General features: G+C 38.9%; 1 protein-coding gene across 5 annotated transcripts; it reads right to left on the bottom strand.

The window, feature by feature from the left end:
- Positions 1-14,464: 14,464 nt before the first annotated feature.
- On the bottom strand, positions 14,465-56,394 carry PCMTD1 (protein-L-isoaspartate (D-aspartate) O-methyltransferase domain containing 1). Of its 5 annotated transcripts, none has more exons than XM_063394286.1 (6): positions 56,184-56,325; positions 38,457-38,883; positions 33,254-33,356; positions 21,694-21,865; positions 20,034-20,157; positions 14,465-17,147 (listed from the first exon to the last, which is right to left on the bottom strand). In XM_063394286.1, exons 2-6 carry the CDS (start codon positions 38,761-38,763, stop codon positions 16,777-16,779), a joined length of 1,077 nt encoding a protein of 358 aa, XP_063250356.1. In that variant the 5' UTR covers positions 38,764-38,883; positions 56,184-56,325; the 3' UTR covers positions 14,465-16,776. The 5 variants fall into 5 exon arrangements, with proteins under 5 accessions (XP_063250356.1, XP_063250366.1, XP_063250347.1 ...); XM_063394296.1 differs by lacking the exon at positions 56,184-56,325 and adding an exon at positions 55,896-55,919; XM_063394277.1 differs by lacking the exon at positions 56,184-56,325 and adding an exon at positions 54,127-54,243.
- Between the last annotated feature and the right edge of the window lie 15,695 nt (positions 56,395-72,089).

Below are 72,089 nucleotides of genomic sequence, written 5' to 3'. Positions count from 1 at the left end.
TTCAAGAAAACAGTTCATGCTGAAACCTTACAAATCTACTTTCTAATTCCCTGTCCATATTCATCAACTCAACCCAGTAACTCACCCTCTCCCTGCTGGACTGCTACTAACAAAGAAAGCAGATATTGTGGTAGTGCTACTTTCATGAACCCGTTGTCTTTTTAAGTCTTCAGATCCAGAGGACTGATCCATTTTCTTCTCTTTTGTTTTTTTATATATCCAAATATTTATTTCTGAAACTTAGAAACAAATTCTTTTAGTATTTCTTAAGACCCAATTTTCCTAAGAACATGAAAGAAAATGGAACTATTTTTATACACAGTTATCATTAGGTATTTCCCATTGTTAGTCCGAACAGAAATTACAGTTTACACTCATGACTACTGAAAATACAGTCCAAGAGATCTTCAAGTAAAATTCTCCACAATAAACTTCAGTGTCTATCTTATTTTGCTCCCATTTGTAAATTTGTAAATATAAACAAATATAAAATAGTAAGCATGGCAGTCATTACAAATTCCAGCCTATCAGGATAAGCTGCCTTAAAAATAGCCACATTTTCTAAAAATAAAAAATTTTAAAAAATTTTTAAAAAAATTAAAAAAATAATTTGGAGGCATGTGCCAAACCATAAACCCTACTCAAACCTTTCTGTGGTCTCTGAATTTGCTAGTTATTACCTCAGGCTGTAAGCTGCGCTGGTACTCAAAGCTAGAATTAATTATCAGGCATTGACACCATCAAAGCAGCATACATTTATGAGATCTATACTTACTAAATCTGTTTTGATCATCTCCCATTAAGCGAAAGATGAGAATCTAGAAAAATTTCTACTTTTTTTTTTTCATTATTATTTAATAAGAGAAAAAGTGCTGGAAATATTTTACAAGCCAGTGAACCAATTAGAAATTTGAAAGCACACTCCTCTCATAGTTTTATAGTGCTTTCTTTTTATCTTTTCCTAAATGGTAGTGAACTTTTTAACACTATTCCATGCAAGTGATAAAAAAACCTTTACTTTGTTGCACATGCTCAGAAATCTTGCCTTTAAATGCAAAAAAATTGAAAAGTTTGTATTATACTAGAAAACCTTCAACATCCTTCTTCATCCTTCACAACTGCTACCCAGCTCCACGGTTTTGTGAGGAGACAATTCTCAAAATAACTCATTTATTCTTCTGTTGAGCCTCAGTGGAAGACATGGCCCATGAAGCTGCTGGCAACCCCCTGGTGAATGTTCTCATCAACCACCCTGGATTGCAGCACCATCCACCCAAACTCCCCAACACTTCTGTAGCCACCAAGACAGCACCGGAGCCCTCTATTGTGCCTCCCATTCAGTGAATTTCTATAAAAACTTCAAACTCAACCAATTTATCTCAGTTTTGCAGACAAAGAGGTTTGCAAATAGTCATTCACTGTTGGCTGTACTGGATGATGGCTACCCACTCATCAGCCAAGGCTTGCAGGTGGCTGAGAAACATGAAATGGGAAGATCTGTAGGATCAGGCTGACCATGCAATCAGTATAGGATTTATCTACAATTGGGCCAGAAGTATATAAAAAAAGAAAAAGAAATCTAATAAAAGACCAGTGTGATAACCCATCTGTCATTTTTTAGAAACTGGATAACAGTCTGATATTACGTTTTTTCACTCTTGTCATGCCAAAGAGCAGACAGTGCAAAATCATTCCAAGAGCATTTATTTCATTTATATATTCCATGGACCTGTTTTACTGCTACCCAGGAACAAACTAAGCATAAACAAAAGTCCTGATGAAGAGGAATTTATTGAACAGTCAGCTCTTAAAAATGTAACATTGGTACCGAGAAACTAAGAAGTTTATAATTTTATAGATCATTACCAGCTATCATTGCAACTGACAGTTTTTGAATGGTGCTCTGAAATAACTTTCTTTAAATAATTTCAGTGGATTGTGTAAAAACTAAAATAAGCTACACTTCTCCCTATTCTATACAATAAAATCTGTTCTCAGTTTAGTAAACATAAAAGAAACAGAGTGGAAAAATGCAATATATTGCCCTACAAGCATAGTTAAAGGAGAAAGTTTTGCAAAAATATTTTTCTTTTTCCACTGTAAGGATTTTCTTGGGAAGTCCTGAGAGTCCTCTGCTGTCCATCTCTCTCTGCATATTTACATGAAACTTTTCTGGCTATATATTGCAAAAGGAAATGTGTCATTAAATGCTTTTCAAAGTGCCACTGCTGAGTGTGTTGGAAGTGTTTTCTGTGCTCTTCATGAATGGCAGGCTGCACATCGCAGGCATCAGCTGCAGTTCATTAGTGCTGCAACGGCAGCAAACCAGATGACTGTTCCACAGGGCTCTTCAAAGCAGTCAGCTCTCACTGATGAAGGAAAAGATTATTCCTTCAGCTTTTTTTCAGGAAAAAAAGTTGTCAGCCCAGGAAAAGTAGAGTGAAAAATAGATTTCTAAGAAACATGGAGACACTTACAAGAAACTTCTCTAAAGTGAAGAGTGGGGAACAGTTAGCTGAAAATTGTGTCTGGAAAAAAATCTCTATTTTTTCTTGATGCATTGATTTATAATTGGTGGGAAATCTAACATGGTCTCATGAGCACACCTGGAAAAAGTACACAGAGACTCTTTGCTTGAAAGAGGTATACTTCAAGTTTCCTCACAGGTATTCATAGTATGCACTTTAAATTTGACTGGTATGAGTGGGTTCATTATTACTAGAAGCTCAATTTCCTCTAATGGTTTCCTGCATGACTAGATTTTCATCAACAGAAATTGAAACAGTAGATTAAAATTTTTCATGCACCACAGTATTTTTCAGGTATAGACTGGGAAAGGTAGCAGCAGAAACATCTTAGACCTTGTTTATTTAGCACCATTCTTAAGATTAGTTATCCTTACACAAAAGAATAGGATATTCCTTACAAAAGACAAACCAATCAACCAACCAACCAAACTCCAAACCAACCAACCAACCAAAAACCCCAGAAAAAGACATTTTTAAAACGTACATGGGAATGTTTAGCAAAATGCTCAATTAGTTCTCTAAAACAAATTGCCAATTTAAACCTGACTTCACAAATACTTTCAGAAAGCCTTAGAATTGGCATAGAATGTTGGAGGGGAGAGAAAACTGCTCCTCTGCCAAATCTTACTGCTAGGAGCTACAGAATGAGATGTGAGCAGGTACCTACAGAGGATTTAAGCATAAACATGACTGGTTTCTGCATGCACTGCCATAGCATCCCACATTTCCTGAGAGATGTCTGACAAGCTGTCCCACACTCCAGGACACTGGCAGTACCAAAGCAAATTTGTGCAGCCACCATAAAACTAAATAGACATTGAAAGAACAAGAGCATGCCACTTTTGTCAACATGCTACAGTGAAAAAACAATTGGAATCCAAACGTCACTTAATCTTTCTGATGGACCTCAAACCTGAGCATCTGGCACTCCTACCATAAAATTCTCATGTCTTCTTTGCTTCTTCCTTTCAACTTAGGGTTGTCAGGAATGCTCATAACAAAATGTAAATTGCAAAACAAAAACCTTCAGGCTGGATAGACACTATCCACATTTCCTTTGTTTCTAAAAAGGTTCAGATAAGCTTGTGACAAGAGATTACTGAGCTGCAGGAAGACTTCTAATTAGACATAATTAATACACTAAAAAATGCCCAAGACATTCTTGAATGGCTATCAGAGAGTGGCACATTTGAGAAGACATCAAGAGGGATGGATGAAGAACACAGACTCTATGCAAGAAACCAGGGATCAAATTGGGTCCAAGCCCACAACATTTCTACTACTGGGTACTTTCATCTCATACAGACAAAAAAATATTTGTCCATACTGAAAGGTTTCCAGCTCAAAGAATAACACCACACAATAAAAGAAAGAGCCCCCCCCTCCACAGATTGTCACAACTTTAGGTGCATCATCTGAAACATGAAAAATAAAGTTGTATTTGATACTTATTCCTGCTAAGGAAAAAATAATTTCTAGCTGGACTGAGAACTGTCAAATCTCGAGAAAAATCTATTTTGTCCTTGACAAAAGACATTATTTCTTCGAGATGGAAAGTATCTTTTTGACTATCCTTACCCTTTTAACAATCTGTGTCATTACTTCACAGTAATAGGTAAACTCTTCATTTCTACAGCAAGCAAAATGTGCCATGAATAGATCAAATATGAATTTGACACAATCCAAGTGAGAGGAATACTTCCTACAATATATGAACAGAATCTTAAAATAGAAAAAACCCCAAACTTTTAAAAAAGGTATTTAAAATTTATATCTGACAAAGCACTGCCTACATTCAAATGACAACCAAGTATTGATTTTTTTTTACTTTTTCTTTAGTTGTTGTTTATCTTCTGTACAGATTCCCATACAGTTCACTAGAGAATTGAACAGCATATTGCAACAATACAGAGCACTCAGCTGGAACAGTTGAGACAATGTAAGACTCTCTGTTAGCAAGCAGCTATTTTGCATCTAAAACCCCTGTTTATTACCAAGAATTTTTAGATCTTCCAGTGTTCTGATCCATTGCAAAAAGCAGGAGATTTCTTTATCTTTTAGGTTACTACAAGATTTCATGGTCTTTGAGGGACTTTACTGCATGCAATGTGTATGTGTAACCAAGTTAATTCTGAAGAAAAAGGCTAAAATTTCAAGTAAATGTAGTTTTGTATTTAATTTTATTTTATTTGGCTTATATTTAAATGGCCCTAGTTTTGTACACTGGAGCAGAGTAAGGTTACTGCTCACATTAATGAATAAAATGAACAGGGTCAATTACATGCATACAAACCCTAACCTAGTGTGGTGGTGGGTAAGTTTGCAGGGCTCAGTGACTTTTTTTTTTTTTTTTTAAATCTATGGTAAGTAGATCAGTTCCAGAGCAGAGGTTTTACCACTTGTTTCCTCTTTTCCTCAAGTCATGCAGAGGTTTTACCACCTGTTTCCTCTTTTCCTCAAGTCATGGGCCTGAAAAATGACATACTGTGGGAGTTCAACACATTTCTTATCATACATTGCAAACCTTTGTTACCATTAAGATAATTAAAATATTTTAAAATAAATCTCCCTTCTCCCAGAGGTTTCCATTTTCTACATGTATTCCACCTTCTATGGAGAACAAAGCCTTAATTATCTTTCAAGACCCCACATTAATACCATGCAAAGCACTGATTAATTGTGCAGCACCAACAATAAAGAGAAATGCCAAGACAAAACCATGTTCCTTCTTGTGGAAGCTATGAACCAATGATGATTGCTATGGTAGGTGGTAGATCCCTCATGTGCAGCAGCCTGTAGGGGGCTGGTGCCCTCCCAAGCTACAACTCTTGACCAAAAATGTGCTTATAGGCACCACCAAGAAAACAACCTTTCAGTGATTTTCTCGACAGACTTTCCCCCATTCTCTTCCATACTGCACCAAATGGGCTGTGTTTCCAGTGCTATTCCACTCCCTGTACTACACATTTCCACATTTCTTTCAGCTGTGGACAACACGCTGCCAGGTCCCTGGCTCTGACAGAGCAAATTGCACTGCTCAGGGGACAGGCAGAATTTCCATAGGAATTTTCCAGAGAAGAGGCTCCCTCATGCAGGAGTGATGGCAGAGTCTGACTTTAGGCTGTCAATTGGTGCAGAGACTGTGCAATGAGCTGGGCATGTGGGCCCTTCATGAATGATCAGTGACTCGAATTGATAATCATATTGTAATTCATCACTTAATGCCAATACAATCCACAGATGACTTAACTTTTTAAACTAAGGCCTCCAGCACTCTGCTGTGGGTGAGTGATGCTGCAACGGTGAATTGCTCTTTTTCAGGAGAAGTAAGTGGGTGTGAGAGGGTGAAATTTTCATTGATCTGAGCTTCAGGAAAAAGAATTTGAAGGAACTTCATACAGTGTTGTGGTTATAAAACTTACTGCGTAACAGCTTCAGGTAATATACTCTATTTGAGGAGATTAATTCAGTTGTGATCAAATCCAACCCAAAGTTCTTTCATTCCCCTATCATTTCCTGCCCTCCATTTTTCACCCTGATGATAAACTACTGCTTGCTTCCCAGGCTCAAAAAAAAAGCATCAGACAGCTTCCTATCAAGGCTATAAAGACAAAAACAATGATTACAGAGTTCTCAGAGGTGCTGTAGCTCTTTCCTGAAGACAAACCCCTGATTCAGATCATCCCATCCACGCACAGAGAATCGGTCAGGAAAATAAGGCATATCTGACCACAATAGTTTTAATCAGTTACAATAAAACTGATTTTGAGTATAAGCAGTTCACAAGGAGATGGCAGGATCAACAGTCTAATTAATTACAAACACACAGTCCAAAATAATAGTAATTCGATAATCCCATGCTGCTGTAATCATTATCCAGTGTTCCTCATTTGTACTACACTCCCCCAAAACAAGCATTTCCAAGCATCCCCTTCTAATGTACAAACATAAGGAGAACAAAAATTACATGTGGGAACCTTAACTAAATGACAGTAGAAGTAGTCAAGCTGAAAACCATCTGCCATTACTGGCTGTGCAGTGAAGTTTGCTCTGAAAACTACAGTGTGGGAGGCTTATCTTGTGAGCAGAGAAAAAGGTATCCTGGCAAGGAGCGCCAGTGAATCCCAAACCTTCAAATGCACATCAGCCTCCTCCACTAGCACCTGCCCTGTGTGGCCTAAAGCCTGCCATCCACTATGCTTCAGCTTCCTTGGGCATAAGGACATCACCTACTATTGATATTAGCACAGTATCCAGCAGATTTTTTATTCAGCCACATGGTGCAGGAAACAAGCACTTCTCAGTGAAGCAGACAATTTTTTTGTCTTCTTGCTGCTGCTTTTTCTTCTGCTCAGAAGTCCTGCCAGTACTAGGATCTTTGGAGCTGCTGCACTTTCACCTCTGATATTTCCAGAAATTCAAGCATTTCAAGGTTCTGCTGTGACTTTTTAAAGAGAAAGAGAAAACAAAGGTATAACTTCTCCTCCCTGAGAACTAATGAAAGCCAGGCTGGACAACTCAGCTATGCACATGCCTACAGGAAAAGGGGGCAAGTATTACTGATGCCAAACTCTCTTGTAAGAGGAAATCTGCCAGCTATGGTCTGCTTCCAAAATTCCTCAGAGATAGTGCCAGTCTCAGGCTGTGACAAGCAAGAAGCTATCTAGATTCAGAGTCTAAAAGCTACATCACATTCTCTGTAGAATGGGCAGGTAACCCCCCCTCTCTTTTGCTCTTGCTCATTCTTCTGTCTTTCACTTCTGCCTTTCCCTGTTCCTTCCCAATAAGAAATCATGAGGAAAGCAGATCACTGACCTTGGTTTGTCCTGCACCAGGAACCAGGGCCAGCTTGGTAAGGTCTCATTTAAATAACAAAATTCTTCTTATGGAGACAAAATTCTCTTTATCAAGGCATTTCCCTTGATAAGAGGGGCTAAGTGACACAAAACATGTTTTCCCAATGGGTAAACTGAGGCATGGGCTAATGACATGTAATGACATGACATATATGGTTACCTACAGACCAGGAAACCCTCAGATTTCTTGCATCCCTCTTACTAAGCTAGGCTGTTTTCTCAGATCTGCTGGCAGAATTCGAAATTTGTGGTTATATCCAATAAACTACTTAGATCTCACAGTTTTAGCATAAAGGTTGCATAGCACTCCCTAACTTTTGGACATCTTGCCTACAGATGATAAATGCTCCCATTGCCAGGCACCATTTAAAGCTTGAAGAAAATTTTGGAGACGAGTTCTTTGTTTTCAGCTTTGCATTTTCATGGAAATAGACTGGCATCTTCAGAGGAAATTAATATTGTTCCCTTGGATTACAGCGTAGAGAATCTATATTTATTCACAGATTCCTGTTGTGCCCCCTACCAAAGAGCTAATCCGGTGCAGCACTTTCGCCACCTCCAGTCAGCTCTTTTAACAGCACATTCTAGGGTATGCATGGCACACGCATTAAGCAGCCCCCCTCCCTCTAAGGCCCCCGAATTGAGGGGGCAGGAGAACTGCAAAGGCTAGGGAGAATATTCAGCTAAAAGGAAATGCTGAAGAAAAGGTGGGGCTGGAAGGCAAGTCTGAAATATTACAGTTCTAGGAACAGGGTATTTCATTGTGTCTGACCATTTATCTTCACTGAAAGGGCTGAGCGTTCACCTGATGGAGGCTTGTACTGCTCCTTCTCACGAAAAAGAAGTGCAAATGTCAGCACTTTCTTCCCTCAGTAGTTGAATTACTGCAGGAACAATTTTCTAATATTTTCTCTGCTCCCCTGAGGGAAATATGCTGTACTGGCGTAAGATGGTGTGGTCATTGTGAGTCCTGGCCAGACCCCATAATAAAGCAGGAACTGGTGGCCAAATCAGCACTTGGTGACTGTGAGCTCATCCCAATCCTCTTTTGGAGCCATCCACAGCCCTTTCTTCCCCCTCATCTCTGCATCTTTTACCCCCCCCCCCCCCCATCTGTTTTTAACTGTTTGCAATCAGGAGGCAACAGCAGAGTCCTTATTGACTTATTGAAGGGAATCAGGACTTCAAAATTTTCAGATACTCTTAAGTAGACTGTTGCTTTTTGTTCTAGTATCATTGATATTATAGGTAAAATCCAAGTCAGAAATTTCTATTCTGTTCTATACTCTGAGGGAAAGTTTCTAAAATATTTTCTTCTAGGATGTCAGAGAACAATATAGTGAGAAGCTTACTGTTCAGCTATTTTCATTAAAGATTTTATCATCTGTCCTTAGCCATATCCCCAAGTTCTAATAAGGAAATGGCTTTGACACAGAGCTTTAAAAATAGTCAAAGCAGTAGAGTTGGTGTTTTTGCTATTCTTGTTTGTGACTAAATACTTTCAACAGCTTTTTCAATCACTCCTTTTTAATATTGATCCTGAAATCTCCAAACAGCTTAGCAGCAAAGCAAGGCTGCATCATTAAAGGAAATTGACTTACAAACACTGTAATCTCTGGAGAGAGGAAAAAAAAAGATAAAATTTGAACCTAATACAGCACATGCAAGCAAATGTAAGTTTTGCTCTGTGGTGCCAAGACCATAGTGGGGTTTCTTTTCCCCAGAAGGATTAACTAGATGAACTGAGACCTGGTGTTTTCTACTCGTCCACCACACATCCGAGATAAATTGTGGGGATAGCATGGGATTCACAACAGTCAGCACAATGGCATTGGAACTAATAAAAACAGCCCTACACTGAAGATTAAGAGAGGACAAGAGCGTTGTCACTCATTTCTATAAATTCTCCCAGCATGGAATTTAGATTCCTTACCTGTCACAAGGGAACTTCCATTGAAAACCTTTGTCTTGCTGGTTTTGTGAGAGCACTTGCACCGGTATCTTGAGCTGTTTTCAACAGCTTCATTCACCTTCTCCAAGGCCTAACCCAGCAGGAGTGTTTTGAGCTTTCAGGACAGAGCAAACCAGGGAGAGCTGTTCCATGATCCCTTGTTGGGACTTGGGGGACAATTAAGTTATGTTAAATCCCAAAGCAAGAAGGTGGGAATTGGAGAAGACATGGACATACAGTACTTTACCTGAGATACCTCAAGAGGCAACTGGACACTTGAACACTATTGTGGACCTTTGCCTATATGATTTATTAATCTTTAAATCTCAAGTTAGTATAACATCATTATCACTACTTTAGCCACAGAAACAAATAATTAAAAGTGGGATATCCTTTTGTGATCAATGGGAAAATAGTCTGCTTTATTTTTAAACCAAATTTCTTGAAGTGAGATAAGGTCCTGGAATTGCAAGTCATAATCAAAAAGATTTAGTAAGAATTAAGCCAAACATAAAATCCTGGGTCTTCGATGTGGAGAAGCCACTTAGTGCAGGTACTTAAAATGATGATCCTGTAACACCTTTCTACAATACATTCACACAATCTGTATTTTGCAGAGTAGAAAAGAAGAGCTGTGGAATGAAGCACTGGGGCTTTTTATAAGGAGATAGCTCATTACCCATTTTTCCACATCCCACGTGTTGTTTACATTTTGTGTTATTTGGGCTAACAAGCCTGACATTTGTGCCCATGCAAATCCCCACTCTGGCCCTTGAATATTCAGTATTCAGTATGTCCTTCCACTGCTATTACAACTGTTTAGAAATGTTCTGGCTTCACTGTTTTTTTCAAGAAAAGCTGAAACTGCATCTGAGCAAGATTGTTGCCAATGCTCATCTCGGCACTGGCATCATTGGCTGAGACCAAGCTGTGGAAACATTATGATAGATCTGGTTTATGCCTTAAATATGACATTGCTTTTTTGGCCACCATTTCATATTTTGCCCAATTTTCAGAAAGTAAATCAACAACTGTCAGAGACTATAGATTCTGAGGACTGAAGAGCTGCCGGTTTGCTGGATAGTGAGGTTGGCTGTTGCTGCAAATCCTACACGTAGGGCTGGGATCTGTTTGTGGCATAGCTCGAGTATCTGGAATGGACACAAAAGTCTTGCTGGGGCCCTGGGCAGCAGAGTGGCAAGCACGGCTCTGAAGCACATTCCTTCAGGTTACACCTCTTTCTCTGAGAATGTCGTGCAGGGGCCAGGCTGTGGTGCCACAGGCTTCAGAACATATAATGTGTATTTGTTTCACAACTCAGGCTGCCTACGCTGCTGCTCCGGGCAGGAAATGAGCAGCAGCACTGTGCAGCAGGAACAGCAGCTACTGCGTTACAGGTCTGTAACATGCACAGGCATGGGGTGTGTCAGCCACAGCTTTCTGCACAGCTGTGCTTTCCTCATGTGCCCGATGCCCAGTTCTCAACACAAGATCTCAAGTAAGCCTTAGGATGAAGTCCAAAGTAACTGTGGCAGCTGAAGACATCGAATGCCCAATTACACAGCTAGTCAAACCCTTACTGACCCTTTTACAGTGTGGTACCTTAAACACTTATGAACGAAAAGTTTTATCCACACCATAAATAAAATAAAATCTGGAAAGGTCTCGGATTGCATTAAAGCACAACTCAAAAGAAAACCTCCTATACTATACACCTAACATCGCAATTTCAGAAAATTATTTTGAAAAATCATAAAGACTCTTCTGAGACTGACTCTACATTTTACAAATATGTGTTTGTATCTAAGCAAGTTGCTCAAAGAAGTATTTCACTATAAAAGCATCAATGTAGATTTTTTTGTCTTTCCTAACAGCTGCCAGCACCCAGCCTTAGTTCCCGAAAGCCAATGCTGCCCTCTTCTGGTATCCTCGATTATACACAACGTTTTAGATAAAATTCTTCAGCAAGGTAAAAAAAGCATTTTTTAAGGATGTGCTACTTTTGACTGTGTAGAAAACAGACACGTCAAGGTTTGAAAAAAACAAGATAAAACAAGCGACCTGTTACAAACAACGAATTAAACTGTGTAGGCTCTTGATCTCAAAAGGGCTCTACCGTTAAGAGATTACTGAAAGTCAATTGTGGAGAATTTCTCAGATGTGAAGAATACAAAAGGAGTGCGTTACAGTGTTGCTTTTACTAACTACAGCACAAACTCACACTCTACCATTTAGTAAAGGGAAGGCCAAGACAAAGAGCAAGATTAGAAAGATTTAAACCAGGTATTTGAAGGGTTAAAACACAGAGCAGAATTCCTTACAAGCTGACATATACAAAGGCTATGGATTGTACCAACTCAGTAAATGGCAGAAATGCAAGATTTTTAAAGCAGAATCAAAAACTGCACCTAATTTTATGATATAAACTGCTCTGTTTATTACTGTTACTCTTTATTCACCAGGAACTTCCCCACGCAATTTATCCATTTCTCCTTCTTTATTCCTGCTCCTGTTCCAACCCTGAATAAACGGTTTTTAATCACTGAGTCGAGATGTGAAACCTTGTTTTCATGCTTGTGTAGCTCTGTCTCATATGGGTAGTACTGACATCACCCATGGCACAACAAACACGTCAGGCTGTCTGGTTGACCTGCTGTCTATAGGTAACCATTCATTCATTCACGCTTCTGTGGCACAAGCCTAGTTTTATATAGGTAAGAGTAATATGCCACTATTGTTAAAAAAAGGCTATTTATCATTCTCACACAATGCTGTAGTGCAGAAAATGGAGCCCTGGTCTGAGAGCAGAAAAGTGGAGACACGGGAAGCAGCAAGGGGATCAAGGTGTAGGCCACACTTGGTACTGGAGATACTAGAGCTATGCACACCACTAGAACAGTCAGTTTTAAAAATATGCACACCCAAAACTTGAGACAAAATACATATCAAACATATGCAGATTATCACGTACAGATAATTTGAATACAAGCTGGAGATGCAGAACAACAAATGAAGATGCAAAAAGCACTTTATCTGACATACAAATGACTCCCAAGATGATCCCAGGAGGCTAAGAAGGAACCATCAACATGAACAAAACATTCTGCCCATGAAAGATGACAGAGGTGCAGAATGCTGTGTTACCCTCTCTAGCTGTGGATTTAAAACTCAAGGGAAACAAAGGCAGACTGAGCATGACTCCAAGAGGTGGATTAGAAATGAAGAGCATGTGCTACAGTTTTAATTGTATTACTGTAATATAAAGAACCACAGTTTAACTCCTCATATCTATTTGCCTGCAAGGAACATTTTTCAGTTTGTGGAGACCATCCATAGAATGCATCCATGGAAGCAGTAGAGCAGTAGGAAACCCTATTGAATTATTTTTCAGCCAGGATAAGGCTACCAAAATGGAAAGGAAATGCTTATAAAACAAAAACTGCCAGCATTTAACATGTACCGATAATTATAGTTTTGCTGTTTTCTCTTTATGCTAAAATCATGTCTGGTCATGAATGCATGAAGAAAAAGTGACAGACAACAATGCAGGGCCTTTGCTTCTCTCTAGCATGGAAGTACTTGGCAAAATATCCCAGTAAGTTATTACATAGATTTCTTGCTTGCAGAAGAAAAGGATAGAGCTTTAAAAAGGATGTGCAAGTTCCCTTTGCTCCCCTGACAATTCTCTTCAAAGCATCACAGAATATGAAGGATGACAGAAAACTCTAGAAAGAAAATGTTTCCATCATGCTGATAAGCACTGATAAATCAGCATTAGATTCTTGCTTCCATACTGACCATAAACGTGTTGCAAGCCTTGTGGCTAAACAAGCCAGCTTTACTTGAACAGAGTCATTCAACAAGTTGCCAAGTATATTGGGAAGCTAGAGGAGTAAGAGAGATAGGCAGTGATCAAGCCAGTCATCTAGATTTTACTGAAGTTGTTTTACTAAAACATCTCAAAAAACACATGCCTTTAAAGCCTCACTGTTCCAGTTACATTCCAATGACCTTCTCAGAACAAAATTTGTGGAAAATGCCTTATACATGATTCAAGTGTTGTCAAAGTAAGTAGCAGCCCATTAAAGTGAAGTTCAGTATATACAACTCTAAGAAGAAGACAGAACACCACTCCTTTATCTTTTATAATTGATTAGTATATCACAAAGCCTTCAGTTTTACTCAATTACATGAATGATGGAAGGAGACACTCTTGAGGACATATGGATAAATATTTAATGAGCTAAAACCAGCTTTAATCAGAACATAGCACATTTGATTACATTCCCTATTTGTTTTTAAACTGACAGGCAAAGATGTATTTTAAAAAGTAGTTCAGAGGAATAAAAAAAGATTAAAAAAAAAAAAAGAGAAGCGTAAGTTGGCAGCACCTGGTCAAGCAACAGAGCGCTTAGCCAAGCACAGCTGTTCAGGCTCACTGCAATGAAAATTGCTCTTTTCAAGTTTTTGGAGGCAGCTGCTCAGTTTTTTCTGAATGACATGGGATTAAAAATTCTAATCTTTTGAAAAGATTGCACTGGTCTTGGATGCTCATCCAGACCAAAGAAGACAAACGCCCCTGAAGTTCCAATTGATCACACGCTTCCTTCCAGCAACCACAATTATAACACTCATCAGCCTACCTGACCCAGCTTGAATCTTTCCTCTAACTGGTAAAAATAAAGCTGCATCAAGAAGGAGTTGCAGTTGGAAGTGAGACTCACTGGTTGCTCACCACTCTCGCAGCTCTTACCTCCAAGTTTTCCGTATTTGTTTTGACCCAGACAGCTGCTCAGTTGAGAATTAAAAAAAATATATATGAATACTTAGGAAAAAAACCCCAAAACATGGAAATGGTCTTTAATATATAGCTCAAGTTTAGCTTTGGGGCTCTTCAGAGGTAACTCTCCACACAAGTACTTCAAAAGTGGTGCTGGGACCAAAATAGCTTGCCCTGTGTCATGAATTACATCTCATCATTCAACCTGTGCAAAAATTCAAAATTTACTGAGAATATATACTTCTGAAATTCAGGAATAGTCTTTATTAAGATATTACTGATCTAATCATGAAACAACTGGTACCTAAACTTCCAAATAACCAAAAATACTTCCACAGAAACACAAAAATTCAAGCAAGCAGAAACCACAAAAAACCATTTTATTGCAACAATGTCCCCATCATCAAGTGAGATGGCAAAAATTAAATTTTAATTAATTTTGCGTTTCTAGCTTTTTATTTATGTAAATATAAATTCAAGAGTGTAAAATAAATCCACATATAAAACACAGAGGAAACATTCTCTTTCAGTGACTCCAAAAAAAACTTACATACTGAAGATTCATGACAAGTCATCCACAGTCCATTTTTCCAAGTATACAGGCAGGAAAGAATGCAGAAATTTATTCTCAAAAAGCATCCTGTATAAAGTCCTTGAAGTACTTAAGTAGTATTTAGTAACCTCATTCTTGAGCTCATGGATGTAGATTCCAAGAAAAGAAGAGACAAACATCTCAAACTTCAGATTATTTAACCTCCATCTAAAATAACCCATTTAAAACAAGATTATGTTCAATTCTTATAGCTGAAGCATCACAATTACTTTATTAGTATCATTATTTTGGAAAACTATTTCTTATAAGGTTTTGCTGCTTTTAAAATAAAGTCAGAATATTTATTTCAAATACTTTTGCTTACTTATATGGTAAATATATTGCGGAAAGTAACTCCACATGCTGGTACAACAGGCCTTCATGAAATTCCATTTAAACACTACTATGATGTACCTTAAAAACAGGGACTACAGCATGAAATGCACCAAAAAGAGTCAGTGCCATGGGATTGTGTCTGACCTTCCTTCTCAGATGCAACAAAATGCTGATGTATTTTGAAGTAAATATTGGACTGCTAGACCATATGAATACTAGTTGGTTATAAATATTTGGGATAGGAACATTTACTGCTTTAGGAATATGTGATTTTTTTGTTCATCGTTTTACACAAAAAGAAGTGTCACCAGTGTTATAAAATGTATCATGGGGGATATTTTAATGGGAATGTTTTTCATTGGGTCTAACAGGCATACTTTTCCACATTTCCAATGATTGTGGTTTTTAATACATATCATGCCAAATTCTTAATGAACTGTTTACCCTCATGGTTATATTACAACAGAATGAAGAAATTAAGATGGTAAAAGCAAAGTTAAAAATAAGAGCTGCAAATAACTTCACAACTAGAAGAGGAAAAATCATTGAAGGATTTAAATCACCACTATTGTGGGCCCCCACAGTTGCACTGCTACTCTTAGGTTTCCAAAAGATGCATATGATTTCATAAATATTTTTGTGCTAAGAGCCATGCTCAGAAACAAAATATAGGCTGGCACAAGTCTACCTTCCTGGAGATGCATGTTAAGTATAAAATTCACTTACTAAAGTGCATTTGCTGAACAAATTCTAACTTCTACTATTATATCTATCCCAATAAGCAATACAAACTAAACTTTGTTGAAATTCTACCTCTACTTAAAAGCAGTAAATATAGATGACTGAAATCTAAATTACAATCTTGAATTACCAAACTTTTTGACTCAATGCTGTGAGCTCTAGAAATAAACAAAATGTACTGTCCTATGCTTCCCACAAATGAGGAATTGCCTCTAGTTAGAAATACTGACAGTGTAGAATGGAGTTAAGTATAAGCAGAGCTGAAATAAGCATTGCTTTGCTTCCTATTCGATATGGTGTTTCTTTAAGGCTCTGACAGAAGCTGTTAGTTGTTGCAAGATCTTTTGGCAAAAGATAAATGCAGAAGTAGCAGGGTCATCTGACATTTCAGGACTTGTATTTTCATATTTCACTAAAGCCAGCTCATTCAGTGTCTGTATACATTTATTGCACTTGTGTTGTTGGAATATATCTATACCAACATAGTAATAATGATTGCAACAAAGCCATAGTAAATTCAACTTTAAAAGGGTCTGATTTGGACATTAGAGGATAAGTGTCTGCATATTTAAAATGTTTCCCTAATAGTAATAAATACAGACAAATTGTTCATCAATTCAGATGCACGTTTACCAATTATTTAGAATATATAAAATTTCACTCATCCTTTTATCAATACAAATCCATTAGGGATTCAAAAAAGACATACCATGCAAAATATTGATTAGTGCTGCATAATGGAATATATATTTCTATCAGAGTTAAAACAGCATTTTCAAAATTTAAAGAAAAATAGACTTTTAAAAAGGGATTCTACTGTTGAATGCAAGTCTTCCTTGTAGCAAAGACAAGATAGAGACAAGTTACCATTTATCGCTGTACTTCAGTCTTGATGAAAGACTAATAATAATTTGTCCACCTACTTCTTAATAAATGCTACATTTTCAAGAATAAAGGAACTATCAGTAGGCATTATTTCTACTTAAAACAAGTTATTTTTCTCTGTAATAGGTCAAGTATGCTTTTAAAGATTCGGGTAAGGGTAGACTCATAATTTTCTCTCTCAACAGATTTCGAGGAGGCTCTTCTGGCTTCAAGGCCTCACTGTGATCTTTATCCTCCTCCTCTTTGTTATCATCTTCCATTCTTTCATCTTCTTCACTATCTAGAGGCTGAGGAATGAGCTGATTACCAACAAACACATAGGTGTTAATCCTGCGTCTACGACATCTCCTGCGTTTGCGTTTTGGAGGAGCCTTCTGAGCAATACCCTTGGCTTTCATCTCCTCGTTTATGAAGTTTCTAAGAGTGCGCCTGATATATATTCGAGCTAGGTCCTGGAGGTTCCTAACAGCACATGGAGCTGAAATGAAAGAAAAGTAAATTATACTAAATGAAATCTCCCTCTAGCAAAAAAACTAGTGGTAAGACAGTGAGACTAACGGTCAAAACCAATTCATTTGAAATTTGAGTAAATTATACAATATGCAGATGACACAAGGTTAGATAGTATCACCTTAACAAACCCTGTAGCACAGTCCAGGAAACAAAAAGGTCTTTTGATAGATGTGCAAGAGAAGTAGAAAGCATAAGCAGATCATTAAAATAAATTTAAGAAATTATACAACAATTACTGTCACTTTTTAGCACCTGGCATGTCCTGGCACCTACTGTTACCACTGTTAAGATCCTGTTGTGGGAAAATGATTTCTACCCCTGAGCCACATTTGTTTAGGCAAGTGCCCTTCTTCTGCGTCCTTCTTCTGCTCCCTTCCTACTGAATCTAACTGATGAGGGAGAGACATGTGTAATTCACAGGTGATGAACAAGACAAGTCACCTGCATCTTTGCAGCAGAAGAGGAATCAAAATTACTCAGGTCCTAAAGGGAGAAAAACCCAAACCAATACGTAAGAAAAAAGTCAAAACTTTACCTTTTCCAATAACACCCAGGTGATGAAAAAATATTGCTTGGCTGCTGATACCCGCCCTAGATGAGCTACAGATGACTAATTCCAAGGAAAACAAAACCAAAAAAGCACACCAGCCAAGCTGAAGCTTATTCAACTTTCTTACTTGTCAGTTTCCTTCCTGTACAGAATATCTTAAAACTAATGGGGACTACAGCAAGGAAGAAATTACTGAAGAAATAACTTCAAAAATTACACTTCCAGAAAATCCATTCAGCTATAAAAGCTCCAGATGTAGTTTAAATGAGATCTATTGTTATATAATATTATTTCAGTTGCAGACTAATTAATCTATCTGAGACAGAAAGGACACTAAGACTGATAAAACTGATTTCAGGTCGTGCCAAAGACAGGGGGAAAAAAAAAGTCCCATTTCTTTAGTGTAAAATAAGCTCAAAATTCAAGGAAAAAATCCTATCTAACCACTCAGAACACATTTGTAAGTTTATGGAAACAAACCAAGACTGCAGATTGTATGCCAATTATAACAAATGCAAGCATTTTTAATGGGAGGAACAGGATGCAAAATTTTGGATGCTTACTGTCCATGTGTTTCCATTTGTCTACTGTCAGTGAACTGCATCCTTACCAATAACGACATTGATAAATTGAATCTTTTAATATCACCTCTGTGGTTTTCTACAAAAAGAAGTCTCTACTTTGAGCATGGCTGACAGGTATTTTACATATGAGAGTTATTATACAGTGTTTTATATAACACTACATAAGTGTCAAAAAACATTCAAGGGTTGTCCAAAGTACAGCATAGATTCCATGTTTACTTAGTAATGACATCTGCAACCTCTGACTAAAGTTTATACAAGAAGTATGTTCACTAGACTACTTTGAACCAACATAAATTATAGGCATGTGGATTTCAAACAAATAGATGTTACTATAAAAGAGAAATTAGCTAAACATTTTATTTACTGAGCTTCAGCACATGCCTTTTTACACCCTCATCCCTTCCATATACACCCAACACACACAAGGACATTTTTGCTTTATTTTTAAGTTTTCAAATAAAACCAGATCTACCTGAGCAGTGGAAAGAAGCTTATCTCACTGATCTCATTTTATAGTGCAACTTCAAGACTCTAACACTTTTTTGTTTTAAATGTGAGCAACACCACATTTGGTTATTTTTTTCCTCTTCTCACTAAAAACTCATTTTGAAATTCCAACACAAGAAACACCTTTCCTGTACTACCATTCAGCTCTGACAGTCCATGGTCTGCACTCTTCATTCAAAAATTTAGGAATGTTGATAGAAAATCCTCTTTTGTTCTAGGGAATTAGGCTGTATAAAATCATCACAGTTTGCCTAGCCACCTCTGTATTTCACTGTTAGATATGACACAACCTACGTATTACAGATGGAACAGAGGAAAAAATAATCTTGAATTAGGAAGTTCATGTCAGGAAATGACTTCTGAGGGCTCAAAACAAGTATTAAAACAACAAAAAAATAATTATTTATGCATAGGAATAGATTACATAAAGGAAATTATCTTCTATACTTTGCATAAAAAACACAAAAGGACCTACCATAGCAAGCTCACACACACTCAAAATTTAATAGCCAGATCAGTAGTTACAGGCAATGCAAGCTGATAGGACATCCTGAACTCCTGAAGGGCTTATACCAGTTTCACAGCTAAGGCATGTTATCTTTTAGGCTCTTTGGCGAATTTATTTAATTTCCCATACCCTAGCTCTGTGTTCTACTCCTAGCCCTGACAACTCTGACAGAAAATTGCAACTTTATGCTTTTCTTTGTCAGCTTTTTCTCCTTCCCTGTTATCATCCTATCTTACCATTTGGCAACAGGTCCAAAGACTTTCTAAATACCTTTACTACCTCTGCTCAAAGCATTGCAGCTAGAAAGCTTATTAATATCCTATAATATCACAGCCCCAGTTTAGACCTCTTCCTTCCAGTTCAAGGGGAAGAGGAAAAAAAACAATTCTCTGGTAGACCACGAGAAAATTAGCACTATGGGGGACCTAATATTAGCTGGCTACTTCATGTATACTGCTGTAATAGAGAAGCTGAACTTAAAAGGTGGCTGGAAAAACAAGCTGAAAACATTCTATCACCTAAATTCAGAATATTAACTGTGAAGCAACACAGACCATGCACCAGGAGCACAAAAATGCAGCAGTGAGCTACTGCTTTGCTAAATAGAATGTTTCTACAGCACAACCTCTCAGCTTCCAGACCTCCAACATGAGGCACTGTAACATCTCTGCAAGTCAAAGGGAGGGAGCACAAACTTACGCAGTCCTACAGTGTCATGTTTGCCATTGTCATTTCTGTTTGGTTGCACTAGTGGAGCAAATGAAACAGCAAGGATATTCTTACTTTCCCATGTGTTCTGTCCTGTTCTCAAGATCTGTGTTAGCTGCAAAACAGTATCAAAATAAATCAGTGGTTACAATTTTGTCATAGTCAATACTATTCATACTGGTTTCAAAGACACTGCTATTTTGTTTTGCTTCAAAATTAATGAATTAAGGTTGTTCTATGAACAGAAAGGACTTTGATAATCTGTGAAATATCACTTGGTCTCTAGAGTACCGATTAAGGCTCTCTGATAATGGGAAGAGATGCAGATGGAAAACTAAAGCCCTAAGGTAAAAACTGAGGTAAGTTTTGTTTCTTCTCATTTTTCCAAAAGATCAAAGAATACTTTAGATTGGAAGCAACCTCTGGAATCCTACCCCACTCCTTGAACAGGGCCAACTTCAAAGTCACATCAGAAGCTTTTCCAATTAAGTGAAAAAAAGTCTGGACTGAGATTCCCCACTTGTCTAGGCAACCTGCTGTAGTGTTCAAGCACTTTTACTATAAAAAACTGCTTTCCTTATTTGGAGGCAGAAGGCTCTCTTGCTGCCAATTTTTAACTCTCTTTCAGTATGCTGTGCACCTGTGAAGAGAACTGGACTCCTATCTACCAGGTAAATTTTCCACCCCTTCAGGAAGACAACAGGAATTAAACATTTCCTTGGCGTTTTTCTGCAAACTAGATTATCCCAGATCTTGTCGCTCCTCCTCATACTTTACATTCTCTAAGCCCCTATCCATTTGTATGTAATGTAAAAATAGTCACAGTTTTAATTTCTCTCTTAAATTGTGACTACTTTGAAGTTGGATTCCACCAATTTCAACAGACAGTATCTTAGCTGAATAAATAATGAAATTATGCAGACTACGCCTAAATCCCTTTGGTATTTTAAAAAAGCAGATAGATAACATGAGGATTTTTTTTGAAAGTAGCTAAAATGCTTACCAACAAGCTTTTTAGTAATTATCTCTACTTAGGAGGATATCAACTTAAGTCACATGATGTGCCTTTCTCAATTTCCCTATTAGTAAAATAGGGAGCATGATACTTACCATTGAGAAGCCTTTTGAGGTCTAAGGATAAAAAGTGATAAAAGTGCAAAGTATTATTAAAATAATATGCCCCCGTCTGAAAAGCATTAAATCTAACATGGAAAAGCAACACTGAAAACTGCTGCAAATACAGACATATTTTTCCTTCATTTTTTTCATCTCCTTCTAATGTCCCACTAATCACAGTTATTTTGTGGTCTTTGAAATCACTTCTCCTGGTTTAGAGGTGGTTTCTTTGTTTTGAAATACTGACTGAAAATGTCTGTCAGGGAGATTTCAAAGCAGTTCTGCTGTAACACACAGGAAAAAGTATGAAATAGACTTTGTTAAAAGCAGAATATTGATTGCTTTCCTACAAATTTAAGGGAAAAAAGTTCAAGACTTCATTAAAGAGATTAGTATCTGCTTAACTGCAACAATACACTGAATCAAGCCATCGTTAGTTCAACATCAACTTAGTCAAATATATATGCAAAAGCATTCTTTAAATTACGTATTTCTCATACTAGAAGACAAAAAGGGGAAATTTTCACTAAGTCACCTGATCTTCTATAGGCATTACTAAAATGCCTCCAACTTTCAATAAAATTTTCATGTAGTTTTCATGGTCTTTCTGGACTCCAGCTCCACAGTAAATCCGGTCATATTGATGACTGTCTGAGGCTATTTCCAAACAATTACCAACCACAAAGGCAGGTTCACAGAACTCAAATCTAAGGGAAAAAAGAAAAAAGAAAGAGGGGACACAGTTCAAATCAGGATTTTTAAGAAAAGTCAATCCAGATAAAGACAGAAAAATATATTTCATATCTTCCCTTATATAATGAAGAATGATTAGTATACATAATTTAAAAGTATGCATTAAGACATTATTTGAAAGTAATCTTTGAAAGTTTTTTTTCTGCCACATCAGGGACTACTGAAGAAAAACTCTTAAGCAGTTACAATTATGTTTTATGCAAAACAGAAAAAGCTTCAAAACATCACCTTCCTAACTACAAGGAAGTACATTCATTCAAAGATATCTCAAGCCATATGGTACAAGTGTCACTAAAACAGTATGTTTATTAACAATGAGCAATATCCAGGCTGTTGAATAACCATTGGAAAGTTTCATTCATAATAGCTCCCCTCCATTTTCTATCAGGATCTTTCGAAAGACTTTTTATTCTCTACTTCCCAATTTTCTATCTTGAGCCCAATCCACTTTTCCCCAAAAAGGAATGGAAAAGTCTGACATTTTTTTGACCACAAAGTGAAAAAAAAATCGTTATCTCAGAAACACCTTGTATTTGTCAGTAAATGGAAGTTATACAACTGCATTTTAGTGGACCTAAGTTTATAACACAAGTTGTTAGGAGTGGAAGTGTTCTCTGTCACTATATAAAATAAAAGGAAAAATGTACAGAGCAGTACTTTATTGCTAAAGCTGCATATATTCTCCACAACACTGTTATTTTCTGACATTTTTTAAATCTCTGAAGCATGTTACTACTTCAGCTGTTAACACCATAATAAAATTTACCATTTTGTAAAATATTCCTTGAGTGAATAACTGTACATCTTCCCCAAGCACTTTATATATAAGAAGAGAGGTTACAAGCTCATAGAAATAAGAATTTATGGTTTTCTTTGAAAAAAGTATTACATAAAACCTAACAGCCTTGTTGTTGCATGAAAAAGTTAATAAACTTCATCTGGCAGTATGAAAGTCCAATGCATCTCAAACAGCATCCAGAAGGAATGAATTTTTCTAAGAACTTCAAATACATGTAGGCATTTTATGAACTTTATGGCTGTGAGTGGAAAGTAATTTTTGTTTTTGCTTGGCCAGCATTAGCAAATCCCAGTACAATACCTGACAACATTCAAATCTATATTTTTTCAGTAAAATTGGCAGCTTTCACTGCTTGGGGATGATGCCTGTAAGGCCTGGCTGACTTTCTGATCTAGAGCGCTGATATTAACAAATCAGGAAATTGAAGTTTTTGCTAGAAGTATATTTTTCCCTCCAAAATGGGATGCTTGATCTTGAAAATACTTCAATGCTTCTTTCTTTGACTAGTCAAGATATACCCAGAATCTTTTAACAGCTGGTTAAAAGATGGTTCTCTCTCATGCACTTTTTGGGGTCAACAGTCCATGTTCACTCTTCCAAATCCAGAGGGGTGGGTGGGTGGTGGGGAAAGAAAGCTACAAATAACACTGGTCAATTGGAGAGAAAACAGGGAGGTGGAATCAGAGCAGGGATAAATTGCCTTGTTGCACAAAACTGCAAAAGTGAAGCTAGACCAGCTTGAACCATGGTTGAAATAATTCTAGATTAATGTAGAAAGATCTAGAAATACATTAGACAAGGCTAAATGCTGGAAAGAAAATAAAATCCAAGACACTGATCAATCTGCTGAAAAAGCAAATCTCATTTTGTAAGCACTTGGGCTATCATGTTCTGTCCTACATTTTCTACATTCCACATACAGGTCAATCAGGCAGTTTATGGTACAGTTTTCATTTCAGATTGCCTACAGTTTAAAGCAAGTGGTACTACATCAATTTAATTTGAAAGTTTGAGCAAAGTACTTTTCAGGGCTTAAAAAGTAAAGGAGGAAGGGGGAGGAGGCAGGGTATCAATATGGTACTTTTCCAAAATGCAGTTTTAAATCTTGACAGAGTTCCTGGTTAGTTTCAGAAAAATGAAGATGGCCTCTCTGTCTGCCCCCCACAGCTTTCACAACTTCTCATCTTCTCCAAATGCTTCTCTAAAACCTACCAAATGTATTAGCAGATAATCCTGTTTCCTGTACTAGACACTAAGCTAAAAATTCATTAATACACTGGTCACACCCTCTTAAAACAAGGAGGAACACCAAACTGTCCAAGGAATACAAGACACAACAAAATCCCATGAAACATTCCCCAGAGACAAAATACTCTATGCATGAGCTGAGGACAAAAAGCCACTGCAGTCTTTAGTAATACAGTAAAAGCTGAAGATAATTTATCATTTAGCTCTGCAGCTTGCAAGCAGAAGGGCACTAAGTGCAAATAAAGACACAGAAGCAACTTCTAAATATACTTTTAAGAATCAGATAAGTTAAGCACTAGAGACCAACTCTGCCTATAGGCACTTTAAATTGTCTGGACTGTGCTCCCTCCATGCTATTAGCAGAGTTTTGTGAAGACACAAAGCTCATGACCAAAACAGCTGTTCATTTATTATTCCATTTACTTCAAAAAATATCTTCTTCCTCCACATAGTTTTTCAGCTGTTTTCCACCCAACAGGTGGTTTTCTGACACACTTGTTTCCCACAGCAAAACTAAACACTTTATGGGCTAGGTTACATGTGTTTTCTTAAGACACCTCTTTAATCCATGTCAGATGAAAACCAAGGTCTAATCAGCTCACCTGGTCATGCCATGCTCACCCCAGCTTGCCTGAATTAATGTGCTAGCTGCTGGTGTGCTGCTAGTTCAGGAACTGCCACATGTAGTTCCCTGTTATCCAGATAAGTAGAAGTAGGTAGAAGAAATGGGAGGAAAAGGTGATAAACTGTCTCTGGTAACAGCAACATGCCTGTTCATTTGGGCTTCTCATTAAATTATTCAGAAACAACTGCTTCATGTTAGGGTATGAGCAGTGACTGATAGCAGATATACCAGCAATATAAGAAAAGCATACTGCTTTCCTGATTAGAGCACCATGGACTTTTCATGGACTCGTTAAGTTGCGGAACAGTCAATCTTGCTCCTCCACACTCCCATGAAACACAGACCTCATAAGTGATGAGGCAATACTCTTTCCCAGATCCCTGAATCATAAGATGATTTCCATTATGCACACACCTCTGAATCAGAAAGAGCTGATAAAGGTATGTACCCTTTTCTTGTATTTATCCAAACCATTGGTTTATCAAACCAATACGAGATGACTTTTGAACACAGGCTGAAGTATGAAAATTTTTTCTGCTAACTTGCCTAAGTAATTTTCAAAAAAAGTGAAGTTTAGATTGGTTTTAGTCAAGTATATGAGACCCCATCAATTGATCAGGAAATTATTTAAAACCTAAATACAAAGGTTCTACAAATACAAGGAAGTATTCGATATTAAGAATACCTACCAGGTGCACCACAAGCATGTTAGTCTTTCAGTAGGAAAGTAGTATCAACCATATTAGGTCAAGTTCCATTTTAAAACAATCAAACCCCAACTCTTTTAGTACTAATTGTCCCTACATCCAAAACCGTTTCCTTTATTCCTATTGTGTCTGGGGTATCAAAACAGACCAAGTATTACACTTCATTCTGTGTTACCTGGAGCTACCTTTTATTACTGTTGATGAAAATAAAATTATTGCTTTAACATTCAGTATCGATAAACATGTAATATAACTATCAAGAAGAGCTAATATTTCACTTAAATATTTTATTTCCAAGCTGAAATGGAACTAAGAACTGCCAAGTGTTCTTTAATGTTTGTTCACCTTTACCATGTGACCTGGGTGGCTTTACAGAGCATTATATTGGTAACATGAAAAAATCCTATTTCACACATCAGATAATAAAAAGAATGGAAAAAACTATTCCAACTATCTGGGAAAGTTTAGTGACTTCAGGTTCTTCAGTTGAATCTGCTATCTTGATTACAAGAGAATCAACAGCCAAGAACACAGAAATTAAGAATTCCCATTACAGATAACATGGCAACAGAAAATCTCTGTTTAAACAAACACTTGCCACAGAATAAACTTAAGCACACACACGTCACACGCAGCAATGGCCCAAGATAACCAAGCAGTTTCAAGCATGTAAGACTTTTGCATGGGACAGGCATTTCAAGTTCATACTCAGCACGGCCAAGGTACTCTTCTTCCAGCTAAATTTAAAAAAAAAAACAACAACAAAAACCCAAAACCCACCACCACCCTGTAGAATTTAAAGTGAGTTTTTGCCTTTGCTGCAGAAACTTATGAAAATTATCAAGTAATAGATTGTAACTGCCCATGTTCTTAAGTTAGATTCCCTATAGATAGCAACATAGTGAAGTATTACTACTGTAATAAAATAAACAACCATTTAAAACATTTACAGCAAAGACCTAAGGTTAAGTTTGTTGCTCTTGTATCCATATCCACCAATCTAGCATATGTGTCATAACAAAATACTGTATAAAGAAGCAGGAGAGTATAGCACTAACCTACCAGTCTACCTAGCCAGAACTTTTTACAAGGGGATTCACTGGTTCGTCCTAATTTGATACGTACCCATGAACCCTAACTTTAATTATTTCTAGCTCTGAACATGTACAGGTCACTTCTTGGGCTAAGCTCTTCTACCTAAACAACCTCCATATATGCAGGATGTTATGCTGATGTCTTGTGAAGATGAAACTAGGTGCCAAGAAGTATGGACTGTCTTCTTTTTTGTTGCTTTAAGTGGTAAGTATAATTGATTTTTTTTAAAAAAAAGAACAAGGTCAATAAAACTGGAGAAAAATATCAAGTCATTTGAAGATAAAAAAACCCTGTCAGCACCCACAGATTTGTATCTGAAGGAAACAGTAAAACATGTTGTAAGATTAAAAAAAAGCCATACTGGGGAACCACTTAAAACTGTTTTTGCTAAGAGAAGAATTATTTAATTCTTAAAACCAGCACCACTCTAGCTACATTTTACATCTCTCAGCTACTATATTCACATCAAAATATTATCTGACAGTACACTTCTGCCTACCCCCATAATTACTAACTACACTCACATTTCTCAGCTTACTGTTCACAGTCCTTTAAGAAAGAAAATCCAAGTCAGCATGAATTTAGTATGCTTTTTCCCCATCCACACACATTTCCTTTAGCTGGTCAGCTCCAAGCTCCAAAAAGCCTGAATTCACATTCAGTACCATCAAACTGTTTTAAGTAATTCCCTTCCAATGGGATATTTATTTAAATTTATTTAAATTTAATGCACAAAGGACTACTGTTCAATTTTAATAATGTAGAAGAAACGGTTGGCAAGTTGTTAACATTTGTCATGTGACACTACATTAGAAGAAAGAATTTCACACAAGTCTTCGTGGGAAAAAAATCCCAAAACATAACATATCTTAGTAAGTATTTCAAAACAGTCTAGTAAATCCATCATAAGAACTCTTGGAATTAGCTTTATATCAAACTATCCTTAAACCATCAAATACATTAATAACCAGACAGTGAAATGAATCTGCAAAATGTGTAGAGTCTGAACATATGTGATAAAACATTAAACAATTTTCCTTACTGTGATGAGGAAGGAACACTTACTTTTGTCCTATACTAATGCACTTTTGTCCTAGTTCTAATATACTGCTGGCCATACTTCCCAAAATAAATTCCTCAGGACTCTGGAAGAAGAGAGGAAAGAAGGAAACAAAACCCCCACCAGTTCTGACACATTTGTTGGTGAAGAAAAACAGACCCCAAACCTGGTGTATAAAGCTACAGCAGTTGCAGAATGAGTTCCCATGCTGATTTAAAGACACAGACTGAAAAGCTACACATCATTTAATCTAGAAAGGTGTGGCTTCTTTGTGCAGTTGCATTAAGAATACAATCTTGGAGCTTCCTTTATATCAAACAAGAATTTCCTGAATCAGTAATCTTACTCCAAGCATCCCTAGAACCTAGTGTTTAAACACTAATGTATTCACTGAAAGAAACTTTGAAGAAGTTTACAGATAATTTAATAAATTTTTCAGGTTTTAAAGCTTTTCTTCTTTGAGAACAACAGATGAAGGTGAATATCCAAATGGCCTTATGTGATATAACATTCCACAAGAACATGCAACAGATTAATGAAATACTTCTTGATTTTTATCACTCCTTAGTGTCTCTCATTTCTCTTGACTGTGAAAGTGCTTTCAGAGCACTTTAGAGCTAACACCAGTCAGACATAAAGGTAAACAATTTCTAGAGAGTATTAATTCTTTCCCTATGAAGTAGAGCAGTATCAGGGCAAGATGGCAAGCTCTTTTCACCTTTTCTCTAGGTCTTTCTCCATTGTTCACTCCATCTCATTTTTTTCAAGCTCTCTGAACTAGTCTTTGGTTCCTGTATAAATGCATATTTATGTTGATACCTTTTGCATGTATACTAGAAAACAAACAAATTAAAATATTAAATCTTTGAAAAGCTCTCATGGTAGACTTCATTTTAAGTCCCTTACATCCAATTACTATTGTAATTTTAATCAGCATTACAGTAACAGCCAAAAGTGATGCTGGCAACATTTCTATTTAATACTTTTGTCCTAGACATTTTTTCAGCTTCCAGGCAATGCTAGAGGGATAGTGGGAAATTTGTGTCTCTACCTCACTTGTACTTGTCATTTTTCCATCTCTGAATAAAACTGTCTTGCTTCTTAGCTATCTCGTTCATGATTTCTGATATTCTCATCTGTTTCACTGAGTGAACAAAAGCCCATTATTCAATCACTTCTGAAGAAAAAGTCCAACACTGATTCTTTAAAATACTTATGACCCATGACACTCTTCCTTTGAAACAGATTTACAAAATTTACCCTTAATAATATAACTTCATTATATTATATATAAACTTTGATAGTAAAATGAAAAGTAATACTGAAGGAATACATTTTAGCAGTTCCAGAGAGAATCTTAAGAAAAGTGAATGGGCACAGGGCAGCAAGAAAAAACCTGTCATTTCAGTTTACTGTCAAGGCTCTATGACACCCATGGAAAAAGTCAAGAGAAAGATTTGTCTGTTAACAAAAAACTAGAGAAGTATTTTCTTTCTATGTTTAGTGAGGAAGAAAATTATTTTATAGGTTGAAAGTCATATTTTCTATTGTGCATTTTTGTGAAACAACTGTTTTTATGGGAGCCATGCACCAAGTATCATCATCACTTGTTTTAATGTAAGAAAAATTTTAAGTCCTATCAAAACTTGTAGACATAAGAAATTTCTGAAGGCAGTGTCCCACATGGGATTTATTTTTAAAAGGTATTTTCCTTGTTGGTCTAAGGGCAAGAATACCTATTTTTGTTGCCATCAAATACTTGGAAAATGCATGTTTAGTTCCTCCCCAGATAAGAGCTGATTCAATTGTCTTTGGAGCTTTCTGGTTTACAAGGTAAAGAATGAGAAGTAGTATTTCCTTCATACTCTAAATTCCTTCATTTCCTTCAACTCTAAATAAAAAAAAATTACTATGCTTCAAACCTGTTTTCCTTCCCTTTTTGTTTAACATAACATCTGGCATCGAAGAATCCCACTGTTTGTGTTGCTCTAATTAGATTAAATCTCAACAAGAATTCACTCACCACTAAAAAAGCATTATTTACACTATCTGAAATTAAGTTATCATGAGATTTAAACTGAGAAAGCCATCAGTAAGTTTTGGAAACACTTTGCTTTTCCTGCTTAGATTTTTACTGCAGTCACTAGCCAGCTGACCAGCAAGAAGGAGCTCTATTTTTCTTTGTGTGTACACTAGGGACCTGCCTTTCAAATCTAATTTAACTTCAAAAGTGAGCCTTATAGTCCTACCAGTAGCCTTACATTTCAATGAAGAAAAATACTCTGCTGGAAGATATTCTGTACTGTCCTATAATGCCAACACAATCTACTACAGGACTTCTGGAAGAAGTTTCACCCATAACAGTTATCCCAGAAATAGTACTAGGGTTCTTGTCACTTACCATTGAAGTGGATTCTTTTGATCCTGAGAAGGTTTGGTGATTTTCTTTCACAGCAGGGACTTCACCAGCTTACCCAGGTTTGGGTTTTGATAGGGTGTTAGAAGATGGGCAACCTAGCCTTGCCCTGTGGCTCTCTCTCCGAGCTGGATATTCTAGGTCTAGAAGTTGAATGGGAGCAGAAAAGACAACACATTCCCCTTCAATAAACAGGTGAAGCGGGGCCTGGTACTTGAACATACGTGTTTTAGATAGAGCCTTCTTAAGGAATGATTCTTTTCCCCTTAATTGGCATGCATTCTCTGAAGGTTTCAAGAATGAAAGAGAGATTTACATACATTTCAGATTCAGAGAATTTAGTCTGTACCTTAAATCTTTGTACCTCAACCACCATGACACTTTCAGTTGTTTTCAAGAAAGAACTTCTCCTTTGCTTTTACTGGCAAACATACATCAAGTAAATCAAGGCAGCGTTTTATCTTTCAGAATGCACAACTCCACCTCCATTTAGAGTAAAACTGTTTTTATAGATTGGTGGGATATGGATACAGACACAAGTAATTACTGAAATTATTTGAAACAGATATCTGAGATCTTCTAATGAACAGTTCCAGAGGCCAAAACTGAGATAAGACCAGCTATCAGAGATATACAGCCCTCACTTCAGGCTGAGAGTCTCAAATCCTTCTGGACATGTTGATTTTGTATACTGTCAGGTCTCTGGTGAAGTACCTCATCTGAATCATAGAAAACTAAATTTTTAATTGTACTTCAACAACATTACCATCAGGAATCCAAAAAGCAAATTAAACAGTATCACACAGCACTGCAACATTCCCCCATACAAATGGCATCAAAGCAATATTCCATCTTGTTTTATTAGACAAGAACCCACCTAAATCATCATGACCTAGCTCCACACAAAAGTCAGATGGAAAACCAATGGCCTATTACTCCAAGAAAAGGAAAAAAGTTACCAAGTGTTTATTTATGATCCATGCTAAAGCTCTCCAAGTACCTACCCGTATTTTCAAGTCATGGTTTTTGTTTCAAAAGCAGAATGCTTAGAACATTCAGATCGGACTGCAGAACTTAATACACTAAAGAAAGAACGCAGGGAAGTGGCAGAGCAAAGTTTTACTGAATTTTCCATTTGCATAACTCCCTTACTGCTAGGAACACTTATCTTGGTCTCTTGCTCCTTATGTCCCCTGTGTACCTTGTTAGAGGCTGCTGGTCAAGTGAAAGTTATTTTCCACACACGCATTCACTGAGACAATTAACTTCATTCATACCAGTCTGCCATGCAATCTATTTTCAAACAGTGAGGATTCCTGCTTGGAACAGCAGATACCGCACACCTCTTCCCTGGGTGGTCTTTCAACCATATACACTGAGCTGACCGTAAAGTTCAGATGCTGCAGTCCTGTAACTTTGGGTAAAAATCTTTTCACTTATAAATGAAGATGCAGGAAGAAGTTACTGAAACAAGAAGGAAAATCACACTTACTGAGTCAGAGAACATTACTTTGAGAGTCAGCTGATTCAAGACCTGATTTTAAGACTTACAGCACAAACAAATACAAAAGAACCCTACCACAAAAACAAACAAACAAAACCCAAAAAACAAACAAAAAAAACCCCACCAAACACCAACAAAAAAAACCCAAAACCACACATCATCAACTACATTAAAATACAGAATATTTACAATGAAAACAGCCAGAATCAGCTATGCAGACAACTTGGAAATTACCCCCAAAACACAAAATCCAACCAGGCAACCATTATGGTATCAGCTGCACCAGAGCTAATACAGGCAGATTTGTATCAAAAAGCACTTTCACAAAGGTGTAATTTTTGTTATGTTGGTAAGTAAAGTCATATTTCCTTGGAACACATATAACATTGACAGTCACATACATCATGTTTAACAGTTTTGGTTTTTTTGTCTCAAGTTCTTGCATGTTTTAAAGGGTAACCAATCCCCCCAGTGTTCTGCTATTCATTTATTAAACTGTTGTAATCAAATTTTGTTTCAATAATGACAAAACTTCTCCTTTAACTTCTATACATAAACCTATCACCTGATCGGAAAGACATTCCAATCAAAACCAGCTTTTTTATGTTTTGTACAGACACCTACAGTAATGCACAAATACAAGTATGTGCAGGAATTCACTAGCTAGCAGGTACATCTAACAAAGCCATTAATGCAGTATTAGTGGTGATTGCAAGTGACTGTATTTCACACACATTTTTTAAGATACAAACTGCATCATAAATCTGCTCACTGAATCTTCTTATTTGTTCTAGCTTGTGTTACAGATTAACCTCAGCCAACATAAATGCTTGTATTAAAATTAAGACAAAGGTAATGAAAGACATGCATATTCTCCTACATGATTTATTTTACTGGGCTAACACAATACTAACATAATCTGGCCAGTATGAGAATTACAAAATTGACTTCAGATACAGGTAACACTACAATGATACTCTTCTGTCAATTAGGAGCTTGAAGAGAAAGCTTGTGGTCAGACATGAGCTCCTGAAGTTTGGGGTATGGGAAAAAGTGGATTGAGCTCCAGCCAACATAATCAAGAGCGTGGCAGTTATAAAGCACATTACACAGGTAAAAGGATGGCAAGAATTTTCTTTTCTGCATTTCCAGAAGTTACCTTATAAACACTGTTGAAGAATTTGTTGCCTGCAAGGAAAGAAGTCTACCAAGAACAGCCCTAGCCCGAACCTTGGCTTCCCTTCCACAGAGGCAGAGACACCCAATACTCTTACAGGCCAACTTAAAATAATAAAAAGTAATTGAGTGGGTAGAAGCAATCAGGTTCAAAGCCTTGGAACTCAGCGTTATATCCAGAAGTAAAGATGAGTAGTGCTAAGAGCATAGATGAATACTTCTAAGTCCATGTCTTCAGGAAGTAAACATGAAGGCAATCAGAAAAAATTACTCATGTCCAGATCAACAGGAGTAGATTAAGAAAAAAGTTAATACTGTACAGAGAGATGATATAAAATTACATACTAAAAACTGGCTTAATGGATAGAATTGCTCTACACATGCAAAGACACCCACATATCATGTCACTCTCCTGAACGCACCATATACACATGTACATGCACATACACACATGTGCCTGTGTATGTTCACACATTGATAAAATGCAGGGAAATCCACATTGCTAAGCACTGCACAGCAGAAATACTCCCATACTTTCAAAGAGTGCTCTCTTAAGCCTCAACTTACCTCATGAAGCAGAGCCACAAACTGGAAGTTTTAGGTTTCGGTTGTGTGATGCCATTCTCCCCTCCCTAAGCTCATAAGCAATGACATGCTGAGTTCAAAACCAAAGACATTACTGCAAAGCAAGTTAGACAAATTAGATACTTACTTATCAAAGCTATCACTGTACTTTATGAAGCTTTCCAACTTTTCCTTGGCGTATTCTACCACATCTGAATGAAGCTCTATTCCGTGATTTATCCCAAAAGGTCCTGTAAATAAAAACAGCATGGTGTTTTTTTATGATGTTTCTTTTCTAAACACAGCAAAACTGCATGAACAGCACTATAGTATGACAATATTAAAAACACAAAAAACAGAAGACTCCAAACACTACTAGACAAAGTTATTTTTTGCCTCTGCATTACCAGTGCTTAAAGAGGAAGGTCAAAGGTTCAATAAAAGAACAGGGACAGAACTACAGAAGAAAATTACAGAATGAATTTTGTTTGTATGCGTGCAGAAACTAAGTAGACTACACTGAAGTCTGTCTGAGCAAATTCTTTTTCAAAACATTATTTACTTGGAATACAATAAATAAAAATTTTAATTTAGTCTGTATTTTGGTATTTAGATTTTGAAGCTTTCTTACGCCAAACTTTTCATCTTTTGACAATTTAGAGATTGGGGATTATATCTCTCAGCCACATATACTCTTCTATTTTGCAGGCTGAAAATCAGAAATTTGTTTCTGATACATAATAATTAATTTCCACCTAGAACACTGAAATTGCCCACACATTATGTTCACTCATCACAATCCCATCTCAACTGCATTGCCTTCCTGAGATCAAAATCAAGTATAATTTCAAGTTAAACTGTGTGCCAAAAGTTAATGCTGTATTTCAGGAACAAGAAGAAATCATGAGACAGTATTATGAGGATTATCCACATCAGGAAGGAATGTGAATCAGACAGTCACATTTGCTGTAAGGATTCTAAATTTAACATGCACTCATAGCCCAGGGTCTTTAGTCATTGGAGCATAGAATTGGAAAAGGGAGAGGGAAGGGGAAGAGGGAAAGTAAACATCAATAAGATTGGACAAAACTTATTTTTATATCTTCTACTGCATTCTAAATCTTTCCTAAACATTTAGCTCCATGATGTTACTCCAGTGAAACCGAATTCAATTTGTCTTTTCTAGGACACAGATTAACAAAACAGACCAAGGGCTGGTAAGAGAGGTTTTGTGTTACTGCAACGAAAATAACAGCCTATATCTATATACCATTAACCTGATCAATAACTGCAACTCACAACATAGTTTAGAACATTTTCTACTGGGTGAAATAAAAGCAATCCATTAGGTTACCACTGGCAGTGCTTGTAAGATCTCACTGATTGCGGGCAAGAGGTAGCTGTCATCCAAGGGATGTTCTTAGAACTTGTGAAAACATTTACCTCCTGCTGACATTCATTTTTACTGCAAATTCATTTTATTATTGGTCGCTTGAAGAAAAGCATTGGCATAGGCAATCCCTTTCCAGCTGTTTAATAATCTCTTGTACCATAATAGCCTATGATGTTTCTACTGGCTCTACAGCATACAGCAGCATTCAAGGTATGTTTTCTTTACCCAAAAATTAATCACAATTCCTTTAACCTCATAATTTAAAGTAAATTAAAAATGCATAAACATCATCTGTCCAAAAATTCACATGTACATTCCTTCAAGTACCTAACTTTGAAAACAACTAAAATATCCTGCAAGTGTCAGTTCCTCAAACAACTTGAAATTAAAACTATGAATGCAGAACACTACCACATCACCATACACCACACACCACAGTATCTGTAATTTAAATGGAAAGATGAGAAGTATGTTCTTTCACTGGGAAAGTCACAGCTGGACATGTAAGCAGAGTCAGCTATTCTAAAAATGTGAAACCAACTTCTCCACTGCTCTCTAAATCAACTGGCCTCTTTCAGCATAATGAGATAGCAATTCCACCACCTGAACTTTGTTTACATTTTAACAGTATCAGCAACAGTTAATCTCTGTGGATTGGTGTGCAGTCTTTTTAGTATGTTGCTATATGTAGAAGTGATCATCAGTTTCAGATTATTTGATAATTTAACCTAGTCATTTTGACACTGCCAATGTGGCAGAAACATTACTCACTACATTGTCAAACCAAAAGATACCCAATTGCTGTCAAAACCCACATGGTTCTGCTTCTCACTGCAGTGTATGCTAAAATTGGTTTGGAAAAAAAAAAGTGAGCTTTTAAAAATTAATATGGTTTATTTGTCAGAAAATTACATCTGTTTGTTTTTATTTGTTAAAGTAACTGTTCCCTAGTTTAAAAACAACACTAAAGTACAATTACTATATTGTGGGAAATGGATTTGTAGAGTATTCTCAAAGCCTGACAGAAGGTTCACATAGCCTTGTGCATCTGTCTGCAAACCTCGAGATAAGAAATGCTGACTTAGAAATGCCATGGAATAGGACGGACATTGTTGAGAAAAAAATGAAACAAATTTCAAAGGATGGCCTTGCAAATAAAGACTAGATACTTTGGAGAAACAGAAAGACGCATTGTAGTGTGACCCACTACGGGTAATTTTAGATGACTGGCTTTAAGGTATTAACATGCACTGTGTGGCAAAAGCTGATAGGCCAAGAAATGCTTATATTGTATTGTAACTAGGAAATAGTCGCCTTCTGATTGTGATGGTGTGAACTGTAACATCTGTATTGTCTCACCCTTCACATGAGACTGAAAATGGAACAAAAGTTTTCGAAATGCCTCTCAGTTGCCCCATCTCTGGGTCACAAGAGGGTATAATCTGACAAAATTAGTGCCCCTACATGAGGCAGACAACTTGGCTAATTTGTCCGACCTGTCGGAAAGCCCCAAGGTAATTTTTAATAGGGTGTGGTTTAAAGTGCTGTTGAAAGAAACGCGATCCTGGGACTATAACTCTTCCAAGAAGAGCAGTTGGATCCCTACCCTTGTCACTGGCTCGATTCGGACGGACATCTGACAAAATCTGCCTGTTGTTCAACATCAGGTAAGCCCTGGGGAACATGAAAGGATGCACGATGTCCAAAATGCCTAGAGAGGTTTACAAAAACCTTAAAGATCTGATCAAATCTGATTCTTAGAATGTGTCAAAAACTGAGCTAAAAGACTTACTGTTATATATTCAGGAGCACTTTCCAGCTGTGGAAGAAGATTCTATGTTATCACTCCCTCTCAGGGAATTATTAGGACTCAAACTTTACAATGCTTTTACTATAAACAGAGATCAAACAGCTGCCAAGCTGCTCCCGGCTTGTCGTGCAATGATTGATATCTTTAAACATTCTACTAAATCCTCCATTTTCCCAACAATGTCCATCCTATTCCATGGCATTTCTAAGTCAGCATTTCTGATCTCAAAGTTTGCATACAGATGCACAAGGCTATGAGAACCTTCCGTCAGGCTTTGAGAATTCTCTACAAATCCATTTCCCACATTATATGTAACTAATTTTATCAGAAGCAGTACAGTAAGAAAATGAAGGCACATAAACTGCATTTATACCTTCTACGTCTCAGCCTAGAACTCAAAACATTACAACATTAAGACTTTGGTGACAGGCTACAGCACTCCAAAAACATGGAAAGTTAACCTCTGTAAGTAGCTGGGCAGCTGCTACTCCAGGCTGCTCAAGACCTGCTAGGGACTATCAGCACCTGAGCTGCTTTTTTGGAACATCTGCAGGGTAACTGTGCTCCTCAGGGGCTGTCAGCCAACCTCACCCTCTGTAGAGGACAAGTCCTTTTCTGTTTAACTCCCTCAAGTCTGTATATACTACTTGGAAGGATGGGAATTCTGCTCGATGCGGAGAGGTCCAACCCAGGAGCATTCAACAGCCACTTGAAATTGATTAAGTACAGAGATACACATGCAATATACAGAATCAAGTGCAATAAACGTATTTTTTTAAATACAAGTTAAGAAAGAATAATGAAGTAGCAAAGTTTTCCACAATACAGAAATAAACAAGTACTATTAGTCACTATCCTGGAGAAACATTTTAGAGAAAAAAATGCTGCAATATTTACTAATTGTTTTAATACTGAACTTAAAATATTACAATCCAATTTAAAATATCTACTCTCAGTCATGAACACTCCCGAACAGACAAAAGCAACACTCTAAGAGCAGATAGCTTTACCTTATTTTTACATGTGAATGACTATAATTCCTGTTCCCACAAAACAGTGGAATCTCTTTTATTTATTACTATTAATTAGAACTAAAAGATACTGCAGATACCAACAAATGACGTCAGTTATGCACTATTAGCCATAATTTCTTAAATTATTAGCCATAATTTCTTCCTTCCAATAAATAAGAATTGATGACAAAAAGTAACTAAATCAATTGAAAATTAACAAACTGACTCGACACCTTAGCTTTGTAGATGAATAAATCAAAGCAAAATCTGTATATTATCTGTCAGCAAGATGATTTTTGCAACCAAAGAAAAACCGCATATAATACAGTCACAAAAACTGTATCTACGAAAAATACACATTAAAATAGCTACATCTCTTTTATGTAATAAAATCATTTGTAAAAGTATTAGTTGTGGGTGCATGTGCTCTGTAATCTAAATGTTGGGCATGAAGAGATTTAATGTATTTTTCTCTCCAGGTTTCAAAATTTAATATAGGCAACAACATTTAGGTCCATCCTTTTTCAAATAGGAAATGTATTTGAAAACAAGAAAAAACACAGTGCTAGTGTGTTAGAATTCTTTTGAAAGCCTACAGACCTGATTGAAAAGACTCAACAGTCTACATCCTAAAATTTTCTCACTAAAAGACTGATTAAATGTATTTTAAAATAACTGTTTGCATACTGACACAGATTTATTTTTCAGTTAAGATTCTTTAAGAGAAATTAGCCTTTACAATTTAGATCTTTTCCATAAACTGAAGATCAAAACAGTAACCTAAAGTAAAGGCACAAAGGGAGTGCAACTGCAGATGAAAATTTTACTCTTCAAAAATTGTTCCACTCTTTCCCTTTTAAACAAAAATAAGGATTGTTTCCTTTCAAATGAAAATTTGAGACTACAGAATGCAGGAAGAATTGCCTCTTCCAAAACATCCATGAAATGCCATCAAACTACAGCACCAGTGAATTGCGTGTAGATAACAAATGATATTTTAACAACAAATCTCAAAGAGCCAGCCTTATGTATGGTACTGTCATTGTTAAAGAAGTAAAAGTAAGGTTTTACAGGGCTTGCATACTCTTCTAAAATATACAAACCCACTACACTTGAATAAAAATATTCAGATTACCTAATATTAATCCCACCATTGTACTCAAGTATCCGGTTCCACTACCCAGATTTAGAAAAGACAATCCGGGCTGAAGTTTCAGTGCTTCCATGACTTCAGAATAAATGCAAGGGGCTGACAAGTGTATATTTCCATGCTTCCAGGCCAAGTCTTTGTAAGCATTGTCCCTGTATCCTTCCAGATAATAATCACCACGATCAATCGCTCTGAAGGCTTGCTCCACACTCTCGGTGCGAATGTACTGAGCTTCTTTCAAGTTATCGATTAAGTCATCATTGTCCTCTCCAGCACTCACAGCTCCTCCCATGCTGAACTTCTGTGGTAATTCAATTAGTTTGCAAAATACATTAGGAGGAGAGTTTTCCCAAAAGTATACGTATGTAATGAAGTCTCAGCTGTTTTTTCAGAAGGACATCACAAGTGAATCCTGCAAAACAGATATATTCACATAACTTGAGTTTCAAAAGACAAAGAAATTAACAACTATTAGCAGGTGATGAAATATTGTTAGTACTGGATAACTTTATGAAGCAAAACTAAGAGTCAGGACAGCTAGTATTCAATCAAAATTCTGCCCCTCAGATTTTAACTTGCAGCTGAGAAACATCAGCTTACATCAGCACGGGCTGTCCACATTATGCAAACCCTTTGCTGTGAGACTTGCTGGACACTGCAAACATTACAGTGCTAAGAATCCATCATCCATGTTGTATATTTGAGGGGGCATGGACGGCACAGCAACTGCCCTTGAGTGAGCTCTAGTCCCATCCTGAGAACTAAGTGAACAGCAGCTGGAGCATGTAACAGCTTAGCTAATTTTGAAAGAAAATCAGTTTCCATGCTCTAAGATCATCCCGTGGGGGAAACAAAGCTCAGTAAGGGATGACGTCCAGGAGATACATTTCAGATCAGTTCACTTTTGAGCTGAAACTTGTGCAGATACAATGGCACACTGCTCTCTTCTGGAATCAGAACAGGAAAGCCCACAAACTATCTGAGCGCCTCCTAATGCCTGGCATATTACTAGAGGAATAGAAACTCCTTAAGTACCTAGAATTTTTTAAAAGTTTGCCAGCTCATAAATGTAATTCTACACAGAACACTGTAGTAAGTCATATTAACTTGAAACTAATTCTTTCAGATCTGTATTTTATCTGCAGTTATTTCATTATGAATTACTAAACTCAAAATCCAGATGTTAACATTTTCATGTTGCATGAATTACCAGTAAAATAGTCGCAGAAGAGTAGGAGACAGAATAACAGGAAGTTTAATGCACCACTTCTAGGTGAATAAAGTACACAGTGAGTATCAGAACAATGTTGATAACACACTGAAGTTTTAGTTGTTGCTCAGCTGTGTTTACCCTAAGCCAAGGACTTTTCCATTTCCTACACTCTGCAGTGAGCAGGCACACAAAATGCCAGAAGGCACCATGGCCAGGAGAGCTGACCTGAACTGGCCAGAGGGATATTCCATACCATAGGGTATCATGATCAGTATATAAACTGGGGGGAGTTTACTGGGCATGGGAGTGGAATCTTCAGGGCTTTTAAAGCTCTGGTAAATCACAGGTTAAATGATGATTGCTCCCCATTCAGCTGTGTGCTTGCCTCTGAAACAAAATTAATTCCTGCTGACATTCAGGAAGGGAAAGAGGCAAGAAGTCACTACATGCAACTATCCAGCAACAAAACCTTTGATTAAAGTAGATAAAACAGACTTCTGAACACCTTAGTGTGAGTCGAACTGCACAGAAATATTTCTTTCTACTTGTGAAAAAACTACAGGACAACTTAGACAGAAAATATCAAACCTGAGACATTTTAAGTATAGTTTATAAAAATATTCCAGCCCTACTTGTTTGCACTTACCCCACACCTGAAGGTTCAGTGAATCAAATTATGACACTTACGTTAAATAAACTACAGTGACTAAAGCAATAGTTTCTGCCTTCCTTCATACTAAGAAGTTCATTATTATCTTGAGATATGTTCGGAAATAAATTTAACAAAAACAACAAAGATAAGAACTGAGTTTCCTAAAGACTAAACTCAGCTGCTACGTTTGGAACTGGGAATGCTGCTTTCAGCTCTTCCTGCGGGGTGCATCCACCACCTCGCACCAGCAGATGGAGAACTCGGCTAGCCATCAGCAGTGCGCCAGAAAGCCTGCAGAGCCCGAGAATGGGAAAACAAAGCTTCAGCATTTCCATCAACAAGGGCCTTCACTCCTTTCACATAACATTTATCTCCTGTAAATAACTTTTTTTTCTAATTTTCAGCACTCAGCACTGAAACAGAATTATTTTGGGTATTTGGTACTTTGTATTCTTGGCACTATATGATGGCTGAAGTTATTGCAATATCCTAAGATTTTTTACTGATGCCACCCAACAACTGTCTCAGCTTCAATAATGGTAATCACACAAAATCTCAAAGGCAGGAAAAGAAAAGGTGTGGTTGGCACTGTGACATTGAAGTAAGCAGGGGAGAAATGGAGTCTCTTTTCAAGAATGAGACACAGTAAAAGAAGTGGCTATTTGGCAGTGCAGTTGAAGGCTACATCTCATTCTGGATACACTGCTCCTGTCTGAAGAAGGTGACATTAGGCAGATGACAGTGCTGGTGTTTGCTTTTCAGGTATCTTGTTTTGGTTTGCTTTCATTAGTGCTCTACTCTGCACTCTACAGCTACAGGTAGGCAAAAATGCTGCTCAAATGGGAAAATTTTTTGTTCAAAAACAAAAAATGTCCTAGAAAGTGAAAGAAATAGATCTTTTCATGAGAAGTGGCCTCTTGTACTGCAGAGAAATACTTTCTGATAGTTCAACTTTCCTCCAATGCTTTTATGTAAACCTTTGCTTATAAAGTAAAACTACTACTACTAGCAGAGGTGTTAAGATATTTTAAGCACACAAAAGAAAACATTTTAGAAGCCATTTTGGCACAGCTGGAGAAAAAGGGCAAGTTAGTCAAATCTTCTTTGTGACAGTTCACCCAAGACCAAGATAAAAACAGCACAGCATACTACGATAAAACTTTCTACACACCAAAAACATCCTGTGAAGCTCCCTGATATTAAAACTGAAATTCACACAGTTCATAAAGAGCATAAGCAGCATTTTGAAGCCTATTACACCAAAAGGTATAGCAACTTCACAAGAAAAATGAAGGTTTGTCGAGTTAACAAAACGCAGCTATCGCTTTTAGCCTTAGGAATTTCTAGACTACAGAAGCCTACTGAAATTATAGTGTAGGAATTAAAATTCCAATATAGTCTTGATAAAGAAGTTAATTCACTAAGTAAAACCAACTGCAATTAAAACAATCTGCATTTCTCATTCCACACCACACATGAATTTATTTTCAGAAGTTGGAACCCTATCTTGAAGTTTCTTATATTCACGATAAAAATGAAATGTAAACATGCTTTCCAATCTCCATAACAATCCACACAACTGTATAACACCATCTCTGACCTGTTTCTGACCTAATTTGTAACCAATTTCAGTGAAATACCTTAAATAATGTCTGGGTGGTTTTTGATGGTTTTCCTTTTTTTTTTTTTTTTTCTTAATATTGCCACATTAACTGAACATTTATTTTTTGGCTATGTGGCTTAGAGGTGATGACAATTTGAGTACATTTTAATTCTTCAGTATTTTATAAGATATGCAAAACTCTTAGCAGGTAAGTTAGTAACAAGGTATAAGGTTAATCAAGTTTTATTTGCCAGCTTTTACAGGGACACAAGTATTTGCACTTTAAGCTAATTTCCTGGGCCACTAAGGACTTGCATACACTCTTAAATACAGTTTAAATACTGTGCTAGCAGTATTAATTTGCCAGACAAAACTTCAATTACATTGCTACGTGCATACGATGTCAAGTACCTTAAAATTTAGTACCTCGTAATACTGACCCAAGCCGACTCCATAGAGATAACTACTCAGAAACACAAGCTGCTTGAGCCGACTAACTTGATCCTTACTTTGTTTCTAAGTATGGAAAATAGAAAAATACATGGAATCAGCCATATTTGCAGACTCCTCACAACCATTCTCACTAACACATCAGCTTGGAGAAACCTGACACTGAACCAGGAGTGTGATACATTACTTTAAACTGATACATAGAATACAATCTTGCGTGGTGAGTCCTCCCTCTTCCCTTTGAGACGGAGAAGACAAGAAGTCACTGAGCTGCACGTTAATATTAGGATTCTGCAGTTCAGTTTCCCCAAAAAGGAATATTCTGAGTCTGGCAAGAGAAAAGAATAAACCACGAATGCACACACAGGCCTGAAACACTTCAGTCAATTTAACAGTTTCAGTTTACTCATGGCAAACACCAGCAACATCGCTCTGATCAGTGGAGATCTAAAGCTCCCCAGGCTACCAATTAAGTATCAGACCTACTCCTTTCTGTCCACACTCAATACACGACATCCCTGCAGCTGTTGTGAATTCAAGATCATGTTTTGCCTGTCGTCACCCCACCAATGACTCCTACAACCACAGGACTCCATTGTCAGTTTAGCTTCCCTTTTTCTCCCAAGTATTGTAATAGCGAGTCACACAAGGAAATTCATTCTAAAACTGCAGAGCTGAGCTTAAGATTTCAGCAGGGGCTTTCAAACAAATAGCATGATTGATTAGGAACTGAAAGAAAAAGAATAATTCCAATATTACTTTCACCCAGCAAAGCCTGGAGAAAAACAAAACTAAGTATATGCTGACAGTAACTGTAATAGGTGACCCCAAAACTAAGAACAATATGTGCGACACAGAGGCATTTTGGAATGAAGTCTTCATAAACATTTTTTAAAAATTTTTACACCTATACCTTGCTGCTAAACTGATACTAAAGGCAGCAAAAAGTATAAGTGCTTTTGAAAACCTAACTACCAGAACTACCTCCTCTTCCACAGCTATTTGTTTTGTCACTCCAAGCAGCTATGAAAGAAGAAGACCTGTTGTTTTTAGGATATATGATGCTATTTGATGCATTAAGGAAAACTCTATCAAGAGCACCACGTTTTTGAAGTCTACACTCTAGACTAATCTTAAAAACATGCACTCCTAAACTGCTGTTCAGTGGGTCACTGCAAGAAGCTCTTCAAGTTAAACAGACACAAGTACAAAGCCAAGTAGAGTCAGCTCTCCAGTGCAGTGCACTCCACAGAGCATACTTCGAGGTTCTTTGCAATATAGCAATGGAACAAAAAATAGACCACAGGATTAGCGTTAAGTCAAATGAATGTAAACAGCTACAACTACTGACTTAACCTGAATTGCATTGACCTACTTGGGCAGAAAATGTTTGTCAAGTCTGATGTAAGCTTAAGCCCTGATCTTCCTGTTTGAGCTTTCAACAGCTGTTTATACAAGATTCCAGGTATGTGCCTGCTCTCACTTCCTCCACCTCCCTTCACCTGAACATGCTGAACATCAGACATGGTACAGCATTTCTCTCAAAAGAGGTACTGAAACTTATGGAACCCCACAAATGTATGAACAGTGACAAGCATATAAGCACATGATCAAATGAATTTAACCTTGGTAGTTACACAAGGGCATAATTTTGGAGTAACTTGCTGAGTAGCTACCGAACTTTTTTTTTTATATTGAGACAGTTCACAAGAGTAAAAAAAAGGCAACACAGAATTTTGTTAGTTGTTTTTGTGGGGTTTTTAGATTGTTTGTTATTCTCTCTTTGAACTAGGAGACCTTCTTTTCTTGGTCTACGCTGTCTCTTGTACTTGATTTGTTCTTCTCATCTGCTTTCTACCTACCCTCTTCATACCATAGCAAGGACTGAATGCTGAAAGGAACATTTTTCTATACATAGTTCTGTATGCCAGACCTGTTCTCAGGTATGCTGATAAAGGCTTGAAAATTCATTACAAAGCAAACAATTCTACATACTTCCTGGACTACAATTTTAATGTGCAGCTTAACCCCACATCCTGATTTAGCTCTCCTTATTGCTCAAAATGTGGGCAGCCAAAAACATTTTGCAAAGCTGAGCCTCTCACACTTCAGGAGCAGTTTCTTCTTCAAACACAGACTCATTAATTGCTATGGGCAAACTGGTGATTACCTCTTAACAGGTCGTATGTATACCTTTATGGCTGAATGAACACTAGCTCTGCCCTGATTCTGATGGTACCATATAGTGTACCATCAATTCAGACTTCAAAATAATTAATACTGCTTCTTTACCCAAAACAGTCCAAAACATTTCTTGTTGCTTAGTTATAAGACAATGCACGAAATGCTCTCATCTCTGGGGAGCCTAAGATGACTTAGTGACCTTTCAAAGTTCCATCAAAGATCTCCTAAGCAAAGGGTATCAGTTTAACCCAACCTCTAACACGCAGAAGATCCCCTATCCTTCCTCTGATACCAGTGTCCATGACAGAACCTGGCAGTCCTCTTCTAGCACGATTTGTAAAGGTCTCAGCTCCTGAGAGGTGTGCCTACAGCTCTGTCTATTCCCAGACCACAACTATTTTTAGTTTGTTCAGTATAAACTAGCCAAAGAGCTTTATCACAGATTGGTTGGGAGAAAGGGGAAAGATGAAAAGCTTCTCTTGAGGGCCTAACAGACCCACAGAAACAGGAGGTACCAGGTAATAGCAGCTTGTTCACTGCCCAAAATATCAGGACTTCACGAGAGAGATAATCAATGTTTCATACATGCAGATGTCTGATATTCACTGAGCCTGTCTCATGCACCTGTTTTGCATATCAGAAACTGCTGTCTGTGCACATATTTCACAAATTAGTGAGCTACACAGTACCCAGGCTGCAAAACTCACTGCCACAATACACAGCTTTGTGGAAGGGTACTTAACAGAGAGTATTAATTTCAAGCAGGTTCATATAACCCGTAACAGGTAAATGTTAAGAATCAGAAGAGCTGCAGAATGATGCATAAAAATAACTGGTTCTAGTAGATCTAATTCTGTTTAGCCTGAAAAGGCAAAAGGCATAAAAGTGACACAAACATTTCTGCATACTTTAATATTGTGATCACTTTCAATCTAAAATACCTTAATATATAAAGAACAAGTGCAATATTCAACATTTTTAAAACAAAACTTGTTTCTCTCCATGAAACAAAATTGTTAATAATTTAGTCTGGGTGACTGGAACATAAAAATGATGCTCCTTTGCTTGGAGAAACCTTAAGAGAGTAACCAATAACAACTGGGGGACAGGGAAAGAGAATCTTCTTTTATAATGAAGTACAAAGCAGGTTTTGTACAAGAACTGAAACATATTTTCCTAACTTTTTACCCTAAAAGTTATATTCTTAATCAGATCAAGTCACACTTCATGTAACTTTGACTAGGCAAAAGGTGGCCCATGACAAAATTTTCACTATTTCAGCCAGTACTAAATAGGTTCAAACTGCACATAAACATTTTAAGTTATTTAAATAACTCACTTCTAGCAGCAGCAGAACAACATACGCCTGTTGCCTTCAGCAAAAGAAAATAGAAATGAGGTCAAGTGTAAAAATAGAAGATAGTTGCATTCCTAACACTTGAAACCTCATCTTGGAGCTATGCATTTACTTCAGTCTCTATGAAAAGAAAACCAAAAACAAACACACACACACAAAAAAAACCCACAAAAAACCCCCAACAGAAAACAGGCCCAATTAAAAAACAAAAATATCAATCAACTTCACCAATCTCCAAGTACACTAATTTGTTTTTTTGTTTCTAATCTTCAGCTAAAAGCTTCAATAGCACACAATAATCAAAGCATAAATAACTTAAATACTCTATTATCATGATATTTACTTTCACAGCCAGAGAATCTCAACTTCTATTTATTATGCATCCTCTTAGGAGATGCGAAATAAATACAATTTAAGGAAAAAAATCCAAATTCTTCAGAACAGTACAGTGCAATACAACAGTATATTTTGAGAAGTTATTTTATTATAGTCCTGTAATTCTCAAGAGGGAAGAATGAGTAAAATCTACTCCTGTTTCCTGCTTCTCTTCCTCAGAACCATGAAACAAAATTCTTTCACTGACGTGATGTGCATCTTCCAGAAGCATCACACTGGAATCATCTTTTTTTCAAATATAACTTGTTTACTAACGTTGCCCACTGAGTTAGTTTCATCTTGTCAAAGAAAACAGTGCATATCTTTCCACTTTCTTCTTTTTAATCCCCAAATCCTGCATATCCCAAAGCTTTAGACTTTAAGGATCTATATGAAAATTTGTCTCAGTCTCCACACTACCATAAATCCATGAACAGCACAAGTGAAAATGATATAACTTTGTCCATAAATCTCTATTACTTAAGATTTTCAATGCCCACTTTATATAAAACAGAGATCAACACTCCTTTCATGGTTCTAATAAAAAAAGTGATGATTTATCAAAACTTTCAAAATATATGAATCAAGTACAAACTAAATCTCTATTAAAATTTTACCAAAAATCATCCAGGGGGGAAAAAAAATCAACACTTTAGTTTACAATGCAAAAGGTTACAGCATTAATTCTGCTATAAAAGTCTGTTTCACAAAGCTTCATGCAAATATTATTCTCCCTACTTTGAGATAATGTTTTAAAGAATTGTTCTTGTAACAGTATTACTAATTTACACCTCTGTGGCCAGTCAGTACCTTCTACCTTGATTTTCTTACAGGGCTTGCAAATGATTAAACAGATTACTTGCCTGCACATAGCCAAGTTAACCTTGTTGGGTAATGTGATAGAAAACTGTTCTACACACAAAGGAGCAGGGGTGCACTTACCTATGGGGGAAAACACACGTGAATACCCTGACCCAGGCTATCATCAGCTCCCTCCACACTCCCACCACCGTCTATCTCCAAGGCATTTCTCAGATCCAAAGGTGTGACACTTACAGAGCTACGAAAGTTACCATGGAGTGCAGGGGAAAGGGACTTGGGGATGGCACAAGTCCTTTGAGGGGATGCTTGGGGGAGGAACCAGAGGTGGGGAAAATCACAGTGATTAGGGGAGAAACAAGCCTGGGAAAGCCAAGGCTATGGTGACAAGAGGGATAGGTCACCTGTAAGCAGGCTGCAGGTCAGTATGTGTCCAGCTGTGCCCTGCCTACCCAGTCAGACTGTTAATCTCCTTTTGCAACTCTTTCTTGGTTGGTTCTGTTTGGTTCCCATGTGCATCTACAAGACCTGGAGTCAGACCACAGGTCACAGGGGCTGGTGTGTTCTGTGGTGCCAGCAAAGCAGGCCATGAGCTTCTGCAGGGCCCGGTGTAATCACACCAAGGACCAAGCTGGACTGGCCGGCAAACCGGCAGAGTGGCCTTGGAACTGGGACCAGACACAGTGACGGAGTGAGGCACCTGAGAGAGCTGGCTGCTGGAGGATCAAAGAGGGGCCCAAGGTGGGCTGCTGGAGAAGCTGCGGTGTTTGGGACTGGCAGCTGAGAATGTGCACGTGTGTAAGAGGCAATGGGGCATAAACAGATCAAAGAGCTCCAGGGCAGAATGAGTGCCTGAACCCAGTAACTGGAAAGATTCACAATATATACACATGTTCGCAGACATTCAGCTTGGCCATTCAGAAAGAATAACAGAATGAGGCCATTGGTGCTGTCTGTGCTTGCATTAGTGCTGTCTCCACTGTTGGTGTGGTGGTAAATGATATATATACCTGCTGAATACGTATGTTTGTTTGCTACTGAGAATATGTGCTTAGCCTAACAACTGGCAGCAGCTGACAGAATGAGAGGACAGCGTCTTAAGCTGCGCCAAGGGAAATACAGGTTGGATATTTGGAAAGAGTTTTTCACAGAAAGAATAATAAAGTACTGGAATGGTCTGACCGGGGAGGTGGTGGAGTCACCATCCCTGGAAATGCTTAAAAAAGGACTGAATATGGCACTCAGTGCCATGATTCAGTTGAGGTGCTAGGGCTGGTTGGACTTGATCATCATGAAGGTCTCTTCCAACCCTGTGATTGACTCCATGTGTCTAACTCACTGGACCTGATGCCATGGACACCTAAACAAAAACTAGAAATACTTGAACAAAACTCCCTACAGGTCCTCTTTAAAAGCACAAACCAAATTACATAAGCACATTTTAAACTTGAAAATGTTTCTGAATTACTGGTTTTCTTTGTCTTCAGGTATGAATCAAGTACTACTCTAAATGTAGCCCTAAAGTTACAATTTACTTACAGTACCAACAATGGCAGATGTCTGGAAGGGATTTGGAGCACTTGTGAAAGCTTGGAGCATTCCAAGATATTAATGCAAATACTTCAGCAAGAAATGGAAGTTGAGAACCTTTTATCATTGCCTATATAGCAGCTGTGCACTTGCACAGTTCAAGATCATCATCATTCCCACAATCTTACTGTATCAGGTTTTTTGCAGTCATACAGAGCACATGGTTTTCACCTGACAGAAGTGTAGTTTACAGATATAACACAAGAGGCTGCTACACTCACACAACCTGATGTAGTTATATCATGGACAACTCCAGTTTATCCAGAGCATGCCAGAACGGAGAAGTCAAATTTTACACTGACTTTTTCTGACAACTGAGTTACTTCAGAAAACATCATATAATCTCAGGAAACTTGGCAGTAATGAGTCTTAGTCATGATGAATGCATAATTAACTGAAGCAAATAACGAGAGACTAAGGCCTATGGGATTTTATAATACTGCAGATGTCAGCTCAGAAGAAGTCAAAGAAACTCAGCAGCTCAATTTTTCTATGTCCTTCCAATTTCACTGACCTTCTGACTGCAATAATGCCAAATTTAGATTTTCTTGAAGGAAGAACATAGCAAAGCTTAACAAAAGGAAAACCACAGTTCATTCTCAAAAGGGTAAAGTAAACAGTTTTGCAAATAAAGAGCAGGATCACGTGCCCAGCAGAAGAGGCAGCAAAACCCCCACCCACCAGAATCCAACACAAACTACAAGAGTAAACAAGAACTTCGTAAGTCTCAGGTAAAGATTTTCAAATGAAAATCAAATCCTGCGATGGCAAACTGATGTACCAGTAGAAATACAGCATTCCCGATTACTTGAATTTGTAAGTACTACAGAAATATTAACCATTTGTCAAAACTAAGCATCTCCTTTAGCAACTGCTTTGGAGTTCAGTCTTCCAGCAATGCTGACTTACATTTATTTCAGTCATGCCTTTCAAGCAAAAACTACTGTTTTGAAAATATGATTCAGAGGATAGTGGCTCCCACAATCACCTCTTTTTTTTAACTCTGATATACAGATCATGATATAACAACACAATCACCCTGACTGGGTTGAGTCGTGTAACTTGGCTCTTTCTTTTATATGTCAAGAAAACCACATGGTAGTTCCCAAATACCTGCTAAAAACACTTGCTATAGAAATAAAAAATTCTCTAAATAGTAATTACTTCTCATTTCTGCCAACCACAAAGTCCTAATTCCTCTTTCAATGTTGAAACAACCACTTATAGGAACCAAGCCTTTCGTTTGGGACAGGGATGCCACAGGCATATCAACTGCTGTGATTCACTAGCTGAATATTACTATAAACAATTCCAATTACTATCACTTCACTTACAAAAACCACACATTGATACAGCAATTCCTTTTGGAGAAGCAGATTTGTCTTTTTTTTTTAATATAAATAAATAGTTAGGACATGTCACCTCTGAGATGATTTCTTTGAGATATAGTTTCCTTTCACTCCTGAAAACAGCTCATAACAAATTCTATTTGTTTTGCTTGAAGGATGGTATCAATACATGTTTTTAATAGTTACATGCCTTTTGTATCTACATTATTGCTGCACACTGCCTTTCACTACATCTTAAATTAGTATTTTAGAAGAACTCTGATTTGACTCTAACTCTTACCACTAAATCTAAAGTGACATTTGTAGATATCAACTGGAAAAAAACGAATTCTTCCCAGTGACAGATGCCTCCAGGAGGAACATTATCCAGGTATTACAAAGTTGTCACTATTCATCCTGAAAATAGTTTTCAAGATTGCCTAATTTGCCATTAGAAATATGCACCTATCACTTAAGACTTTAACAAACCAATTGTTAAAAAAGGAAGAAATAATTATTACTGACAGTTTTAATAGGACTTATTTATTTAGAAATCATACAAAGAAAAGGTTTTGTAACAAAACCAGCAAGCTTCTGGTACTTGTGATGTGATTCCAGTGTTCAAACACACACCTGTAGTGCTATTTTAGGTGTTCATGCTAACTGGTGGCTACTTGGCCGGTGCTACAGCAACAATTACTGCTACATAAAACAGAAAATTCTTCTGCCCACATCCTGTCTTTGCTTCTCTGCAAGCAAGTCAGAGGAGCTGCTTTTTCTGTGTAACTTAAGACTGCTTTGAAAGGAACCCAACAGTTGGGACTGGAAAAGCAACCAGATAAAAGGCATTATTGGCCAACAGAGACCAGAAGAGGAAACTCAGAGACACTGACTTGTAACCAGCCTGTCATCACCAGGTTCTAAAAGCATTCACAGCAAAGATCCTGTTTACAGTCTCTGCACTGCCACAGAATGGTTGGTTGTCCACATGTTCTTTGTGCATGTATGTCTCTAAACACGTCATCTCCAGTAAAGCATGCATGTCAGCAACCAAGACAAGGACTCTCTTCTCTAACTGCTCAGCTACCTCTGCTTCAGATTTATCCTGTCTGCCATCTTTTTTTAATACTTCAAATAATGTAGGCCTTCAGTAAATCCTCTCATATCTAACAGCTCCATGCCGACAACTCAGATGCCCTACAGCACCTCCACATAAATTTCTTTAATTCAGGATTCAAAACATCTCATGTCCCTATCAAACCACTTGATGTAAAGACTGTTACCTTTTAAACCTAATTTTAAGGTTTTGTTGTCAAGTTCTGAATTGTTCCCTCAAACAAGTTTTTCAACATTAATTCCATTTGTATTCTTTTACATCCTAGAAACACAGCAAATCCAACTCTGTTTTGCAACTGTATGGAGAGCAAACACTGCTTCAATAAAATCAGGTGAAATGCTTGAGTACTTGAGAGGCATTCCAAACCTCACCTGTTGTCACCTTAACAACACTCAGAGTATCTTAAGCCTCCAATTGCCTGCAACTCATGGAGCTCAATACTCTGCACTTGTAAAAGCAAGATCTTTACATCCTTTCTTCACTAAACATTAATAAAACAAAGCCAGAGCTCGTTCATTTTCTAAGCAGCAGGCTCCAAGTATTTTTCTGTCCCAAGACAACCCCTCTAAAAAGAGGAGTTCCACAGTAATTCCCCACTCTAGAAGTTCACCTTATTAGAATACACCAGGAATCTGTACCCTGTGAGTTCCCATGGTGACTCCTGATGTCACCACACCTAATCTCTTTTAGGGCTGTGGAGTCTGACTTTTTTTCAGTGTTTAGGTGTTCTGTAATGACCTCTAACCCAGTGTCTTTTCTTCACAGTAAAGGACAATTTATATTTCTGTGCTTCAATTTAAAGGACTGCTAAAATTAATTGAGAAATATGTCACATACCAACTGTACTCACAATACACAAGTGATAAAGACCCTACAGTGGTTTTCCAGACCCGTTTCCAATCCTTTTCTTCTTTCCAAAAGTAAGTTTCTTTGGACTAACTGCCATTTTTAAAGACATCTTTGGTTACAGTTTACTTTTACTTCTTACTTTCAGCATGTCCCATAAGCTTCTGATCAGAAGTAGGTTCAGCAAGAAGCCACACATATACATTCTGTCAGTATTCCAAGCTCCTTGAGGTTAACACCACTGCCAGCTTCACAACTTTTTCTTTGAAACATGAAGTAGGCATGACATAGCAGGACAAAAAGGACAGAAAACCAACACCGCTCTTCTGAATGCAGCTAGCTATCTTTCAGTTCTACAAAAAAATTATATTCAGCATCCTGAGCTGCTATAAATGCTATCCTTTCTTCAAGGACCAGAAGTCCAGCCCAAATGTCTTAAATAGCACAGCAGCAGAAACTGCCTAAAGGGCTTACATGAAGGAGGCCTGAAGGCTTTCATTAACATCCTGTGCATACAAACAAGACCCAGAGGAACTGGAGCACCGTCATTATTTCCTGATGCCCTCATGTAATTATACCCATAATATTTGATATAACTACCACACTTAGGTCCCTGTAACTCCATAAATCATGAAGCAGAATAGTGTGAACACAGTTTTGCAAAGCAGATACATTAAAAGAATTCTCCATCCAAAAGATCCACACGTGTTGGCTGGAGAGGATGAAGCATGCAGATCAACTTCTGATCCTACTGGAAGATTCCTGGAGTGCCTTAGGCCAGTCACATACCTGATTATCCATCTGCAAAGCATAATTGCACATACATTCTACCCACTCTTACTTTGAGGAGTTTACATTCTAAGTAGGTAAAATAAATGAGATTATACTAAATGACGTCTGCATTCAAGAGTGCCAAGTACTGGAGACTTCAAGGCACTCTTCTTACACAGAGAGCTAATTAATCATCAGCTACAGAACATCACTTTCAGTTCAGCAGGGTAGAATAGCAGATTTCTGTGACATTCCTACTGAAAATGGGAACAAAGCAGGAAATGATAGGAACAGGTACATGTAAAGACAACTCTCATCCAGAAAAAAATGATTGTATTCTCAGGTGTTTCTCTCCATGCAGCTAAGACTGGCATTACCATAATGCTTAATATTTCAGAACTGCTTTTAATGTATTTGTTCTGGGGAACTCTTGAAACACCTGACATAAACCTTTCTGAGACACTGCATAGGGAAATTTTATTGCCTGGTTCTGGGAGGAAAAAAACAAGATCCATTCACTACAATGCTTTGCAGTAGGAATTTTGTGCTAATGTCTTTTAAATTTGCCTTAAGACTTCTGCCTGGTATCATGCGTAAGAAGCCTACCTTTAGCTTCAGAATACATACTTCCCATCTCAAAGCTCTTCAAGTTTACAGAAACACAGCCAAGTGACTGTTCTGGTACGGTCCAGCACAGGCATGGAAAACTACAAAACATGCCTGACACTGAGGCCCTATTCTTAAGTCTCCTATTAGGTAGAAGCCTCTTCAAAAGGAGCTGCAGGTTGGGGCAGTCACTGACAGGCAAACAGAAGACTAAACAATAAAAACTACTAAACTACCAAGATTATGATTCAAAAAATGGCAACATTTCATGATTTATAAATAGAATACTGCAAAATTGAAACTGGTCAGTCACATATCTAAAGCAAGTCATGACACAGATTAGATTAAGAAAATCCAGAGAGAAGGCCAATGAGAGAGGCAGGAAGATTTTTACAAGAATTCTGAAGTGAAGATCAGAGATTATGCAGGGAAGGAACCCAACTCTGCACAGACAGTGCAATAAAATCTGGCCATCCAGGACTGCTGAGTATTACATACTTTTTTCTGGTTTTGCAATTTCATTATATCTTCCCCACTGCAGAGCTTCCAACAACATCCAATTGTATTTTCTAGCATTTCTGAGGGACACTGACTGTTCTAAAGAACATCTGGGTAAGTGTCCATCTGCAAAGCCCTCATTGTGGCTCTCTGACCTCACTCACATACTTCTAACATTCCTATCATATTTATTCTCCCAAAGTCAGTTAAAATACCAATAGATCTGTCACACGTTTTTCCACCTACACATCCAAAATACTTTTCAAACTCTCCCAACAAATCAGGCAGGAGTTCTGTAGAAGACAGCTCCATTTATCCAAGCCTGATTCCTTCCAGAGATTGTGTGTCCAGAGTAAGGTAATGGTCCTGTTGGGGAAAAGAAAGTGTATCACACATTATAATTCATTCGCAAGCATAATGAATTAAGGTTACAAAGACATTCTCACCACACATTATTGTAATTTACAAACTCCAAGCACTGGATGCTTTGCATCTTGCATCTTAAAAAGCATTCTCTGTAACACAGAGGTCATATGGTCAAGAGGAATTTGCTATCTTCATTAATTTGCTGAAGTGCTGACTAGCACTTATTCTGGGTATTTTTTGTGTGTGTCTCAATGTTTGCTGCTCTTTATAAGAAGAAACCTTACCTTTTTGCTAAAGCCTGCAGTTCAACTCTGCTTGACTTATTACTTGACAGGAGTAAAAAAAACTACCCCCTAGGAGAACACTAACTATGTTGGCTCTGGCAAGTACTGCAAGGACACAAGCACTTTCCACGCACTGGAGCAGTTGACTACTTTCATAAAGGATTTCTTTACAAACAGACACCACCCCCCCCCAGGTGTTTGTTTCCATTTTTGTTAGTGTTTTTTGGGGGGGGGGGGGAATTGAGGTTTTATTTGTTGTTTTGTTTGTTTGTTTGTTTAAGACAGAGCTGCACAAAGCAGGCCCAGGCTGCTGACCGAGTATCAAATAAATGCCAAGATTCCGTCCCCCTCTGCCCTCCCTTCCCCTTCCTGCAACTTCAGAGCGAGCCGCTGACAACTGCCGAGGCGGGGGGAGGACGGAGGGCAGACGAGACCCGTACATGCACTGCAGAAGGCGGCCCGAGAGGAATCCCAGCAACACGGCAGACCGCAGCTCAGCTACAGCCGTGACCCCAGGACGCCTCCTCGAGCAGATAACAACAAAGAAAACAGACGGGAGGAGGTGGCAGACCCGGAGCCAGTTCCTGCTCCTCCCCTTACTCTTCTCCCAGCCAAAACAGAGACCACAATATAAACACAGGCAAAATGTGCGTTCATGGCAAAGCGGGGAGCACAGGCAGCCTTCTCCTTTTCCCCCGGCGGCTGCCGCCAGGAATGCTCACCGACCGACTCAGCCCAGCTTTGCGGGCGAAAAGCGAAGTTAGCGTGCATTTCACACGCTTTATTTATGTAAACAAAATATCTTCCGCTCACTACAGCCGCACCACCTCCTCCACTCCCAAAGGGAGAAATACCCTTCATTAGCACACGGGTTTTTCTTGAAACAAAACAAAATGTTGTCTCACGCACCCCTCAACGATGCGTCGGCCTGGGAGACGCAGCCCTCACAAGCCCCTGCGGTTGTAAAGACTCGACAGAGAAAAAAACCCAATCTACCAAACAAACCAAGCCCAAACAAATCCCCCAAAACGAAGGCTCCCCTCCTCACTGCATTTCCTCAAAGGCAAGAAGCAAACGCACAGGCGTCATGGTGGGGAGGCAGGGCGCTGAGCCGCAGCGGAGGACAAGCGCTGCCCGCACCTTGCCTGTACCACCACCCCCTGCCTGGATCTCGAGGCTGGAACCTTCTCTCTTGTCCCCGTCCTCTCACAGCTGCCCAGGCCCGCGGCAGCTACACCAACCACCTCTCCTCCTCCCAACCTGTTTTGGGCCAGAGATTATGGATTACGCAGACGGCGCGAGAGGTGGCAAGGGTCGGGCAAAGGAGGAGGAGGAAGAAGAAGGGGCTGCCAAGGGCGTACGCACAGAGCCCGTCCTGTCCATCCCCAGGGCGAGCCCTCGCCCTGTCCCGGCTGCACGAAAACAACCGCCCCCCCGCCATCCCCCTTCCCCCGCGCCTGCGTGCGGGGCCCGCGGACAATGGGGATCAGAGCGCCCGGGGAGGCAGCGAAGGGCAGCGGCCGGAGGGCAGGGGCAGGAGGGCCGCATTCTCCCCCTCCCCAACCCACCGTCCCGGCCGTCCGACGGGGCCTCCGCTCCGCACAGCGCGGCCGGAGCGCAGTTCTGCCCACCCCCACAGTGCGGGACACTCACCCCTTCCGCAGCGGGCCCCGGACCCTGCGCTGGGCGGCACTGGCGAGACCCGCTTGGGTGGGGGGGGGGGGGGGCGAGAACTGCAGGCAGGAGAGCTCTCCGACCGGCCGCGGGAGAACGGCCGAGCTAGCGGAGGGCGGCGGAGGGCGGCGGAGGACGGCGCCGGGCGGCCGCGGGTCGGGGTGCGCGGTCGGTTCGGCGGCCGGTGCCGGTGCGAGGGACGGGACGGGACGGGGGAGGCGGGGCCCGACAGCTGAGAGGATGTAAACAGAGCGTCACGTGACCCCGCCCCCCGCGCGGGGCCGCCGGGCGAGGCGAGGGCGAGCGCTGCGCCGCTCCGCGCCGGGCCCTGATTGGCCGCTCGCCCCCCGCACGACAGCCAATGGGCGGCCGCCGCTCGCGGCGCTCGTCACCGGTCGCCCTGGGGTCGCGGAGCCCGCGCGCTGGCTGTCCCCGGCGCTGGCCTTGCCCTTGGCCGCCGCGGCTGGGACGCGCCGGCAGTGCCGTGTCCCCGGCAGCGTCCCCGGCCCTGTCCCCTTGTCTGCCGCGGGCCGCCCGGGATGGACGGCAGCACCGCGTTCTCCTGCGGAAGGGCCGAGCCGCGGGGGGAGGAGCGGCAGCCGCGGCGGCTCCGCGGGTGGGCGGCGGGGGTCACGCAGCCGCGCCGGAGGCCCGGATTTAAAAACATGGGCGAGGTGCCTGCGGTGCCCGTCCGAAATAGCTGCGCTTTGCCCGCGCCTCTGCGCTTCGTGGCGTTCTCGCCTTTCTCGGGGGATGCGGCGGCTCTGCAGGACCTTTCCGGAGGGCCTCTCGCAAGGGGGGCAGAAAGTTCCCCCACGCCCCGAGAGAAGGGCCCTGGGCCTTTGTTGTCGAAGCTGCGAAAGATAGTTTGGAAAACTGCGGGAAGTAAGAGACATCACGAGGAAAGCTCAGAGAAAACATTAGAAATTTCAGAAAACGTCTAAAGAGGAGCTGTAAAGATGGTAAAAGGTCTAGAGGGGATGCCCCAGGAATAACAGCTGAGGTCACGTGGCTTGTTCAGACTGCGGGGAGACTTCACAGCAGTCGGCAGCTTCCATGGGAGGTGAAGGGGGCCACTTGATTTCTTTCTGGTGACGAGGGAAGGGTCTGCGGGAACAGCATGAAGATGTTGTGGAAGTTTTGGCTGGATATTAGGAAAAGAGTTTTCACCCTGAGGGTTGTTGAGAGCTGGCACGGGCTCCCCAGGGAGTGGTTAGGGCACTCTCTGACATAAGTGTGGGAACAAATCTCAAGCCCATGGTGTGATTCTTCTTGTGATCTTCTGCAGGGCCAAGAGTTTGACTTTGGTAATCCTTGTGTAACTTTTTTGGCTCAGGATATTGTGTGATTCTATGAATTTAGGAAAGGAAGAAGTACTGTGGAAGGAAATAGACATAAATAAGTGGGAAGTCAGGGAAGCCTGGGGCCCCAGTGCAAACTTGAAGCCCAAGGTGATGAAATTGGGTCATTCTGAGTCCTGGTCTCAAGTGATGTTTCTTAGGCATTGTCTCATGTTTGATTTGGTAAGGAGAAATGTGGGATTTGGAGAGTCAGTGGAGAAAGTAGGCTCGGCTGGTGTTTGGGAGAATTAAGAGTTATACAGGTGTCAGGACTTGCAGCAACTTGGCTACTGTGTTTTCCGTGCAGAAAGGAATGAGAAACGCCTGAGGTCAGTATCAGAAAAGGGATGACATTCACACTTCAGGAACAGTAAGTTCGTATTCACCAAACAATCAGGCAAAAGGTGTAGTATTTAAGGATTTCAGGCTAATGGATATGAAAACGTGCAAATGTGGAGTGGATGTTATAATAAAACGAATTTAGACAACTTGTAAACGTTTACAATGATAATTTAATCTAGAGTGTTGTAAGCACTGAGTGTTTTGTGAAATACAGCTGAGAGGCATAAAGTTTTGAGCTGTAGCCAAAGTTTGAGTAGTGATGGATCAGGATATCTAACTAAAAGTCCTGAGGATTGGTGGATGTAAAAGTGTAACTGGTAGGAGGCCAGGAGTGAGTATTACTCTGTTGGGGGCAGGATTTGTTAATCCTGGAGCAACACAATGGTTGCAGATGGCAATAACTGAAGTGAAGATAATTGGCAGTATAAGAGGGAGAGTTTCTGTTAGGCTGGGTCTCAGAATTTAAGTATCCTGTCAGTTGGACAGAGTGATTCAAATAGTGCTGCAAATTGCCACTCTGTTAGTGATGTAACTGATGGCTCATTGAATGAGAGAAATAGAAGGGAGAATAAACACATAAATTCATTTTTTACATTGAAATATGCCTTGCATCAGTAAATGAATAATTTTTGCTGGCTTTGAGTATTGTAAGTTTCTTTCTATTAAGAATTTTTGGTTAGCTGTAATAAGTGTGTATATATCCCTGTGTGTGTAATTATACCCACAGGGATATATTGTATGTGTGAGGTTTCTTGGGTTTGATTCCTTTTCTTTCCATCACATCCTAGATATTCTTGTGCCTGAGCAGCATGTAGCCATCATCTGTCAGACAAGGTGCACTTAATCAGTATTCAGTCAAGACAGAAGTTGTGGCCGTATTTTGCTCATTCAGTTTTAAGAAAATTTTTCAGATGGCTTTTTTATTTCCCTCAGTAAATCACCATGCTTGAACTGATACTGGTTTTTTTCCATTTGCAGTGAACATGGACATGCAGTTAGGAAGGTCATTTTGCCATGTTCTTTCAGAGCTGAAAAGAAGCTTCAGCATTCACATCTAGCAGAAAATTCTACTCAAGGATACATACTTCTCCACATCTGTTCTAACTCCTGTCCATCCATTGTCAAAGAAAGAAGTAAGGTGTGTATTTTCTGTTGCAGTATGTAACTTCTGCATCTTGATGTGAAAGATATTTATTGTCACATTATTTTGAATTTGAGATGTGCTTCATTTGGGCAACCTTTGTTTTCGTTTGAATGTAAGTTAATAGTCTCAAAAAAGCTAAAATATTATGTGACAGGCCCATCAAAGCTCTGCATAAGCTTGCTGAGTTCAAAACACACATTTCCCACTTCTTAACTGAATGAAATTGAAATTAAAACCCCACTTTTTAAATGAAGCACAGTAAGCATCCTTTCACCCTCATAAAACAATGGGCTAGGTTAAAGTTTCCCCCAGACTTCATTATTCTGTGCAAGTTTTGTATCTGCAGATTTAAGCATAATTTACTTTTTCATTGTTTTCATAATTTACTGTTGCATTGTTATTTTTTTCATGATCATGCTGATAAAGTCTGAACTATGTGGACGACTTCAGGGAACCTTCATTCTGTGCTTCTAGTGAAGGTTATAATATTCAGATCTCTAATAGATAATAATAGATAATAGATCTCAAGACTGCAATTCTTTAGATAAATTTGAAATTTGCTACCAGGGGTCATTAAAGTTAAGTATTTAGACTTAACTGTTACTATAATGAACAGAAAATTTGATATACACATCAATTTAAAATGAAAACTGTTTGAAATAAAGATCATATCAAATGCTGAGTAGGCATATTATTAGGCACATTTAATTTCCTATTTATGTAGAAAACACTTGTCCTTTAGCCATATTGGGCTTCCTAACAATGGTAATAGCTTAAAAGTAGAGTGGTGCAAATTACACTCCCTGAATACAATCCTTTTGACATAAAGCTAACAAATAATGCATCATTCGCACTGCTTGTATTTTTTGCACATCTCTAATTAATGAAAACTATTTATATATAATTACATTTAGGGTACTTTGATTTGAATCAGTTTCAACTCTATATTCTATTGTTGAAAAAGCATTTTAAAATATTTTTAAATGCTACAGAAAACATACAAAACAAGTATTAAAATATTTTTCTTTAATATTTATTTTTAGACATATGCCATTTTCTTAATCTAATAAAGCTTAAATTTCTAAAAGTTTTAGTGGAGCTTAAGGTGATACTGTTTAAACTTTTTTTTGTTGTTCTGCAGTGCAATTTAATTTTACTAATGTTGTGACAGTATAATGTTTTGTAGGATTTCTTAAGGCTTGGATTATTCCTACCAAGTAAAGAACTCCTTTACTTCATTGTTGAGCTCTGCAAAGTCAGTGCAAGGATAAGGATATTAGAGACTAACACTTCAGCTCTGTGTGTAATTAGTTTTTTCACACTGCAGTGCATACATTTGTATGTTGACACAGCTTTTTAGAAAACACTCGTAACTCACTGTCATTTTGAAGTGATTGTTTTATGATTCTGCTTTTTTTCTCATTCATTTCACATGTAATATTTTTTTCTCTAGTTTCCACCCTTTCCCCAGACAAATTTCATTCTGTACTTTTGTTTCATCTTTAATTATCAAGCATTTTAAAGTTATAGTTGATTTTCTATTTCTATTTTCCTATGTCTATGTACTGTCTCATATTGATAACTTGGTGACACTTATCTTTTGATCCACTGAGCCCTTTCTTTGTCTTTTTAATTTTTCCTTTGATTGCCTTCTTTCTTTTCCTGTATTTTTGGTAGATTTTCTTTCCTGACAGACTTTGACTGGTTGGTTTTACAGGTGTAGAACAAAAAAAGATGTGCTAGAGAAGTAGCAGCTCCAGTTTTCAGACGTTATGCTCTGCACTCTACAACAGATAGCACTTCTGGTAACTGGATTAGTGAGCACATACTTCATGCTGTGTCACACATTCCATTGGCATAGCTTGTCGCAGGAAGAGGGCCTGAAATGCAGAAGTGATGCAGTGACTTCCCCTGTCTTGCATCCTTGGTCTTTCTGCATTACTGTATTATCTCAGAGAGTAGAAGTACTGTGTTATTGAAAACAGCACAAGTAATGCAAAGGAAAAAATAATGAAATAACTTCTGGAAAGCAGTTTAATTTGTCCTGAATTTTTGGCCTACCTTTCATATTTTAAAATGTCCTATTTTTTCATTCTTTTCTCACAGATGTTTGTACCTTCTGTGGCTCTCTTCTGTATCCCGGCAGTCATCATGCCACTTCCAAAGATTTGTGGTAAGTAATGTTCAAGTTCCCAGGAACAGAGCTGGATCATCCCCCAGAGAGTGCCAAGCCCAAGCATGTAGGATGAACACACCCATAGCTAAGCTGTAATGGACTGGGCAGAGTGTAACCTGCAGTCCCCATGAGTGGCCAGATACAAGCCTGGCAAACCGTCATCCATAGGCTGTTGATGTGGGCCTCTGGAACCAGCAGCTGTACTTCTTTGAGGTGTGGTCTGGCTCTGAAAGCAGTTTAGTCACATTTGTACAGGGTTGCTTTGACAAGTGAGACTGGAAAGATTTCGCCTGTAAAACTGGTAACATCTACATACACAGTGTATAGTGGCTCTGCATTTTTGACCTTGTTAATCTGAAGTTTGGATAAACAAACCCAGCATTACTGTCCTAGATAAAAATGGTTGTATGCAGATCAAAATTTAGATCAGAACAACATTTCTGAAAGCTCCAGAGCTAGGTGATTGAAGAGATGGCCTTTAAAAGGAGCAAATCAACTTTTACTACAAGCCTTGTCTATGTGCCAGATTCCTTCATTGAGTATTCCTACTGGTCTTTGAGACTTGCCACTTTTTCTCTGAGATCTGCACATCCTTGCTCCTCTCCAGCCCCCTTAAGAGAGGCAGTTTGTTACTGTAACTTGCTAAGGCAGTTTGAGTTTTTAGGAATAGAAGTTTTCATTGCTGTAAATTTTGAAATGCACTTTTTGCAAATATGAATAGCATTAAGCAATTGAACAATGGTTTTAATGCTGTGCATCACAATCGTACTCCTCTAAATCACACCAAATAAAATGCATTGGGGTTTGAGTTACATATATTTATTTGGGATGTCTGAATTCTTATCTGTGCATCCCACCTCTCACACCCCATCTTAGTGGTCACAATTTTTATGAGCTTTGGTTAAAGAAATGTGATTACATTGTTAGCAAAAGTACCTTCTTTTGATGCCCCAAGTAGGCAGGAATAGCAGTGATAATCTTCAAAAGTGATATGCCTGTATACAACTGGTTAGAGGAGTGCATTAGGCTTTTTTTCCTATTTTTCCTTTTTTTTTTTGCCACGAAATCTTCTACTAGAGTGGTATTAGCACTCTCAGCACCTCTGGAGCAGTTTTTGGGAGAGCTTCTGGCAGTAGGCAAAGCATGGCATGGAGCTAGAAATGTCTTGGTCGTCAGAAAATAAGCTGAGCTTAGTTCAGGTTTAAGACATTGAAAGCACATACTAGAAAAAGAAAAATACCAAAACAATGAAACCCATATTTTAACTTAAAGATGAGAATAAGTGAATGAAATTAAGAAATTAAATGGAGTCTGTGGCCATAGACATTGGTCTTAAGAATATGTCTCTCCTGATCAGCAGTTTGGCCTTCTTTAGATTACTTTTCCAATTTCTTGTGTGCATCTTCCTGTTTTTTCACTCTGTTAAGAACAAGCCTGAGGTTGTAGCAACAGCAGGGTTCCAGTGGCCTGTAGTCACTACCAAGTGATTAACCAAATGTTGCTTGTAAATACAACAAACTGAACACATCTAGATAATGATTGGCACACTACAAAATCTAGTCACACAATCAAGTATTAAAAACTCTTTTAGAATTTGGTACTAAGGCAAGTAAGTGTCAGTTATTTAGATTTCATGTATATTACTTTTCATTTTTTCCATGACGCGTGATGGAAAAAGAAATATCTTCCCTCAGTATTTCTGCTTTAAACCATTTGACTTGTCTCAGAGGTATATTAGGATATAAAATAAATATGTAAGCAGAAAGTGTCAAATATTATCACTTCTGTCCTCCTTACTGATTGTAAACTGCAAGCACGAGACATTCTCCATGGAAATATGTTGATTTGTCTCTAGATGTAGCTGACAGTGAGTCAACAACATACTCCTTATGTCATCCTTTTCTTAAATCGATAGGGTTTTTCTAAATTTGTAATGTTCTTTTTTTAGAAGGAACACAGTCCTTCAAACCAAGAAAAATTATGTGCCCACCATGGTTAATACTTTAAAGACAGTCTCCGAGCTTTCCTTGAATGAGTCATGTTTAAAGGAAGTTGCTGTATTTATAGCAAATAAACAGCATAAATATTATGCTGAAAATAACAAATGTTTTCACTTTATTTTTGCCTGATTTTGTTAATCAAATATGGAACAATATGTAATTTAATTTATATGAATTAAAATTTAACTTGTGGAGCCTCTCTTCTGTATTTGGGCTGATAATACCCTGTAGTGTATTAGTGTATACAGTGTACACTAGTCCTGTTACTGGTAATCAGCTGGCCTATGTTCCATAATTTCAGAGGCTTTTAAGATCAACTGATTACCAGGTACCTAACAGTCTCCAAGTACTCTTATTTCTTACATGCAACTTTTATCTTTAAGTAAGAAAGATGATGAAAGCTATCTGCATGTTGTGAAAGTGTCAAAATATGCTTCTAGTTCCATTTCTAACACATTTTGTATTTTTGGCAAAGTGAGAAGGTTATGTTTATATATTTTTTCCCCCTAAGAGAATTTAAATCTCTTAATCAGTAGGATTGAGTTGTTAGAGACGTCTACTTATTTTTCTTTTTATTGTATTAATGCATCCTTTATCAAGACTACAAAAAGGCGAGGAAGAAAAAATATAGATATTCAAAATATATTAATATTATTTAAGTCCATATTATACAAAATCCTCCAGTTTAAATAATTTTTGACAGACATGGACAAATATTACATTATATTCAACAGGCTTACCAAAAGATTTGTCCTCAAGATGCAGCATGCAGGTTGCTGTTTGTGATAAATGCTAATAACTCACTTTTTGAAATTTATGAAAATTTAATAAAGAATAAAATTGGTTACAAAAATTAATACAATAATAAAAGTTTAAAAAGTTTTTAGAGACAGGACAAATAATGAGGCAATAAGAGTAAAGAAAGGTAGCCCGGGTCTACTGTCCCCTCTCCTCTCAGACAAAAGCTGCGAGAAAGAAGGGCCCCGTTAGAGAGAAGCATCTCTATTTTTGAGGACAAACTTTAATGATTATGTATACTTTATCTAAGAAAAGCCCGTTTGCTAAGAGCTTTTTGCAAAACCTCTGGCGTCCTGGAGTCTGGCTTAACTAGGTGGCTTTGTGGATTCAAGGAGATATACAATGGTCTCGCTTGACCAGGGTAGATTCAAGGAGATATGCATGGTCTGGAGTGGTCAGGGTGGTTTCAAGGAGATATGCATCTTTCCCTCTGAAACATCTAAGAGGGGTTTTTAGTCTGGCTTGTTGTAATTGTTCTCTCTGTGTAGAAACTTCTGGGTTATGTTCTCTTTGCTCTTGAGCTAAGGACAATACCTTACACACAATTCTTACTTAGATTCAATGTTAAAAACTACATTTACTATATTATTTAAAATGTTAATATTGCATAACTTTTCTACCTAGCATATTACATATAGTAAATATCTGCGTAGAGCCACACACACAATATGCCTTTTTCACAATCCCTCCTCTTTCTTTTTATAATAAAATTGGCTCGAGCGATATTTACTGCTCTCTTGCATCCCTTCTATGTTCATTTTCTTCATAAATTAGTCTGGCTTCCTGGAGGGGGTCTTCTACTCTGTTTTGTTTCTTTAATACTATAATCTTTTGTACCGTTTTTGTTGTATCTATCTTTTGATCTAAGGTCACTAATTGCATACCTTGAACTACACTAGTGATTAATCTGATAAAACAAGGGATTAAACAAGGGGGAAATATTCATAAACTGATCTCCTTCAGGTCTAGGAAAAAAGAAAAATTCTTGGCTGTATGATTTTTAGAATACAGCTCTCTTTCCACTGAGAGGGAAGTTTTGGATATGCCCTTTTCTCACATATCTAGAACAAACTGTCTGGAGTTTTCCCATAGTCTAATTTTTGCTTATCTATATTCTCTTAAAATTTAGAAACCTCTGGGATGCCAACATAAGGATTTTTTTCCTGTATCATTACATTGAAAAAGCCTGATTTTATTATTATATTCACAATTTTTTTTTTTTTTTTTTTTTTTTTTTTCTGGGTCTAGTACATGGTAGGTTCTTCTGGGATTTACCGTACAGAGGTCCCATTACTAACTTTGTATCTTTTACAGGGAGTTTTTCCTACTTCATGGAGGAACTTTTTTCCTTCACGCCAAAGACATTCCTCTCCTATGACTACTGAACTTAAAATTTATCTTCTTGGCCGATTTTCTCTTCTTATACTTGTTTGGTTCCACTTAAGGAGCTCGATTGGGCCTAAGCTGCTGCCTTTCTATGGCTATTCTTCTGACATCAAAGCCCCTCCACAGACCCAACAATTGGTTACGTTGAGTTCCTTACTTATTCTTTCTCCCAATTCCACAAACAGATTTTTACCCATCTGTGAAATATCTATTTCTTTCTCTAGTTGTTTTTCTAATTTCTTATACAAACCATCCAGCGAGATTGGTACAGGCTTTGGTGGTGGTGCAGGCCTAGCTTTTTTGCTTATCAATTCTTCCTTTACCAAATCTTTTGTTTTACTCCCAGTAATGTGGGTGAAACACATCCATTTCTCCCCTTTTGCACATTCACTTCCCCTCACATTTTCTGCCATCCAGTACTTTTTCCCATTGTGTATGCAGTTTCCTAATTTGGAAGGGTTATAACAGTGACTGTTGATATGAGTGTGAGAAACAAAGAAGGAGCCTCGGTGTCTTTCCATATATAGTTTTTGGTAACACCTGTAGCATGGCCTGGTCGGCATCCCAAAAGGGAAGAGCTAGAAAATGAGTGACAGAACCAGCAGAGGTCCAGTATGGCTTATAGTCTCACCTCCCATGCCTATGGGGTTGCAGCCCACAGCAGGTGTATGTGATCTTCTCGGTGGCGATTATAGAGGCCAATCTGGTCTTGCCCTCTCCTCTATTGTCACTTTCTCTTAGCTAATTTCTAGGCAAATCGTTTTTGACACTTCTTGACTGTGGTCTCCCACTCTTCTTCAGCTATCTCTTATTCAACAGGCACTAATAATTCTCAACCACACAACTAAGTTATTATTTTAGTAGCTTTAAGTTCTGCTTGGATAGGGGGCTCAGGTGACACTCTACACTTCATGCAACGAGAGCGTCGTTTGTGTGAACTACAGTACCAATTTTTCTTACAGCTCAAACACTTACATTTACACCAAGCAGCATGTCTAGTATTTGGGTGAATCAAACAGGGTATTTGGCTTGGCAATGTATGAGGTTGTAATTCCCCCTCCTCTTTATATAAATCACAGGCTAAGGCAAAAACACAGGGGTTTTCTGTCCGAAACAATCTCGATCCTCCTGTCTGTGGTGGAAGTATTCCTCCCCAGGGAGGGTACCGGAGGTGTCTCAAAGTTTTCCCAGGTGGTATTTGAAACCAATGGTGCAAACTCGGTCTAGCTTCCCAGTCTGGTGTGATCTTGCGTATGTTTCTTGGATCATGTGGATCTCCCCAGTTCATCACCTCTCATTCCCGTTTTAGGGTTAATTTCGTATCACCCGGTTCTGATGATATTGTCTACTCTTTAGGCTTTTCCACAGGTCCTTTGATTCTGCTGGCGTGGATCTACCCTCGTTCCCTGGTCTGGATCGCAGCCTCAGTGCTAGCAATACCTGAAAAGGACTTTCTCATTTTGGAGTTAGAGATATTAATCACAACAATTTTGATATGGTGCAATTTATAATTCTTTTGAATTGCATTTTGGCACAACATAATCTATCTGTGTGTGCACCATATAGCTGACAGAAATGGCAGCATATTAAATTGATCATAGGTTTTAACAAAATCTTGGAATACAAGCTGCACAATGCTAAAATGCTGTTATAAGTATTACACTTAAATTTTATATTATAATTAAGTTCTAAATGATAACAAAAAAATGGTCTTGTCTTTGTCTGAAAGACAGGTGTCTGCTAGGGAAAGCTGGAGCCACCCTTGGAATGAAGAATTTAAACTCTCTCTCTCTGAATTATTGTAATTTTGAAAATTAGGGAGCTCTCAGGTGAAGATATGGGACTATAATAATAGTTCCTTTCTGGTGTGTATACACAGGTTAACAAACAACACTAACTTTAGCATTAATAATAAACAGAAGCAGAACTCAGGAACACTTCCCTAAGGACACCCTGGGACTTCTGGGATTTCCCTCTTGGGGACAAAGACATTCATTCTCTTCTTAGACCTCAATGCTCAAAGGGGCCCAAGGTCAGGGGGGTCCTGGTGCAGCTGCCTCACAGCTTCTGCTAGGGTTTTCTTACAGAGCCAGAGCTGCTGGGCCCGGGGTCCCCAAAGCTTTGAATTAATTGTTGTAACACTTTTGGCATAAAATGTGTTCCTCTGCCCAAGTCTTTCTTATTAACCATTCTATATCTTGGACTAATAATTTTTTTCCAAAAGGGTTTTACTTACTACATTAGCAGTAGCCTTGGCAGTGGGAACTGCCTCCACCCAATGAATTAAATGGTCTGTTATTACTAATATATATTTCTATCGTTGAACCTGAGGAAGTTCTGTAAAATCTACTTGGATACTTTGAAATGGTCTAAGGGCTAATTCCTTACCTTCCAGTGTAGTTCTCTTCATTATCTTTTTATTTTATCTTTTGACAAGTTATACATCTTTCAGTTACCTTTTTTGCTATCTTATAAATCTCAATGAATTCATAGTTTCTTAGGAAATAATCACACAAAGCTTGGGTACCTCAGTGAGTTTTCTGATGCATGTCTTCTAATATTTTCTTAGTAAGTACTTTATTAAGTAACTGCCTTCTATCAAGAAGTTTCTATTTCTTTTATTCATCTGGTTTACCTCTTATCTCTTTCAATTCTTTTTCTTCTGTTTCACTAAATTCTGGAATTTTCAATTTTCTTTATTTGGAGTTAATATTAACATGACTCTTTTAGCTTCATTCTCTGCTGCACCTTAGCTTCCTGGTCTGCTAAATTATTTCCCCTTACTTCTGGAGTTACTCTCTTTTGGTGACCTCTAATATGTACTACAGCTATCTCTTCAGGTAATTTTAATGCTTCTAGGACTTCTAAAATGAGCCCCTCATGTACTAATCCTTTTCCTCTTGAATTCAGCAAACTTTTTTCTTCTTAAATTTTTCCAAAGGTATGTACCACTCCAAAGCAATACATGCTGTCAGTGTAAATTGTACCCCTTTTACGTGCTAAGTGTTCTAGTGCCCTTTTTAGAGCATATAATTCACAGGTTTGAGCTGACCAGTTTGAAGGCAATTTTCCTTTTTCAATAGTTTGCATGTTTTTCCCATCAATTACTGCATATCCTGACATTCTTTTCCCTTGTAGGCATCTGGAGGATCTATTCACATAAATTATTTCTCCTTCTAGAAGGGCCTGGTCCTCAAGGTCTTCTCGAATCTTTGTCTGGTATTGGATAATTTCTAGACAGTTATGTATTAAGTTATCTGTTGGTTCCCCATATAAAAATTGAGCTGGGTTCAGGCTTTTATTTACTTCTAATGTCAAATCATCACTGTCTATCAAGATTGCCTCATATTTTAGCATCCGAGAGTCTGTCAACCATTTTTCAGCCTTTTGGTTTAACACATTTCGAACTGCATGAGGCGTGCACACAATTAGTTTACTTCCCTTAAATCTTGTACCAGCCTGTAACTTCTATCAGACTTTTTTACTGGAAGAATGGGGGTATTATGAGGAGACATACAGGGTTCTAGTGTACCATCCCTTATCAGTCCTTCTATTACCGGCTTCAAACCTTCCTGTCTTTCTAATGAGATAGGATACTGACGCACCCGTATGGGACAATCTTCTCTTTCAATTGTAACTTTTATGGGATCAATATTCAATCCTCCCCTATTTCCTTCAGCAGCCCATACCTCCTTCTTAATTTTCTTTTTATCTTCTTGTTCTAATTTCAATATTTTAGCTGTCATCTTCCTATTTTCTGGTATAACTCCTATTCCTAATTTTATTTGGAAGTCTCGTCCCAATAAATTACTCTTTGTTCCTGGGACTAACAAAACATCTCTTATCTAAATTCTGGTATCTCTCTATATCACCGCATCCCTGATGACAGGCAAAGCTCTTTTTTTGCTTCCACCACTCTACTGCATCTTTACTTACACTATGCCTTCCTGAAATATCTACTAAACAAATTCTTCTTGCTATTGTACCTTCTACAAATTCCAACTCTTCCTCCTGTCTGCATCTTCCAAAATATTTTCTACACATCTCATTTTATAACATAGACTAAGCAAATAATCTAGTGAACACTAATACTTCCCTTTCTTCACTCTTCCTCCTTCCACATCCATTCATTAACTGTAGAAGAGACACTTAAAAAGCACTAAACACTGACTTCACATGGCCAAGCTCTCTCTCATCAAGTGAAAAACGCTTGAAAAATGTTAGCACATCAAGCAGCAGTCATTTATTTAAAAAAAGCACAGCTTCAGACACTGTTTCCTTTCCTCTCAAAGAAACCACAAGTCTTTCTTAAAACATCCCAGAACACGTGTGCACACTGTCTGAGTTTACAGGCTACCGATTTGAGAGAAACTGAAGGCTAGCGCATGAGAAACACTGAAAAAATCTTTAAAACTTTTATGACCCGAGTCACTCGGTCATAAGGAAAAGGGCAGCTGCAGTGGGCGCTGATAAGCGAGCTGGAGGAGGGGCAGGCAGGGAGCAGCGTGTCCCACGCGCGGCTCGGCGCCGCTGCTTCCACCGGGCAGCCCCTCTGCCATGGCACGGCTGTGCAGGAATGCGGCGGCCGACCCTCTCCGCTGCCGCCACCGGGGACGAGAGCTTCGCTCGTCCTCCTACTCCCGGCAGGAGAGGCACTCGGCCCACCGTCCCTCCCTGCCCACTCCCTTTCTTCCTGAGAAGATCTGCATTGACTGCGGTTTCTAAGGGAACGGCTTTCCCAACAGGAAGTGGGAAGCTTTGGAGGACTGATCACTGACTTTTGGTCCTCCAAGGACGGGGCATGGGCGGGGTCTGCCGCCGGGATTCCCGAAGGGGAAGTAATTTCCGGTCTCCTCCATGCGGCAGCGTTTCTGCATGGCCCATGCTGGCAGCTCTAGCTGCCTCCGGCAGTCGCCTAGCACCTCCGAAGCTGGAATCGCTACTGAGGCAGCTAGGGACCGGACTAACTCGCCACATGCCGACAGCGGAGGAACCGCCGCCAGGAAGGGGGAAGGGGGGGAGGGGGAGCCCGCTGCCCCGCCTCCGCCGCGAACGGGAGGGGGGGTGAGGGGGAACCCGCCGCCGCCGCTGGGAGGAAGGGTGAAGGAACCAGCCGCCCTCACCCCCGCTCTGCAAGTGGAGGGGGACTCACCACTGCGGCTGGGGAGGGGAGGGGAACCGGCCGCCTTGCCGCCGCTGCTGCAGCTGGGGGGCTTTTCTAGGGTCGGCTAAGCCACCACGCGGTCACCCCCCACGTGGCTCATGGCGACTGTACTCGCCGATTCTAACAAAAGTAAGGCAGCGGCGGCAACGCTCAACGCTGCTAAAACAAACTAACAAACAAATACTGGGAATGAGGCCGAAAAAGCCATTGCGGGAAAACAGCGAGAGGGACCGGTGTGGGGGCCGGGTACTGTCGCTGCAGAGAAGCTGCAGCCGGTCCCGAAGCGGCGGGCGGAGGGACCGGGGGGGTGCCGGTCCCGACTGAGCCGCCGCTGCGAACAGCGAGGGGGGGCAGGGAGAAACCGGCTGGGCTGCCGCTGCGAACAGCGGACTCTTGCCTGGGATGGAAACTGGGGCAGAAACAAGCGACAAGCCAGAACCTGGGGCAAGCACAGGGACTGAGACAGGCACCAACACCGGAGCCAGCAATGCAACTCCCAAGGGACGATCTTAGGGTGGTATCTCTGTTGATGGTCTCTCCCCACTGGACTTCTATCCCTTTTCTTTCAAAATTTTCTCTTTTCTACCCATCCCTGTCTCTGTTTACCTTCCCTTTACCCCCACAAAAACTACTTTTCTCCTTTCTCCCACACTATTTCTTAATACAATTTACCTTCTCTGAGGAACTATAATAAAGCTTAAAATAAAATAAAAATCTACACTTTCTATACTTTCATTCGTCCACATTCACTCCACTCTATTTTCCACTTAATTTCACACACAACAAAACAATCACAACTACAAGGTACCTTTTACTTTCCACACACTTTTACACTCTTTAAGAGTACCTGGCCAGAAAATGCCCTTCATAAACCCTCAATCTGGCAGTGTTGGGGGGGTTCTCCCTTCCCAACCCCAGGTGCTCTTGGGTTTATTTCATAGATTCTGCAGAATTTAACATAACCCTGGATGTCTCGGAATTGCTTTCTCCAATCCAGCTGGTTATCAACCCTGGGTGCTCTTGGAATAATTCCTCAATCCCAGCAAAAAGTTTTTCCTGGCCAGACAATGCCCTTCACAAACCTTCAATCTGGCAGTGTTGGGGGTTCTCCCTTCCCAACCCCAGGTGCTCTTGGGTTTATTTCATAGATTCTGCAGAATTTAACATAACCCTGGATGTCTCAGAATTGCTTCCTCCAATCCAGCTGGTTATCAACCCTGGGTGCTCTTGGAATAATTCCTCAATCTCAGCAAAAGTTTTTTTAGGGTCCCCTTTTTCACACACTTTACCTTTTCCCTGGGGGGTTTCTCTCACTCCTTTTTACCATTCACTTTCGTCCCCGTGCTGGCCGCGTCCCTCGCGGGACAACGGAACCGCAGCGTAGGGGACTCCGCTCTCGCTTGGAAGGTCCGGGTGTTACCCCAGCCCGCCTCTCAGGCACACACTTTCAGCCCCCGTTCCGCGCCAAACGCTGCCACCCCCAATCCCAGCAATTCTTACCACTCCATTGTCCTTGGGTCTTTATTCTTCGTGCA

This window comes from Prinia subflava, chromosome 1, assembly GCF_021018805.1.
Source record: "Prinia subflava isolate CZ2003 ecotype Zambia chromosome 1, Cam_Psub_1.2, whole genome shotgun sequence".
NCBI classification, from domain to species: Eukaryota; Metazoa; Chordata; class Aves; order Passeriformes; family Cisticolidae; genus Prinia; species Prinia subflava.
The sequence above is the reverse complement of the archived record's forward strand: the minus strand, read 5'-3'. Positions and strand labels throughout refer to the sequence as shown.

Coding starts and splice junctions, on each gene's coding strand:
- PCMTD1 (XM_063394286.1), bottom strand. CDS start 38,763: ATGGGAGGAGCTGTGAGTGCTGGAGAGGACAATGATGACTTAATCGAT. Junction 21,866..33,253: donor TACAGTGATAGCTTTGATAA/GTAAGTATCTAA, acceptor TTTTTCCCTTAG/ATTTGAGTTCTGTGAACCTG. Junction 20,158..21,693: donor TAATGCCTATAGAAGATCAG/GTGACTTAGTGA, acceptor ACTGTTTTGCAG/CTAACACAGATCTTGAGAAC.